This window comes from Galleria mellonella, unplaced genomic scaffold, assembly GCF_026898425.1.
Source record: "Galleria mellonella isolate WM207_F2 unplaced genomic scaffold, CSIRO_AGI_GalMel_v1 utg63, whole genome shotgun sequence".
Lineage (NCBI taxonomy): Eukaryota > Metazoa > Arthropoda > Insecta > Lepidoptera > Pyralidae > Galleria > Galleria mellonella.
In genome coordinates, this window is record NW_026442130.1 from 2,033,031 (window position 1) to 2,093,978 (window position 60,948).

A 60,948-nucleotide genomic window follows, 5' to 3' on the forward strand; every position below is an offset into this window, starting at 1 on the left:
CAATAGCGAGAATTTAGCTGCGATCCGGGAATCTCAAGATCGATTCCCAGTATAAACCTAATTATACGATTTCCAAAAGGAAAAATATCTCAATTCTTCTATATTTCTGGTGTATATATGGTTCCATATATTCGTTTTTCAAATGATACTGATATTGTTAATTCTTAGGGTAATGAACAGGATTACTACTTGAGTTGCCGTTTAATTTTGTGGCAATCAAATCTGCTGTTTTTCTTTAGAAAGTAAAAAAATTGCTTGGTGTGAAATAAAATCTATTTATTCTAAATTAAAAAGTTTTCAAATTAATGCCCTTACGAATCTTTCCACTACGTTTTTATATTTTAGTAGAATTGGACCCGCGATTTTTTATTTTATTTTTTTATTTTGCGGTGTAAATGTAGGTTAAGTGGATTTATTTAAAAAATATTTTAACTTAAAGTAATTGAAAAACACTTTTTTAAATAAAATTCAATTTAATTACGGCCGTAAGTACTACTCGTATCCTCAGTCTTTGGTTCAGACTAATAATAATCAGTCAAATATCAGAATCACAATATTGCCAACATTAGGCACAGAGCATAGAATGTTACACAGAATATACTACGTTCATACCTAGTGAAGTATCCGTAGATACCAGTAAAGTTATGTTGACCGCTGTTACTTGCTACTGAGACGAGCGCACCCGCGTTTTTGGCCCCGCAACAAGGAATTTATGCTCGCTCGCGAATCCACCGCCATTTTTGTAAGGTTGCATTTCCCCCGCCATAATTACACGGCTCATGCTTCCTTGCTTTTTAATTAAACCCAGGACTTGTTTATTAACTTTTTTGCCTCGCCTCTGTATATCTACGCGTTGTTTTTTTCCCCCGAAAAGAATTAAAGAAATTAAAATGTTTCGCTGTAAATAGGTAGTGAAAGGAAAAGAGGGAAATAAAAATCTTCTTTGATAAAACTTTTTCGTTAATTGGAATGCGTTATATAAAGACTTCAGTAAATTAACCCAATTACGAACTGTCTTGCACAATATGTTTCACTGCATTCCGTTTAATTTCTAATATTTTTTTTTTTTATAATGGCAACTGAATTAATTTTACTGAAAAGAAAAATAGAGACCTCAAAGAAGATTATTATAACATGAAACATTCCCTTAAACAGTAACTGTCTACAAAATACTTAATTTTATTAATTTATTATTTTATTTTTTAATTAAATTATTATTATTAATTAATTGTCAATTGTTTGTAAACATTGTATTACCTATTTTAAAATTTCTTTCACCTATCTACATCATCAGCGAGTGGGGTTTGTACTAATTTTCAACAAAACCGTACGAAGCCGAAGCGATTCGCTAATTCTATTAATATTAAATGTAAAATAAATAAATGAAAATATAGAAGTTTGTAAAAATAGATAGGAAGATGTTTATTACGCTATTACGCAATAACTACTGAACAGATTTGAATAAAATTAAATACACTTATAGGGTATATCTTAATTGAGCATATAGAATACTTTATGCACTTATTCACGCGGATGAAGCCGCAGGAAAAAGTTAGTAATCTGTATACTTATCCTTAGTCTAGAGACCTGTAAAAATATCAAACACCTATTAATACTTGGTGACGTTGCGTTGTTTATCGCAGCAGTTTGCGGATCGCGGTGTGCCTCTTGGGAAATTAACAACGAGGCCATGACGCCTCGACGGCGGCCATGATGCCTTGGCGGCCGCCACAATCATTGTTGCCATCATAACTACAGAATTAGTAGCTAAACTGCACCAAAAAGTGGCTACCATTTTTTTTATAACACAGGGGACTTATCTGATGGTAAGTGACTACCGCCGTCTACGAATATCCGCAACACTAGAAGCATTGCAGGTGTACTGCCGGCCTTTTAAAAAGGAATATGCTCTTCTCTTGAAGGTTACGATGTCGTATCGGTTCGGAAATACTACTGCTGCTGGAAGTTGATTCTATGAGCTACGTTTTAAAATTGGAATATTTTACATCCATTAATAATCCTTACTGATTATATAAATGAGGAAATGAGCTCATTTGTATTCTTGCGTTCTAAGGCTGTATTATTATTATTTCATGGCACCTTTACGAGTCAAACAATGCTCATAAAATTTGGTAGAGCATATAATAATATGTGTATAATATTTAGCAGCTCATAGAATTTGGTAGTATATATTTACATCTAGTATTTGGGATGAAAAAGGACATACTTTACTTTTTATCCTAGTCTCCAGCATACCGAATACAATTATATATAATATTTTTTATAATATTATAAAATAGTGAAAAAAAAACAAACGTAAGAATTAATGGTATCATCCCCTGTTATTCTTTTTTTTTTACAGCACAGGGGGCAAACGAGCATGCGGCTCACCTGATGATAAGTGACTACCGCCTTCTTCTTAAATAAAGAAAAAAAAATGAAGAAAATGTATTCTAAAATTATTATTCAATTCTATATGATTCAAAAGTATCTATAGTCTAAAATTCTAAACATATCTAATAGCTACTAATATTATTTCACTATCGATATATTGATGGTATTTATGTCTTTTTTTTATAAGTACAATTAAGTATATATATTTACGTATTTTATAGTTGACAGGTTTCAAAAAGTTGCCAGATTTAGTCAAAAAACGGCTAAAGTAGCTGCAGTGGCTATATGTCTCACCACGCGAAACGACTATACAGCTAATTTGGAAATTTCAAACGAACCGAATGATCCAGTGGTGTCTGTTTTCTTTTTAATTTAACGAGTGAAATGTAGATTTGTTTGAGCCATGGATTAAGTTTCATGATGAACTGAACTTCACTAGTCATGGATGGTGAACTTGGGGTATTTTACTTTAATTTCTACTCGAATACTTGATTTCATCAATCCTATTTGCTACTAATATTATAAATAGGAAAGATTGTTAATTACTATTCCAGAGGACTCTGGTGTTATTCTTCTGTACCCTGTAAATTCACTGCCATATCCCACCTTTCAAACCGAAAACAGCCATGCAAACAACTGCTTCACGGTAGAAACATGAATGGGATGGAGGTGCCCAAGCAAACGACTTTTGTACAAAGCCTCCCTCTGATATTATTGATTATATATATATACTATAATTATATAATCTGTGATGATTGCTATAACTATTCTCATTGTATAATTTAATTTAAAAGTATGTAAATTTAAATCGATCCTGATACCATAATAATGCCATTTGAATGACCAGTGTGCTATTATAAAGGGCATGTAACTATGGGCCCACGGACCTATAAATTTTGCTCTCTGTCCCCTGAATTCCAGAGCTATTAAGTTGTTTTTTCACTAACCACATACGAGTAGATCTCTCTCATATTTATTCCTGAAACGAGTCCCTGTATTTCACGACCATCCCAAGTCGTTCAAGAATAAAATTCTAAAAATCCTCTTATAATGCTTACCATAATTTTCCATATCTAATAATTTTATTTCGGTGTGCACTGTTTTAATAATTCTATGTTTTAAGTATTCTTATGTTATCACTTGTATGTCTTTTTTATTGTTTTGTTGGTATCAGTTTTGTTAATATGTAATCGATGACTTAATAAAATGTTGTGCACATCTTTTTTTTTATACAACTTAGAATGGCAAACAAGCTGACGGCCCACCTGATGGAAAGTGGTAACCGTCGCCTATAGACATGAGCAGTACCATGGACATAACATACTGTTTTGCCCATGATACCCCCCATGCGTTGCCATTCCTGAGAATTCAGGTGTTATTCCTCTGTACCCAGTAAATTCACGCCATATCCCACCCTTCAAACCGAAGCATAGCCATGCAAACACAACTACTTCACGGTTGAAACACGAATGGTACAGAGGTACCCAAGCAATCGACTTTTGTACAGTCTCCCTATGGTAAATCCATCTGTAATTGGTGTATTATAAATGCAAGATGCAAGCCCTGTATATCAATTAAAATTAATGTCTGTATTTACACTGTTGATGTACCTTTTAAAACAAATAAATAAAAAAATATTTAATTCTATATTAAACAATACTCGTGAAGGTTATAATGTATTTTATAATATCCATTCTGCTATTTATAATTGTAAACGACGATTACTATTACGATTTTTTCTTTAATTACAAGATAAATTTACCCTTGATCTTACCCCACATAATGCCATATGCCATACCATATCAGCCATTAAATCTCCTCAGCTAAATATAGAACTCCCCTATTATATTAAATTCTTACTTAGTCGCCTCTTACGATTCTTTGTCTCTTACGACATACATCCATATCGGCCTTTAACTGTCCACTGCTGAACATAAGCTTCCCCCCCCCCCCGGGGGGGAGGGGGCTTTGCCAGTAGTTGCCACGCTTGGCAGGCGGGTAGGCTCTAGATATGTCTTAATAGGGTAGTTGCTGCCCATCTATCGCCCTCCCTTAGTCGCCTCTTACGACACCCACGGGAAAGGAAGGGGTGCCCTATTCTATACGGGGACCACACGACAGTCTCTTACGAGCCTAGTGTTAACCATTCGGCCTTCGTTTTTTCAGTTTTCAGTTTGGGTCAGTGGCATTTATCACATATAGATAAATAGATAGATAGATAATTTATTTGCATTACTTACAGCACACAAATTATAACATATACATACATAAAAAGCGAGATAAGAGAAATTATTAAAAAAAAAAAAACAAAATACATAAAGTGAAGTACAATTTTTCCTTTTCTCCGCGTGCCATAACAATACAAAATGGTCACAACTCAGTTTATTGCTGCGCCCTCAAAAGAGCAAAGCACATATGTGGAGGCCTTCGTCATATGTGCACGGTCCGCTATGCCTATCCGAATGTCGACGAACCAGTGGGCGTGTTAACACGGCCAAGCCAAATTGCCAGCGCGGCGTACAGTTTCATTACCTATTCCATGCTCACTCGACATGTCCGGCTTACGTACCTGTGCAATTTATAGCCAAACTTATTTCACATATTGAAAACACGTCGAAGCGTTTATACAATGTGAATCGTTAAACCGCGGCTTTGCGTGAATTCAAGCGGGAAGTGATTAAAGGGATACTTTGTACAACAGTCGTCTGTCCCGCCTCTGTCCTATTGGCTTAAATGGCCGTGTTTCTCTTGTTTTCTTTTGTATATGGCAACATTCGTGATGACAAATAACAGGATCATCATAATCGCATCACCCGTTAACTGTCCACTGCTGAACATAGGTCTTGACAACGGTGGAAGCTTTGCTAAAAGTTGCCACGCTTGATAGCGGATTAGCAACCGCTGTTAAGCTTTGGTAACGTTTTAAGAGAGACGCTGCTGCCAATCCCTCGACAATTACAAGATACGGAACCATACCTCCATAGAATACAGATATAACAAAAATATCCAGGGTATCATCGTTATCATATGTACTCTGCGATATCTTAAAAGGAAATTAATCCTTATTCCTAAAGTGAATGTGCTCAAATTGCACTGCCCAATACTTAATAGATATATCACAATAATCAAAAGCAATAATCACCAAATGTAAGCAATTTTCTCATTAATATGCATTTGCAAGTTTGTTGGCTGTTACGACACGGGCAGCAAGTTATAAACGGAAAGCGGAATTGTTAATCTATCTCTAAATCAGCCAATCGCATTTCTTTCGTGTCAGTAGTGAAGTGACCTATAGATTTTTGTTTTTTTAATAAAGGATGATTATGGATTGGAAACTCTGCCTGCGTTAACGGTATACGCTGGCGGGGCACCAACGAGACTTATCAAAAATAAACGAGTATGAGAGCAGGTCAGTCAGCCCTTCGTGATGAATACACCTGTAATTCAGCACGATAATTTTCTGGGGAATTACGTCGAAGTCGACCTGACAGGGTATATTTCTAGCAATGGGACTGGTAGTTCACATTACTAAAAATCCCTCCTAGATTTTGGGTTTAAACTCAGTGACTTCTACAGCACAGTTAGTCGCGTTGCTAAGGGTTTCCTTCGTTTATATATAATATAATAGGCATGAATGACAGAAGAGGATAAAAAAATAACATTAATTTCACCACGTTATACTTACAGCAGTAAAACCTGAGTTCTTAGTCTATTACGAGATTTCCAGATTGTTTACAAATGATAAACTTCTACATATGTTACTTCTGCATATTATAGGGTATTATAATAACATCTTACATGTCAATTAAACTGTAATTAATAAATTACAATAATATTGAGATTTTTGTATTTTTGTCTGATTACGATAAAAACAAAAGGAAAAGTGACAGTCAATTTATGTATATGGATTTGCTGGAAAATCTCTTGTAGAGTTAATCTCTCTGTAAAAGCAGTTCATCATCTTCATCATCATCACTTTTGATCTCTATCGTTGTTTAGTTGTGTTATCGTATATAATCTATAAGTATGTAGGTTGGGGGGAAAGGGATTGTTAGCAATGGAGTTTGACAGCCCCATTATTAGCAATATGCACTATTAGGTCGACCTCCACGTGGTTCCCCCTGGAAACCATCGTGGACAATTCTTATTGAATTCGTCACGATGGGCTAACTGACCTGCTTCACCCTCACCTATCATCCTTCACTGGTGCCCCGCCGGTGTATACCGTTAGCGCGGGTGGGGTTACCATTTCATTATCACCCATTAAAAAAATATGTAGGTATATTTATATATGTATATTTATATTTGTATGTAGGTCTTTGTATTACATATTTGTATTTTTATGTAATATTTGTTTAATATATTCATGTATGTATATTTATATAATCTTTATTGTGTTGTAATTTTTTTCACCGCATAATAAAATTTCTGTTTAGCCAAAGGTTGACTGGGAGAGAATGCTATATAGTATTAAGTCCACCTTTTGTACCAGACTTTTTTTTTTGTAATGTGGTCAATAAAGAATAAATAAATAAAATCTCGCCTTTGTACATTTGCTTTCTACTATTGTATTTCTTTATATATTATTTATGTCACTATCACTACATATTATATAACAAAGTTGTTTCACGTCTGTCTGTCCCTATATATGCTTAGATCTTTTAAACTGTGCAACAGATTTTGATACGTTTTTTTTAATAGATAGAGTGATTTAAAAGGAAGGTTTATATGCATAATATATGCACTGCATGCATATAATACATGCATATAGTAGAGAAACATTAATATTTTAGAGTGTTCTATTGCCAGGGCGGGTATCTAGTATACTATATAAATAAATAAATATATTTACATATATTCCATCATAAAAAATTTCAACCGATTTTGATAAATGTAGTATCAATGGATTTGTTATTATCATCATTTCAGCCATTATCCGTCCACTGCTGGATATAAGCCTCCAACATAGACCGCCATAGAGAACGATCCTGAGCCACCTGCATCCACTGACTTCCTGCAACGTTTGTTATTATACTCGCACCCTGTGTGAAATAGACAACATTTATGTTATACGAATATTTTAAGTGCATTAAACATGAAATTACTGGTAATGTACTTTTATGTTTTACTAAAGATGAAAATTAATACATACATACATACATATCTGTCACGCCCGTCTCCCATTAGGGTAGGCAGAAACAATGGAACGCCAAATGCTTCGATTCAAACAAAACCTCTTTCGCTTCTTCCACATTCATCAATCTTTTTATGCACACTCGCCGGTTACGGGTACTTTTAATTTGGCCCTTCTTCAGCACGTCGCCTATTTGGTCGACATACGCTTGTCTAGGGCGGCCCCTACCGATATCTCCATTCATTCTTGCTCGATAAATCTCTTTCGTAATTCTTCATTCATCCATCCTCTCCAAATGGCCAAACCAAAAAATGAATTATGTATCCTAAATATTTATAAATATGCTCTTATACTTATTTTGTTATTTATTATTTTTTTTTTAATTTATATAAAAATATCATTTTATGACGTGATATTTTTGTTACTAATCATTCATTTTCAATTTTCTTTTTACATTAATTGCCTACAATATAAACTATAATAACCTTTATAGACATTGCTATAAAGGTTCATTTTGAACACCAAATATTAATTAAATTATACTATAACATATCTAAATTTTAAATTTAATACTTTTCTTTAGTGAACCTACGCTTCCGCTTATTAATTGCACCACAACACTAATGGAAAAGCACACTTGCATCGTAACTCGCGCCGAATACCACGCTTGCATCCCAACTTGCCTTCAGTACACTCGACTAAATAACAATATACATTAAACATTTATATTAATTTTTATTTATATATTCATTAATACATACATGTGTACATGGCGGACTTAATGCTAAAAGCATCGTCTCCCAGTCAACCATAGGGAAGTGTCAGAATACTCGAATGCGGTACTAGTAATTATTGATATACATACATACTAAAATTACATATATAAACGAATAAATATATATAAATAACAAATATACTTACACATATATAAAATATACTATATTGTACACAAAATTAAGAATAATATAGAGTACTTACTGCTCGGATAAAGTAAAAAAGTGAGCATGAACGTTTTGTTTATTAAAGACGGTTTAGTCGGTAGTCTCTTAATGCTATCAGGAAGTGCGTTTTATTTAGTTACGATTTGACCACTAACTAATTTAATATTACCAATTTATCATCATATCAGCTTTTAACTGTCCACTGCTGAACATAAACCTCCCCCTTTGGAAGGGGGAGGCAGTAGTTGCCACGGTTCGTAGACGGATTGGCAACCGCAGTTAGGCTTTGGTGATGTTTTAAGAGGGACGCTGCTGCCCGTCCTTCGCCCTCCCTTAGTCGCCTCTGACAACACTCACGGGAAAGGAACGGGTTGCCTATTCTATTTTACACAGCATTATCAAAGTGATACGTTAATATTGTGTAAAAACAAGCTTGGGACAAAAGTGCCTAAGCAAACGACTTTTGTACAAAGTCTGCCTCTGGTAAAATGAATGAATGCCTATAACATTAGGTACAAATGGCTGTACGTTCCTATGTTGTTATGGCTGAGATGATGATGATGATGAAGATGATTACTAATGATTAATAATGAAGATGTATTACTGTGACATTGTCACGTCGTTTCGTTATTCAAATATTCATTAAATGTAGCCGACTGTACCTTTCAAGCGATTTACAATAGCTGCAACTTGACTCCACCTATTGTCGCGAAGTAATAGCGACATCTCAAATTGTTACTATGCTCAGCACACAGTACTATAACTACCACTCGCCTACCTGTTAACCATTATCTAGCCAATGTAGTTAAATTTTATTTATTCATTTTTAACTATACCTTTACCAGAGGGAGACTTTGTACAAAAGTCGATTGCTTGGGTACCTCTGTCCCATTCGTGTTTCAACCGCGAAGGTTTCGGTTCGGTTTGAAGGGTGGGATATGGCGTGAATTTACTGGGTACAGAGGAATAACACCTGAGTCCTCAGGAATGGCAACGCGGGGGGGGTATCATGAGCGAAACAATATACTCTGTTATGTCCATGGTACTGCTCATGTCTATAGGCGACGGTTACCACTTTCCATCAGGTGGGCTGTCAGCTTGTTTGCCATTCTAAGTTGTATAAAAAAAAAAAATTAAAAAAAAACATTTAAGTCGATTACTACACATGTATGACTGTAAGTACTAATAAACTGTCAGTTTTTCTCATATTGAGTTTGCTGGAAGAAATCTATTTTGGAGATAAGCTCGCCTTTGTGCACTATTATGTTTGTTTTTTTTTTTCTATTTCAATAATCTTTTGTGTACAATAAAGAATCAAGAATAAAATATTATTTCCTATCCAGAATCCTGTTATAAAATCGAAATTTTGTAGATGAATTTTTATTACTCTTTCACGCAAAAACTACTCTTTTTTTTTATGCAACTTAGCATGGCAAACAAGCTGACGGCCCACCTGATGGAAAGTGGTAACCGTCGCCTACAGACATGAACAATATCATGGACATAACAGAGTTTACTGTTTCGCCCATGATACCCTCCATGCATTGCCATTCCTGAGGACTCAGGTGTTATTCCTCTGTACCCTGTAAATTCACGCCATATCCCACCCTTTAAACCGAAACACAGCCATGCAAACACAATTGCTTTACGGTTGAAACACGAATGGAACAGAGGTACCCAAGCAATCGACTTTTGTACAAAGTCTCCCTCCCTCTCATTGGATTTAAATGAAATTTGGTACAGGGATAGATTATATCTTAGAATACATCCTATATTGTACCATATACAGGGTGCAAGGAACAGGTTGGCCAAAACGAAAACAGCTGATTTAGATGTATGGTCTGAATCGGATGGCAGATTATTTTCCCACCGAAAATGTACCACAGCCAAATAATTAACGATTCTTGGTCGACAACACGCAATGTATTTAAAATTTTACAATAAACACGACGCGTAATACCTACAACACACACTCAATAGCGCTTCTTCATAGGTAGTTTTCGTACGCGTGATACCTATAACACACTCAATAGCGTTTCTTCGTAGGTAGTTTACTTATGTTTGGGGCGTTTTTTTTTTTTTTTTTTAATGAATGATAATGGAATGGTAACCCCACCCGCGGTATCGGTATACACTGGCGGGGCACCAGTGAAGGATGATAGATGAAAATGAAGCAGATCAGTTAGCCCATTGTGACGAATTCAACAGGAATTGTTCACGATGGTTACCAGGCAGAACGTGGAGGTCGACCTAATAAGACATATTGCTAACAATGGGGCTCTCAAACTCCATTGCTAACAACTCCTTTCCCCCCTACGCTTGGTGCGTTGACTTTACACAACTGATTCCGCACGTAGCGGAAGTTCTTAAATGTGTGTATTATATTATTGTTTTTTTAGTATTTCATAGTATTTTATACTATTTCACTATAAAATATTCTTATTTCTTTATACTATGACATAAAATAATAAATTACATGATTAAATGAAAAAAAAAGACAGGAAAAATCATAGTGATTTCCAGAGTGAAACGCGTGGAGTGACTTGGCAGGATATACTGTTATATTGCTGGCTGCTGAGAACAAACTTCCCCGTTACTAACAATCCCTACCCTTCCCCAACATAGGAAAATTATTCAAGTAACATCCACCTAATTCCATTCAGAATGATTTGGGGTTCCCGCCGTTTGCGGCCGCGGGAAATTTATAGTAAGGGCCGCACGGATTCATTGAACGCAGAGTCCAAGATTTAAAATAATTAATTGATATGGCAATTTATATATTTTTTATTGATTTATTTATTACATTACTCTTATATGCATTAATAATACATAAACAAATACAAATAGATACGTATTTACCTTTTAGGCTATGTTATAGAACAAAGAGATATTGACATCCTACTAACATTCAGTCATTCATTTATTTGCCAGAGGGAGACTTTGTACAAAAGTCGATTGCTTGGGTACCTCTGTCCCATTCGTGTTTCAACCGTGAAGCAGTTGTGTTTGCATGGCTGTGTTTCGGTTTGAAGGGTGGAATATGGCGTGAATTTACAAGGTACAGAGGAATAACATCTGAGTCCTCAGGAATGGCAACACATGGGGGGTATCATGGGCGAAACAGTATACTCTGTTATGTCCATGGTACTGTTCATGTCTATAGGCGACGGTTACCACTTTCCATCAGGTGGGCCGTCAGCTTGTTTGCCATTCTAAGTTGTATAAAAAAAATTCATTCATTCAAGTGCATGATATCCTCAAAAATACCCTCAACAATTCCTAAAACAATTCCTAAATATACTTCTGTTTAAGTCGACCACAAAACAAAACGCTACATTACGTGTACATTTAAACAACGAATCGATAAATAAATAAATAAACAAACTGTTTATTAAAAAAATCCTATATGATGTCTTTAAAAATCTATAATAATATTTCTATGGATATAAAGGAAATAAAATATTCCATTAAACAAATTTAAAATTAAATTACGTAAATTTTTACGTTTTTTTTTCTATTTATGGATAAAACAACTAACTTTTATACAGGATATAAGTCAATTTTAAACTTTTACGCTGTTTAAACATATTTTAAATACACTATCAGTTTATATATATATATATATATATATATATATATATATATATATATATATATATATATATATATATATATATATATATATATACCAGAGGGATATATATAAGTAAGTCAATTGTCCTATCCACGAACTGATTCTTATTGGATGCATGTTTTAGCCTTAGTGTTAGCGTTCGGTGGACAACCATAAATGTCATCTATGAATTTTACCTTTATATATTTAAGTTATTGAAAATTAAAATATATTACTTATCCTTACTAATAGATATTATAAATGTAAAATTAAATTTATTTGTTATCTCTGTATTTATTTGTTCTGATAATGAATATCCCTGCCTGCACTGTCGGTATACACTGTCGGGACACCAGCGAGAGATGATAGGTGAGGATGAAAGCAGGTCAGTTAGGCTACCGTGACGAATTCAGGAGTTAACTGCGATGGTTTCCAGGGAAAACCAGGTGTAGGGCAACCTGATAGGGTATATTGCTAGCAATGGAGATTTTAGGCCCCAATACTAACCGTTCTTTCCCCTCCCCCCCCCCCCTCTCTCTGAAACCACGCTGCACGCAACCCTCCAACCTCTAAGATATGAGAGCGAACTCCTTGTCAGTGGCGGGCTGTATAATTGTAAAAAGTTGCCGGTGGGCATCATGTTAAACAATTCCTCTGAACACAGTTCTTTGTACAAGCGCTAGAACATGCAGACGATAGAAGACTTAAAGGTTTAATACTGCTTGTAAGCCTCGGATCATCGACAATTCTCATTACATTATTAGCTTCTAAGATTAAATATTTGAAAAAAAAAATTTAAGTGAAGCGCATCTCTTCTTTCGGTAAAAAAAAATCCCCAGATCATTATAGAAAAATAAGTAATTTATCGTAGTAAACAACATCTATGCTACATACTAAAAAATATATCAAATGTATTAATATTGAATCTTTTAATTTATCTATACAAAAATTTAACATAAGAACCACTTTTATTATACCGTAATGAACAATTTAAACGACATCTAGCGACATCTGAAACATCTTTAGCGTATAGCGACATCTAGTGACGTTTGAATGTTCTACTGATTTGGACTACAAGCAACGCTATTGGTAACAATTTGTATTGCTATAAATATGCCCTCTACGGTGTTTCCAGTAGATAACATGTTTAACATCATCTGTGAATAATAATATTTGATAGATAAGAATAACATTATCATACCACTCCTCTGAAGTGTAGCTTAAAGTAGAAACGTGCGTGCACCAAACCAATAAAAAGCGACAACCGAAAAGTAAGTACTTATTATAAATGTTAAGTTGATATTTGAGCGTCATTTCTCTTAACCTATTTGAATTTCATTATATAGCGAAATAAGATACTTTTCTTAGATTATAGTAGTACTTTTGTATGGATTGTTATAAACAAAAACAATTAGGTAAACAGGCAAAATTTCTAAAAGTTCTTGTATTGACATTTATTAGTCTTATTAAGATCTCTCATATAGATTTATTCATATTTCTCTTAAATATATACCTACATAGTCTTTTCTTAGTTAACCGTGATATTTGTAAACTTTTTATTTGGCATATATCATCTACATCATTTTTCACATTTTGGATCATAAGTAAAAACAAAAATTAGTTTTAAAACTTTTTGAACTATTACCACCATTTTGTAATTTTTAATATACTTAACAAAGAAAATAAATATATTTTTCCAATTATTTCCACTGCAATGCAATATTATTTGGCTAAAAATATTTTTAATATTATTGAGCTATTAATCCATTTTTTTTTTTGCATTATATCTCAATTATAGTGTTGTGACTGACTGACAGATAAAGTTGCAAATACAAAGAAACGCTTATGTGAGTGTTACTTTGCATTTCATTTGTCCGGAACCCTAAACACAATTCGATGCAAAACCAGTTATTTTTATTTCAAAACTAAACTATTGAATCGTTTCTGATACAATCTTTACATGACCAATCAGGAAACAAAAACATATATGTACTCTTATTTACCAAAAGTATTTTATATATTCTTTATTGCACTTGTAAGTTACATATAAAATAATATATTTATAAATGTTGTGAGCAAGGGTGGACTTATCTCTGACAGAGCTTGTATACTTTTATATACTCTTTTATATACTTGTTTTAAAATATTCATATCCTAGACATATAACAATAAATGAGTAATTTATTATGTTGCAGGTGTTAAACTATGGCTCATTTGGAACTCAAATTTGACGCACCGCCGATTGTTTCCACTCGATTAGCCGAGGTAAGCGTACCTAATGTTTACATAGTATATTACATTTTCTCAAACATGCTTGGAAATGTGAGCATTATTTTGACAATCTTCTTCGAGATAAATCAAAATTGCCGTACTGGCCAAATACATGCGGGCAGCGGCCGGCAAAAGTTGTATGAAAATCGATATCTGTCGTGTTTTGCGGCCAGATAAATTACTATGTAAACTCATATCTGTCCTGTAATTTAAAAATGGAATGACCCTTTACTTCGAAACATGACCACCAAGGAGGTAACTAGTAAAAGGTTTTATTTAAATTTCGAACTGACTTGTAAATAAAAAACTGTTTATTAAAAAAAAAACAAATGAACATTATGGCGCGTGAAAAATTATTATGGTTCGTTATTCATCATTGAACTTAAAAAGTAAAATTGTGTTTTTGATTTCCGCGCATTGCTTGAGAAAAGTACTATACAAGCCTTGGCCACAACTAGGCATTGATGGACTCACGTATGTGTGCCTTGGCTACGCCTCGGCCCACATTTGCACGTTCGTCCATCAATGCTTCAATTGCTGGCCGCTGCATGTTATGCTGTATGAGTGCATGTAATGTTTTCACATTTATTAATTATCTAGACTGTAATTTAATTCTCGTTAATTATATGAGGTAGCTTCTAAATATCTTATTGTTGTCATGTATAGTTAATTATTAAGCTATTACAGCTGTAAGCTTCCCTCTAAATTAATAAATTAAAATAAATAAAATACTCTTTATTGTTTCGTCCAAAAGATTTCACCAGTAAATTTATTATAAATATATACAAACAATTACAAGAAATAAGATGCGGCCTTATCGCTAAGAGCGATTTCTTCCAGGCAACCATTTAACAGAAAAGAGTTATATTTTTAATAATACAATTTATGCGTATGTAGTGAAATACAAATATTTTCTTTTTAAACAGTTTCCTCCCAATGAGACTGAACATTTTAACCAAAAGAGCATGCAGAGAAAAACAAATTAATATTGAGTCTTCCATACTAATTAAATAAAGTGGACACCCTGTTGAGATTTGAAATTTTTTATCACTTATCCACTCATGTTCCCTTGAAAACAAGTCTGATTAAAGCATTTATAAAAAACAAAATTTTATCAAACATAATCCGCCATCTTGTAGATGCGGCCATTTTAAAATAATGTCAGTTGTTGAGGGATGAATTGATATGACGAGATTAGTAGTGACGTATATTTCAACCTTAAGAACACTGATAAAAAAAGTGTTAGCTAATTTGGCAAATAACTGACAAAAAGTTGATCCGTTTATATGAATCGATGCTCTATCTATACATATTATTATATAAATTAATATATATTATAACTTATATACAATAATAATAATTTATTACATTACAACAATAAATAATTCATACATTCTAAGTTACATAAAAAAACGGAAATTAAGATAAAAATGGTGGGGGCGACACATTAACCCAGTACGTGCAGTGCTGAATTGGATGTTATGAAACCTCTTAATAAACGAATATATACATATATACCAAATCTTTTACTGTGCAAGCTGCTAGACTTTGGAATTTCCTCCCAAATGATACCAGAATGGCGCAAACCGTTGCATTTTACATCACAATAATAAAGTGAAGCAGTTGTGTTTGCATGGCTGTGTTATATGGCGTGAATTTACTGGGTACAGAGGAACAACACCCGAGTCCTCAGGAATGGCAACGTATGGGGGGTATCATGGGCAAAACAGTATACTCTGTTATTGTCCATGGTACTGCTCATGTCTATAGGCGACGGTTACCACTTTCAATCAGGTGGACCGTCAGCTTGTTGGCCATTCTAAGTTGTATAAAAAAAAATACATCTATGTATTATAAATATTAAAAACAAGACCTTAAAAGAATATTTAAATATAAAAAATTTCCTTGTAATCACTGCCAACTGGTAGGGTACCTAGGAGACTTGCTGCATTACCAAGCTGAATGGCTTTAGAGATGCGTTGACCAAAATCAATTTTCTCTTAATTACAGGAATATATACTAGCCTATAATGATGAATTTAAAAACGTAACACACACTGCACCTGAGGTGTTACGATTTGATTTAATTCCACCAGAACTGGATATAATTCTCGCTAAAAGGAAACTGGCAAAGAGCATTGAGAAAAACGCAGAGTTATTTTGTCAACTTGAATATATGTTAAGGAACAGAACTATAGAGGAAGTGAAAAATATCGATTTGAAATTAATTGAAAATACCTTATTGGACAGCGCTGAACCGCGAGTTTGTACGAATAGTAAGTATATATTAATTACTATATTTTACACCTGACTTTAGCCGTGTGCTCCCAACATAGAATTGGCCATCCCGGATTGACTAAATATAGACAAGGTATTTTTTTTTATGGGTAAAAATGGAATGGTAACCCCGCCTACGCTAACTGGATACGCTGGCGGAGCACCAGTGAAGGGTGATAGATGAGAATGAAAACAGGCCAGTTAGCCCATCATGATGAATTCATCAGGAATTAACCATGATAATTTCCAGGGGGAACCGCGAGGAGGTCGACCTGGTTGGGCATATTGCTAGCAATGAGGTGCTCAGTCTCCATTACTAACAATGCCTTTCCTCCCAGGGCAAGAGATTGGCAGGAGCATCTCTCTTAAAACATCTCTAAAACCTGACTGTGAATACTAAACCATCTGCCAAGCGTTATGTTCAGCAGTGGACAGTTAAAGGCTGATATGATGATGACGATTATGGTGATGGTGATGACCCCTGATGATGACTCCGTGTGGCCGAAACATATTTTTGGGACCGGGATGAACAGTGGCTTAAATAATTAATGCTAACCGACTTTGTCAAAATTATAAACATTTACTTTATTTCTTTATTAACCGATTTTTGATGAAGGGAAATACTCTCATAAGATTTATAAGAGGGATACTTTGTACAAAAGTCGTTTGCTTGGGTACCTCTGTCCCATTCGTGTTTCTACCGTGAAGCAGTTGTGTTTGCATGCCTGTGTTTTCGTTTCATGGGTGGGATGGCAGAGAATTTACAGGATACAGAGGAATGACACCTTAGTCCTCAGGAATGACAACGCATGAGGAGTATCATGGGCGAAACAGTATACTCTGTTATGTATATAGGCGACGGTTACCACATACCGTCAGTTGACCATTCTAAGTCGTATAAAAAAAATTTTTTATACAACTTAGAATGGCAAATAAGCTGATGGCCCACCTGATGAAAAGTGGTAACCGTCACCTATAGACATGAACAGTACCATGGATATAACAGAGTATACCATGCGTTGCTATTCCTGAGGACTCAGGTGTTTCTCCTCTGTACCCTATAAATTCACGCCATATCCCACCCTTTAAACCGAAACACAGCCATCCAAACACAACTGCTTTACGGTTGAAACACGAATGGGACAGAGGTACCCAAGCAAACGACTTTAATTTAATTTAATAATAATAAACTTTTTTAATTATTATTATTTATTTATTTTTATTACAAACAATAATTCAAAACTCTTTGTAATCTTAGTTTAAAGATAATTTGGTATATTTTTAACAAGTAGCTATTGTTGTGAGCATCTTAAGAATTAAATGTCCTTTTTTTCAGATCATGTATTAAACATGGGTGACGACACCCCTTTAGCTTTCCTCGGCTTCTTCAGTTATGCTTATCCGCATTTTCACGTTTACTGCACAGAAATAACAGTTCCAGTATGTTTTCTTTTCAAACAGCTGTGCGCAGATGTTGGGTAATTATTGCTAGATACTAACTGTTTGCCATGTGGTCCCGGCATAGAATGCACCAGCCCTTCCTTTCTTCCCTTTCTCACCAGAGGGAGACTTTGTACAAAAGTCAATTGCTTGGGTACCTCTGTCCCATTCGTGTTTCAACCGCGAAGCAGTTGTGTTTGCATGGCTGTGTTTCGGTTTGAAGGGTGGGATATGGCGTGAATTTACTGGGTACAGAGGAATAACACCTGAGTCCTCAGGAATGGCAACGCATGGGGGGTATCATGGGCGAAACAGTATACTCTGTTATGTCTATGGTACTGCTCATGTCTATAGGCGACGGTTACCACTTTCCATCATGTGGGCCGTCAGCTTGTTTGCCATTCTAAGTTGTATAAATAAAAAAAAAAACATTGATTTGTGTTTGATTCCCAGTGGGGCCCATTTAGAAAACAAACTTCTCTGACTCGAGTCTAGGTTCATTCATCGACATTTAATAGGCCCTTCCTTTCCCGTGGGTGTCGTAAGAGGCGACTAAGGGAGGGCGAGAGATGGGCAGCAGCGTCCTTCTTAAAACATCACCAAAGCAGCGGTAACTGCGGTTGCCAATAGACCTGCCAAGCGTAGCAAGTACTGGGTTCTGGGTGGTGCCATAGAACGCTCGATGCCTAATTACTATGACAACGGCGTATTCTAGCTTTTAAGAATCAATCGATTGATTATATATGTATATATCTTGTTATTTATTGTTTAATGATTATTTTTAGATTGAAAGTCGACATTGTGAGGTCCGGTAGCCCATTAAAATCAGGTACGTAAGTCATTGTTTATATTAATATTTTTTTTACAAGTTATAACCTCAAAATTTTCTGATGTCTAACCCGAGATTCAAGCAGAACTTCGTATAAACGTGTCTGGCTTTTTAAACTCCCAAGGAAAAAGTAAAATTATGAAACCTCTATGTTCCTAAATTAAAGATTGATAATTCTATATCTATGTCATTCATTATTTCTCCTCCTCTTTTGCCTCGGTTTTTCCTAAAGATTTTGGGTTTTTCCCGTTGCTCGGGGTGGGCTTTCTAATTACGTGGCACCGGGGGAGAAAGGGATTGTTAGTAATAGAGACTTAGAATCCTATTGCTAGCAATATACCCAACCAAGTGAGAACCGCGAGGTGGTCTACCTGATAGAGTAAATTGATAGCAATGGGGACTAACCTCCCCATTACTAACAATCCTTTACCCCCTATTTCCACCCATTAAAAAAGACTCCATAATCTTGTCAATTATTGCAACGACTTTAAAACCTTCACTGACATACTTTTCGTTCTTTTCACACTTTGTCTTTGAATGTGACTCCAACATTATATGTATGTATGTCATTCTTTACTGCGAAAACAATAAATGCATTTGCATTAATTCTACATTTTAATGCAATAACTGTTATTGAGTGTCTTCCAAGAATCGGTCAGTGATTCGAATACGAACCTTCTACACACATCTGTTTGTTTCAGATTTCAATACATTCTGTACTGGAATAATCACAGAGAAGAGTGATATTGACTCTGCAGCCGATGCCTTCCTTGTATCTACATCGCAGGTGATTTATTGTTCTTACTAGATATACTGAATTTACTGGGTACAGAGTAATAACATATGAGTCCTCAGGAATGGCAACGCATGGGGGTATCATGGGCGAAATAGTATACTCTGTTATGTCCATGGTACTGCTCATGTCTATAGGCGACGGTCACCACTTTCCATCAGGTGAGCCGTCAGCTTCTCTGCCATTCTAAGTCGTATAAAAAAAATAAAAAATAAACTTATCAACCTAAGATTATATAGATATATTATCTTGGCCACAGCAGAATATCAGTGTTTTGCTCTTTTCAGGGCAAAGCAATAAACTGAGTTGTGACCATTTTGTGTTACTATGGCACACGCATGTAAGATAAAAATTGTTACTTGTTTTATATATTTTGCTTTTTTTTTGTATATATATTATTTTATCTCTTTTAACTGTATATGTTTGTTGTTATGTGTATGCTGTAAGTAATGTAAATGAGTTATCTATTTATCTATCAGATAGAGCGTAGACAGTAAAAAAACGTGACAAATTTTAGTCAGCTAAATTGACGTTTGACTTACTAAATTTGGATACATATTTTTTAAAAGTTACTTAGTTTATATAACTTCTTCTAATTTACAGAAGCCTTGGAGACTGCAGCGGATCCTGGTCCAGGAGAACGTTTATCAAACATTTAAAAAATGTATAGAGTATAAAAGCAAATTGAAAGAACAAGAGAATGTACAAGTGTCGGAGGACGTTAAAAAATTATCCTCCGAGTTGTATGTGTACAAAGATAAAGTATTCATATTTGATTTTGTCGGCGATAAAGCAGTCGTAGATAGTGGATCTCACAATATATACGTCGAGGCTTATAGAACGACCAAAGAAGTACTAACTTTAATTCAAAATGCAATTCTATTATCATTATGGTCGAATGATATCTCAGAAGCGCATGAGATTGCCCTCCAAGCGCCATCTGTTTTAGTTTGGGTGAACGACTTCGGAAACATGAATGGGCCACCAATGACAGCCCGATGGTTGTACAAGCAAGCCAACATATTGGATCTATCGATTAATCAATCAGAGATTAAGAAACGTTTAAATTCTTGGACGAGATTCGATGGTTCAAAACAACGTATAAATATAATGTGGAAAGCGTTGGAGAAATACAAAAATGAACAGGACTCTGATAATGAAATAGTGACGTTAGTGGAAAAGATATTAATGTCGTTCCGAGAGGACAAATTTTTTGAAATTGACAATGGCAGAATGTATATGACTCTGGGACTACCTGTAGGAATAATACCCATAGCTATAAATTATTTAGATGATGTACAGAAAATGATAAAATCATTGCTTATAGGCAACGGGCATATAGTTTCAATAAATGAAAATTTTCCGCAAGTGAAATTATTAATTGAAGTTCTAGAGGACAGTGGAGCGCCTGTTACGATCAATACAATTGGCGATCAAGTACAAGGAAGCAGTTACATCAAATATAAAACTATCATTTCAGAGTTCGGTACTATATTTGCTAATTGATTTGTTAAATCAATACATAGCTGTAATAAAGAACGCTCCCGTTCCTTATGGCACTCTGTGGGGGAAACCTGTGTTTAGGAATAAAAAAAATATATATTAACATTTATAAATGTATTTAGATTTTTCATGAGGTTAAAAGTTGTATTAAGTATAAATTTATTTCTAGTTTTATATATATATATATATATATATATATATATATATATATATATATATATATATATATATATATATATAGTCTGTAAGCTTAGTTGTGTTCAAGTATATCGAATAAATATAAGAATACTATATTTTTATACTCACAAAATATGAAATATATTTTTTTTATTAAGTGTTGCTGTTTTACTATAAATATCAGATATTAAATTAAAAATTATCCTTATTCAAGTAAACTTGTTTAGAAGCTCTTTTAAAACATCTTTTATGATTCTACTGCCGGGCATCGGAATGCTATCTGCTGTGGAGAACCCGCGAAAAACTCAACTGTTGACTCTTTCAATTTGTTTATATACAAGATGTATATAATATTTTATAAAAATATTTATTCATATTTTAGTAGTAAATGCACCGCCTACTTAATTTTCTGCTGGCCTCACGGTTGACTAGTAGAGAACGCCATTAGGTGTTAAGTCCGCCATATGTACACTTACTTACATTATATAATTGTGCATTGGAATTTAAATAAATAAATAATTTTACATTTATATGATTGTAACTCTATTTGTATGTATTCTTCAGTGTGAAATAAACAAGCACTTCTTCTAGAAAGAGAGAAGAGAAGTTCTTACTAGATTTTTTTATACAACTTAGAATGGCAAACAAGCTGACGGTCCACCTGATGGAAAGTGGAAACCGTCGCCTATAGACATGAGCAGTACCATGGACATAACAGAGTATACTGTTTCGCCCATGATACCCCCCATGCGTTGCCATTCCTGAAAACTCAGGTGTTATTCCTCTGTACCCTGTAAATTCACTGCCATATCCCACACTTTAAACCGAAACACAGCCATGCAAACGCAACTGCTTGGCGGTAAGAACACGAATGGGACAGAGGTGCCAAAGTAAACGATTTTTGTACAAAGTCTCCCTCTGGTTTTGCGATAATAAGTTGAAAGATGAAAAATGGGAACAAACTCAATTAGACTTCTATAAATTTGTAGAATTATTTGGTTGTACTTTAATAGCATCTAAAACAAAATTCAAAATTTTGTCGCTCAATTCTCTGACTACCTCTTAAAAACTTGGCGTGAATATAATTATCTAACCATGGCGAACGGCACACCTGACACCCAATTTAAAAGACTACACTTCAGAAGCCACTAAAAAGTATTTTACACCGCTGCCGGCGAACTGGCGACCGAAATAGTGTTCCTAAATGTCAAATTCATTTAACGACGTTCCAATTTTGAGGGGCAAACAAAAGATAGTCCCAAACACTGATCGAGAAGTATTGCTATGGAGTTTGTAAACAGTCAATTTATCAAATTGAGTGCTTGTGATAAACATATAGGGCTATATCATGTTTATTAGAGGAAAATGTGTCGAAATTAATCAGTGCTGAGCTAAGATGAAGACTTCGAATATGACGCGGAGCAGAAATCAAGTGTACAGTGTTGGTAATTACCTTATGACAGGCAAAGTGCTCGGTAAAGGGCATTTTGCGAGGGTCGAAGAGGCTACACACAGGATTATAGGGAAGAAGGTAACCTTAATGTTATATTGACTATAACTCTGGCCTTTTTAACAAAAGGTGAAATCGGAATAGACGTATATTTTACCAGCGAGGGAGACTTTATACTAAAGTTTGCATGACTATATCTGTCTCAACCGTGTTACTGGCGTGAAACAGCTGTGCCCACATGACAGTTTCACTGTAAACGGTGGCAGTAAAATTAATCATACTTTGCACATTGTTTTCTATCATCAATGATCCTTCCTCTCCCACTTCATTGAAAGACAGATTTCAGTTGACTCCCATTCCCGTAATCATCATCTCGCAATCTCTTCCTCGTAGCTCCATCACACCATTCCGGATTTATGATGTGTGTATATATATATACATATTTTCACCACCTCTGCCCTTATTTCATTTTTAAACTCGCTTTCCATTTTTAAACTCGCCACTTGTACAAAGTTTTATTGTGCAATATGTACTCATTTATATATATATGTGTGTATAATGTCTTCAGGAATGGCAGTGCATGTGTATCATAGCATATTCTGTAATGTTCAAGGTGCTGCTCATGTCTATAGGCGACGGTTAGCACTTCGCCGTCAGTTTGTTTGCCATTCTAAGTATCAGAAACAAAACGTAAAACCAAGAATGTACCCATGTTATAAAACATATTAATGACAAAAATATCGTGAATCAAAAATTGAAAAAAAAAACATATTTGAACGGAAGCAAGAAAAAGCATAGTCAATCCTACTTTTTCACTAGATCTGAAACTAAGAAACTGAGATCCTGTCTCTTATGGACAATAATAAATTATGATTAATTGAACTAAATATATAAAAATTGGATTTAAACATGTTGAAGTTTATAATATTGTGTACACAATACGAGTATGGGTGATTAAAGTTTTTTTGCCCTATCTCAGCCCACGTTCCTTTAGTGGAAATATGTTATTCAAATTCGCTAGTGGAACTGTCCCTTGAAAGGATTTCGATTTTGCCTTCTATTTTACTCCGCAAAAAAAGCCTTAACAAGAAAGGAGGTTCACATTTCGTCTATATTTTTGTGGCCGTATTAAACGATTATGCTGCCATAATTATACGCCGATTATACTAATACTTTTCCGCAATTGATAACTAATCCATTAAATTTTCAAATTTACATTTGGGTCATTTAAAAGTAACTGCCGCTCTCTTCACGCTTCGGAGTACAAGAAAAGCTTTTGTACAATGTACCACATCAGAGTCCTCCGTATGGAAGGAAGACCTAGAAACTAGAGGACCGGCACTAGAGGACGCCACCCTCATATAGTAGAGTATTTAGTAGACTGATATATTTGTAGGTGGCGATAAAAATTATAGACTTGACATGCATAAAAGAGGAGTACGCACGCCGCAACCTTCACCGGGAGCCGAGGGTGATGGCGAAACTGAGGCATCCCTGTATCGCAGCCTTATACGAAACAATGATGGTAACTATATTTCGTCAGCATTAAAATATCAATACAATAATTTAAAACTATCACCATTATTTTCACATCCATTGCTAAACATAAGCCTCCCCTTTGGGGGGTTTTGCCAGTAGTCGCCACGCTTGGCAGGAGGATTGGCAACCACAGTCAGGCTTTAGAGATGTTTTAAGAGGGACGCTGCTGCCCATCCCTCGCCCTCCCTTACTCTGCTCTTATGACACTCACGGGCATTCCTCTTAAAACATATCTACTACGGTTGCTAACCCGCCTGCCAAGCGTGGCAACTACTGGCAAAGCCCTCCAACTATAGGAGAGGTCTATGTGTAACAGTGGACGAATAATGGCTGAGATGATGAGGAATCTGAAAGTATATCCTTTTAAATAAAAAAGAATTATCCAAATCGGTTTATAAATAACGAAGTTATGAGGTACAAAAATACATCCTGAGAACTTCCTTTTTTGAAGTGTGTTACCACTTTCCATCAGGTGGGCCGTCAGCATCTTTATCATTGCTTTAAAATGCATAAAAAAAATCTCTGGCATGTTTCTTTTTAATGGATGAAAATGGAATGGTAACTCTGCCCGCGCTATCGGTATACACTGACGAAGCAACAGTGAGGGATGACAGATAAGAATAAATGCAGTTCAGTTAGCTCACCATGATGAATTCGTCAAGAATTAACTGTGATGGTGTTCAAGGGGAACCGCGTGAAGGTCGACCTAAGAGGGTATATAGATAGCAATGTGGTTATTTTTTTTTGATGGGTGAAAATGGTATGGTAACCCCGCCTGCGCTAACGGGATACGCTGGCGGAGCACCAGTGAAGTGTGATAGATGAGAATGAAAACAGTTCAGTTAGCCCACCATGATGAATTCATCAGAAATTAACCATGATAGTTTCCAGAGAGAATCGCGAGGAAGTCGACCTGGTTGGGTATATTGCTAGCAATGGGATTCTCAGTCTCCATCACTAACAATCCCTTTCCTCCCGCAATGTGGTTATTAAACCTCATTACATAACAATCCCTTTCCCCTCTCCGGTACGGTATAGCACGGTCCGCGGCTGTACGTGGCGATGGAGGCGGCGGGCGGCGGCGACCTGTGCGCGCTGGTGCTGGGCGCGCGCGGCCGCGGGCCCGGCGGGCTGCCCGAGGGCCGCGCGCGCCCCCTGGCGGCGCAGCTCGTGTCCGCCGTGCGGCACATGCACGCGCGCGGCGTCGTGCACCGGTAACCACGCATCCTATACCTCATCTACCGGATACGACATGAGAAGATATTTATTTTTATTATTGAAGACGGAATGGTTTTGATAGGTGAAAATGGAATAGTAACCCCGCCTGCGCTATCGGTATACCCTGGCGGGCCACCAGTGAGTAATAATATGTGAGAATAAAAATAAAATTGTTAGGATATCGTGATGAAATCGACGAGAATTTAATAAGATAGTTTCCAGTGGGAACTGCGTGGAGATCGACCTGATAGGATATATTATAGTGTGTAGGCATCGAATGGAAACACCATAAGTTTCACAACATACGTTTACTATCGAAACGGAGTTATATTTAAATTACTGGCATAAGCGCGCGAGTCAGTACGTCGTGTAAAGAAACCCTAAGAGCCGGTTCGTAACTGCGCTAGAGGTGGCGCCGCTAAGCTAACGGTAGCGCACGGGAGGTCGACGCGTGCGGGAAGGACGATCGGAAAGGGGAATTACTCGCGGCCGTTGCGCGGTGGCAGTTTTAGAGGCCCGCGTTACAATGTTATTAGTAATGGAGCTGTCGTGGATAAAAGCTAGTAAATAAATAAATTATCTGATATCTGAGAGCGATAAAATATTTGTATACAAAATTATAAATAATCTTATTGAATCACCTTTTCTGTTGAGTGATGTTAGTATAAGGTGTCCCCTGGTAAATTGTAGAAACAATACGTTATTTTGTATACTTTTTTCACACATGAATTACATGAGTAATACTTTATATATATATATATATATATATATATATATATATATATATATATATAATCAGCAGTTCCTCTCTTTAGACGTATTCAGAGAAGTTCTAAACCTATATAAAAAAAACACGTTAGAGAGGAACTTCGGGCAAACTCCGTTCGATTAGAGAGGAAAAAATATTTTTTAAATTATTAATTGTTATTTTTATATTACTTTTCTTTTTTTTTTTTTTGTATTGCGATGTATATTTTTTTATGTTAATCATCAGCTCTCGTTTATTTGATTGGTTTATTGCGAAAACTTCACTGATTTATGTCATGGCTGTGTTTACTATTTATACGTTTGAGGTATTGTATGTTTCCCTATTGAAGTGAAATGAAATACCTAAAAATTATCAATTTTCAGTGACCTCAAAATGGAGAATATAATGCTGGACAGTTCTAAACAATACATCAAAATTGTCGGTGAGTATAAAACACCTCGAGCGTAATACAAATTCATTAATATAACATTCGAGTATGTATGTACATACCTACTGGTTGCAGATTATTTACCAGAGGGAGACTTTGTACAAAAGCCGTTTGCTTGGGTACCTCATTCCCATTTGTGTTTCAACCGTGAAGCAGTTGTGTTTGCCCAACTGTGTTTCGGTTTGAAGGGTGAAATATGAATTTACAGGGTACAGAGGAATAACACCTGAGTCCTCAGGAATGGCAACGCATGGGGGGTATCATAGGCGAAACAGTATACTCTGTTATGTCCATAGTACTGCTCATGTCTATAGGCGACGGTTACCACTTTCCATCAGGTGGGCCGTCAGCTTGTTTGCCATTCTAAGTTGTATAAAAAAAAATTCATTCATTCAAGTGCATGATATCCTCAAAAATACCCTCAACAGTTCCTAAAACAATTCCTTAATAATCTTCTGTTTAAGTCGACCACAAAACAAAACGCTACCTTACGTGTACATTTAAACAACGAATCGATAAATAAATTATAAAAAATGCATATTACACGGTTTTTTTTATGGCTGATAATGAAATGGCAACCTCGCTTGCGCTATCGGTATGCACTGGTGGGACACCAGTGGGAGATGATAAGTGAAGATGAAGCAGGTCAGTTACCCCATCCCAACGAATTCAACTAGAATTAACCACGATGGTTTCTAGGGGGAACCACGTGGATGTCGACCTGACAGGGTATATTGCTAGTGATCGGACTATTTGACCTTACTATTAACAATCTCTTTCCTTCTTTCTTTAGAAGGAGTTACCTGTTAACACCATTTTTTTTTAATATAATATCTTTGTCACTCAAATATCTCTACTGCATATTTAGATTTTGGCCTGTCAAACGTGTGGAGTGCCGGCGGAGCTCTACGGACGCCCTGCGGCTCGCTGGAGTACGCGGCGCCGGAGTTGTTCTTGGACGGACGCCGGTACGGGCCAGAAGTTGATCTTTGGAGCATGTGCGTTCTTTAAACTGATATTACAAAAACATAAGTAGATCTTTAGCTACATGTGAAATGTAGTAATTAAAAAGGTACTATGTATACATACTCTGTGGAAACATAATCATGACATCTTCACATTTGAGAATGCAAGCCTTTATGGGCTGCGAAAATCGCTAAGTAAGCGTGTATAGATATATAGATACATATCTGTATACACGTATTTCTTTTGCCTTTCTCCGTTAGAACATGTTGCATCGTAAAACAGACCCATTTTACTCAAAATAGCGCCAATAACCTGTCGCATTTATCACCTTCAAATTAGATCCATGCAAGAACTACGCTTATAAGGACGCAATAAGTTTTCGTCCAAAACCTGCATAATATGCATTGCATAACAAACATAAATGTATGCAAATCTGCCGCCTTAAGCAACAGAAATCAGTGAGGATGATTAAAAAAAAATCCAAAATGGTTCCTTCTGGAATTCTGGATTACCATTCCGAGATGTCGCAAAAACTACTGCACCAATTTGGATGTGGTTTTAACAGTGGTGTTCCTGAAGGTCTAACTTAAAATATGATAAATCTTTTATCTCAATATTCCATCTAAAAATGGTTTATCTCATTGATTATACTATTTCTGAAATCTGCGCGTAAGAAATAGCAGCTTAAAAGCTGGTGCGAATATACAATTAAACTTCCCCATCGGCACAAGCAAAGAGTGCATTCTTTTCAGAGGGGTGATAGTGTACGGAATGGTGACGGGCGGGCTGCCGTTCACGGGGGCGGATGGGCCGGCAGGCGCGGAGGACAAGTCACGGCCGCTACTGCGCGCCGCCATCTCGCGAGGGTTCTGCAGGAAACAACGCGTTGCACTTGCCTGCGCCTCTACAGGTACTTGCAAACTTTATAACTTACGGAGATTCTCTGTCTACCACCAACGCGTATTATATTATTGTAACTTAATTGTAATCCAGAAGGAATTTGATTAAATTGAAAATTTAAGAAACCCACGACACTATGAAGAGGTTTTTATTAATAATTTCTGGGACAAGTCAAAATAGAATTCGTTAACAATTCATATTCATCTTCTTGCTATATCGTCTGAATCTGATCAATATGTATCTACATTCATTCATATATCTTATTCATTGTGACTATATTCTGACCCATTACTACAACAGATGCAGTTATTGTAACTGCATCTATTGTAACTTGACGAGGAGCTTGGTATCCTGCAGGTTAAAACCTAAAGGTTGTTTTAAAATAACAATATTGAGATTATCAGTCATTATTAATTTTGCCACGACTGAAACCGCAAGTTTTTTTGCAGAGCAAAATCTACCAATTTATTTAGATGTTACTTATTTGTTACAGAATGCAAAACGTTTATTCAACAATTGTTGGAGCCAAAAGTGGAGCAACGTATGAAAATCGAGGAAGCATCGAGACACCGTTGGATCAAACGACCCGGTATGAGGATGAAGATCCATCCCTTCGGCTCTATAGATCCCAAAGTCAATAGAGAAGTAAGTCGGCCTTTCTTCATTTAAGTTTCTTTAAGAGCCAACGCTCATAGACAAAATTGTTTTTAAGGCAAATAAGGCACAAAACCAGGTTCCGGGCTTAACAGACTTGAGTCTCGAAATACCAACGTCATAGTTTTTAAGTATATTCAAACTTGTATTCTTGACTTGGTGAAGACCCTATCTGTATAAGATTCCTGTATGGCCTAAGACCGCCCTAGTAGACTATTATTATATATTCTTCTCGTTTAAAAATACTTATAAAAACTTTATGTAAATTTTAATAGGAATTAATTTACGAGTACTTCATAAATCAAGTATCTTTATTTGCATTCTGCCACTATCATCAAAACTATTACTGGCTCCATATTATTAGATACAATAATTCAGTAAAATTTTATCGTCCAGCCCCTCTTACCGGGGAAGCAGAGAGAATCGGGTGCCACTTGATGAGATTTATCCTAGTTTAATAACTTTTACTTCTTCCATTTTATAATCACAGATATACAAACAAATATCAGAGCTCTGTGGACAAAGCATCATAGATGTGGTTGCAGAGATCAAAGCAGACCCTTTCGGTCCCATCGCCGGTATTTACAACATCAAAATGCATCTACACCAAGCACAGACTACACCGGGCACAGATCTGCTATGGTCTACCAATACCCTAGAGCCCAGGCCCATCACCCCACCAGCGTACCAAGCTAAAGAATTAGTTCAGCATCTCGCAGAGACAACAGCGTCTTCTAGTAGCAAACTTTCTCCTCTTATCAGCACATCGCCTTCTAAAAACATAATCTATAATGGACTACCAAAATTCAAGCCTCAAGCAAAACAAACAGATATATCCAATCAGTTGGTCCAAAAATCTAATACTGCAATCAACCGAATCTCAACCGTCACAACCTTATCGCAAGTTCCAATTTCGAAGTTTGTAAAACAGGATCAGATCAAGTTAACAAAGAGAAACGAGCCGACTAGTCCTAGAGTCTCCAACAGTAGACCATTAAGCAGTTCTTACGGAATGAAAAAACCTATTTATAGGGTGTACGACAGCGGAGATTGTGGTTTTGACCCTAGACTCCCAAGTATAACCGAACATTCCAATATAGACTTGAATGACGCTAAAAATGGAAGTAGATACACTAAATCGTCGTGCGTGAGGAAGGTCAATTTGGAGCAAGAGCGACTTGTGAGACTGAACAGTTGCCAAAGCCGGACGAGTGATGTGAAGCGAACAGAATTCTATAGGAGAGCCGGCGATGGCTTACCAAGGTAAGACCACCTAAGTTTAAAGATTAAAACATTTAACTAAACCAGTATCAGGGTATGCATATTTGAACAACGACTTCAAACCACTCTGAAGTCTAGAAAAAACTGAAGCTAAAAATCCTAACTTTAGTTAGTCGATTACTAACATAATGCGTAGCCAGCCCCCTAGACGAGTAGCATACGAATTTGTCGGTAGATATATTGTCGCTTACACATGCATGAGCAACGTTCGTGTCTTGTTCTTTTTACTAGTATTAGCAGAAATGTATTTATCGACAGTTTTATTAAAGAGGCTTTACTTCCATTGAATATATATATAATCTATTGGATCGATCTATTACCTTCGAACCAACTATTCCAAACTACTTGACCTTACAATTCTCTTCAAACTGTATTAATTAAGAAAACGAAGATATGTTTGTAAGATGGATGAATTCAGATAAAACGAAACTGTTGGTATCACGGGTCAACTTGAAGATAGTTTTTGCCCCGAAAAATTAAAATTAAAAAATTCATACAACGGCTAGTTCTTAATACTGATAATTATTGTATTCCATTTAGCTGGAGTGCAACCGGCGTGGTCAACACTTCCTCGGCGCGGATACTACTTCAAAATAACGCTACGACTATCAAGAGAGCATCTTTAGGGTAATCAACTTCCTATACGGTTTATTCTCTGTCATATCAAAGTGAATTTAGGCCCAAGGAATCCTCATTGTGTCTTATTTCTTTTTGGTATTATACCAAATAATGGGTTCACTTGCTCGACTTACGAAATAGAAACGTTTGTTGCTACTGATCTTCCGCTATTGTAAACCGTTAGCAAAACGTGCACCGTTCCTTCTTCATCCATTAAAGAAAAAACATTTGTGTAATGTTTATGCCGTGTGGTTACGGCATAGAATGGGCCACCCCTTCCTTTCCCGTGGAAGTCGTATGAGGTAACTAAGGTAACTTAATGGTCGAGAGATGGGTAGCTACGTACCTCTTCTCTTAAAATATCGCCAAAGCCTAACTGCGGTTGTCAATCCGCTTTCCAAGCGTGGCAACTGTAGGCAAAGATCCACTCTTATGAAGGAAGCTCAGTAGACCTAGGTCATTGGAAAGACTTTATTGAAATGTACCGGAATTGGAATCGAATTATACAATTATTTGATAGTTCCATAAAATTACTTTTTATGGGTCATCATAAACTAAACTTTAATCTAATAGAAATTTAGTTCAATATTGGTTAGAACAAAAATGGTATATGTGTGGTGATATCAAATTGAAATTTGAATTTTAAACATTGATTTAGAGAAATGGCCATGTTTTCCCGGCATAAAATAGGCCACCCCCTCCTTTTCCAATGAGTGTCGTAAAAGGCGACTAGGGGAGAACGAGGGACGAGCAACTGCGTCCCTCTTAAAACATCTCAAAAGTCTAATTGCTATTGCCAATCCGTCTGCCAAGCGTGGCAACTACTGGCAACCCTCCCTCCCCCAAGGGAAGGCATATGTTCAGCAGTGGACAGTTAAAGGCTGATATCATGATGATGATTAAAGAAATATGGCTCCAGAATCAACCCTATTGTTAATGTCCAGTCATTTATGAGTTTATTAAACACCTCATGGGTATCAAATGCTTAGGTAAAAAGCGCCGTGCACGAAATTTGATGAGCTAGAAACAATCAGGACATAACTTTGACCATAATATTCACCAAGGGGTTACCTGGGCCCATAACCTGTTCGATCTTATTATAGCAGAGCGCAATAAACAAACTATTTAATTGTAAACTGTGTTTAATTTTATATACATACAGATACACTGAAACCCAATTATAAGTCGTTTAAAACCGGAGTTGATTTGAACACATGTACTAAAAAGAAAATTAGCAGCGGAGCGAAGTGTTGCTAGTACAATAAAAAACTAGAGAAGGGATGTACTGATTATTTCCAACATTTTGATTTTTAGAAAAAAAAAAACAAATTGTTTTTCCAAAATAATTACATAAAAGGAAAATTTGCGTATTTCTGGTAAGTCAAGAACATGCCAAGGGCCGCATAAATATAAGCCGGGGGCCGCATACGGCCCGCGAGCCGTGCTCTTTGGATAGCTCTGATTTACACAATACCATTTATTCCAGGAACATCGTTAGCCCACATTCGTCAACAAATAGCCAGTGTAAGAGCGAACGAGCAATGCCGGTATGTAACAAATATTTTATTTGATTTCAATAATTTTACAACTTTAATATACAGAGAGGCTTTGTACAAAAGTCGTAAACACTGTATGTATATCTGTTCCATTCGTGTTACTGTCGCAATTTAATTATTTAATTAACAATGACAGTGAATTTACAAGGTATTCCTGTGTACACCTGAGTCCTCAAGAATGGCAACGCATGAGGGGTATCATGGGTGAAACAGTATACACTGTTATGTTCATGGTACTGTTATCACTTTCCATCAGATGGGCCGTCAGCTTGTTTGCCATTCTAAGTTGCCTAAAAAAAAATATGGCTGTGTTTCAGTTTGAAAAGTAGGATATGCCAGTGAAATAACAGGGTACAGAGGCGTATTACCTTAGTTGTCAGATAGGCCAACGCATTAGGTGTAGCTCGGGTATTCCAGTGTATTCTGTAATGTCCATAATGCAGTTGTTTGTAGGCCTCGGTGCCAGCAGTATAAAAAATGAGCCATGGCTAGAAGCACCAGCAGTAAATGTCCGGCAAAACAAGTTCACTGCGAGTTAACATGGACATTGGGCATCCATTATTAAGTGCGGCAAATATTCATTTTGCCCCCAGAGGCAAATATTTATTTTGCCCCAAAAGCAAATATTCATTTTGCCCGGAAAGGCAAATATTTTGGCCTTAGAGGCAAATAATCAATTACACCCGCGGAGGCTAATATTCATTTTGCCCGCAAAGGCAAATAATCCATTTTGCCCGGAGAGGCAAATGTCCATTTTTGCCTGAAACGACATAAATGCTAAATCAAACCCTGAACGTGACCTATAGTTGTACTATTTTACAGGTGGGCTGGTACTCTTCGAAGTCCAGTAAAGACACGCCCCACATGCAACGGCTAAGAAGAACCGCCCCAATGAAATGACGTCACGTTTTGGAACTTATTTTTTGTTTAAATTATATATTTTTTTTGTTACCTAATTTGTAATTGTAAGCGAATAAAAAACGTTACGTTAATGCACGATTATCTACTGAACGACGTTTGGACGGATTTTGGTATTTATATGTTTATTTTTAAATTTTAGGTACTGTAGACCTTCTTAAAATAGAATGTTGTATTGTTTTTAAATGACAGTATTTTATTGACGAATGGAAAGTCTTCTTGAATGTGATTACGCTGGGTTTTATAATACGATTACTAACAATTTTCATATGAAACCTATTGAAATAATCAATTTTAATCTATGTCACCGAAACTGCTGAATGTTATATTCATAATAGTTTAAGAACATCCATTGCTCTTAAATCGAATCGATTTAATGGAGATATTTTTTATTAAATATCCTTACCTTTACTGTACTTATACAACTGTATCGTTACATTTATTGTCTTGCTTATTCCCTATATTGCATATTACAAATATACTCAGTCATTCATTCAAATGTTATAACCGATTTAATTCACTGGTGACTTGTCTCTCACAAAATTGGTCTCACATGATTAATTGTACCTCAACTTGTTACTTTTTATTACCTTTTGTGAAAATAAACCATTCATTCATTCAAATGAACATGTTAGAATGTATACATGCATAGTAATAGCTTGTACATGAGCATCCAATTTAAAAATATACAATCTTGTACTAAATGGGTGCGATTTTATAATATCTTTTAAAATAAAAAAAAATAAAAAATTACCAGCTTATGTCTTATACTAGCTATTAACTGCCCACTGCTAAACACAGACCTCCCCGTAAGGGGGTTTTGCCAGTATTTTTTTTATACAACTTAGAATGGCAAACAAGCTGACGGTCCACCTGATGGAAAATGGTAACCGTCGCCTATAGACATGAGCAGTACCATAGACATAACAGAGTATACTGTTTCGCCCATGGTACCCCCCATGCGTTGCCATTCCAGAGGACTCGGATGTTATTCCTCTGTACCCAGTAAATTCACGCCATATCCCACCCTTCAAACCGAAACACAGCCATGCAAACACAATAATAATAATAACATAACCTTCCATTCAAACATACACACTGCACTTACTTGGTCACGTACCCGTAAGTGTAGTATAATTACCAGCGCTAAAAGCTGAGAAATAAGCAATTCAATATAATAATAATAATAAATTTATTTGCTTTAAATAGGGTAGGTATCGGTGGTCTTACATTACATAAAGTTTCGTGCCTATTTAGCCATTACAGAATAGCATGCAAATGTCACATTTTGACAGGAATTGATTAATTTAATTTATGCATCGACAACTATATTAGATATTTATCTATTCTTTCTTGAAAAATTCGTCAACAGAGTAAAAACTTTTGCTAAGTAACCATTTACGTAACACAATTTTAAATTTATTTAATGGAAGTTCCTTTATATCCGTAGATATATTGTTAAAGATTTTCAAACACATCATATAGGAATTTCTTAATAAACGGCTAGTTTTAGGAATTGTATTGGTCACTAGTTTTTTAGGGTATCTTGCGCTTCTTTGTATTTGCTCTTTTGCTTCTGTAAACATGTGCTTATTCAATTTAACAAATATACCCGCTTCAAGTATATACAGACTGGGAACAGGTAATATATTTAGAGACTTAAAATAAGGCCTACAAGAAACATCAGGTGCAATATTACATATAGCACGTATGCAACTTTTTTGCGCGACTAGAATTTTCTCAACATCAACGCCATTACCCCAAAGTAGCAATCCATATCTAATCATGGATTCAACATATGAAAAATATGCTGTAATAGCAGTATTTTTATTGGCTATCTTGGTTAATTTGTAGAGTGCAAAAGGGAATCTTTTAATCTTTGCACATACCTTTTCTATTTGTTCTTTCCATGTCAATTTAGAATTTATTGTTAATCCTAGAAATGTCACACAATTTGCATTATTTATAATTTGTTCATTTATATGTATATTAATTGAAGTATTTTTAAAGTTATTAAAATTCATCATTGTTGTCTTTCCTACATTTATTACGGATATACAACTGCTTTACGGTTGAAACACGAATGGGACAGAGGTAGCCAAGTAATCGACTTTTGTACAAAGTCTCCCTCTCCACACTTGACAGGCAGATTGATAACCGCAGTTAGGCTTTGGTGATGTTTTAAGAGGGACGCTGCTGCCCATCCCTAGTTCAATAGTAACCTCTTACGACTCCCACGGAAAAGAAGGGGTGATCCATTCCATGTTGGGACCACGAGGGAGTATATATATTAGTCAATAACATTGGTACAACATCTTAGTGCCAAATACCAATGCAAGCAATATATTCTACCAAGTCCATATATCTGTCTATAAACGAGGGATATCGTTTACCATCTGGTAGACAGTCAGCTTGTTTGCTATTCGAAATCGTCAATAGATAGCGAATAGAAAGAATAATATAAAATAAACATTTTATTGATATTCAAACATAATTGTACATAAATGCGACTTACTATACAATGGAAGGCGGGCTGTGGCGGTGATCAGTCGCGATCAGTAGTGGCCAATGGTGAGCAGTAGTGATCAGTGATGATCAATAAGACTAGGCTCAGAAGAAATCAGAAGAGGCCATTTTTAATCAGTAGTAGTTAGTCAGTTTAATGTGATGTGAGTAAAGGTCTTTTATGATCAGTACAGTTCTTTTGTGATCAAAAAGACTATTTGTGATAAAAAAGGCCATTTGTGATCAGTAGGGGCCATTTGTGATCATTTTGGTCTTTTCTGATCACTAGAGACCATTTGTGATTAATAAAGGTCTTTTGTGATCACTAGAGACCATTTGTGATTAGTAAAGGTCTTTTGTGATCAGTAGAGGCCATTTGTGATCAGTAAAGGTCTTTTGTGATCAGTAAAGATCTTTTGTGATCAGTAGAGGTCTGTTGTGATCAGTGAAAAGGCATATGTGACGGGTTGGCCATAGTCGCCATCCGCATGTAGGTGGTATGCGGCCGCGGTTGCGCGGGCGAGTCTCCCGCTAACGTCTCGTTCTTGAATACTGCTACGCACTTCCACTGGTTGAGGTATTGCACTGCAATTAAAAAATAGGTGAGTTTAAAAAAAAATTGTAATCCGCCATCTTGTAGCTGCAGCCATTTTAAAAAAATTCATTTATTTTATCATTATGTATTCTTCATTCATTTGATATCTATACAGCGGTTGACAAAATATACACAATACGCCATTTTGTAGCTGCGACCATTTTGAAAATATTACAATGCTGAGTATATTGTATCGTATTATCACCGGAATTAAAGTCGTATGCAAAAAATTTCAGCCAATCGTTTGTTCAACAAAATTATATGGTTCTAATTCAAATTGCAAGTTTTAACCCAAACAAATTATTAATTGCACTTGGACAATATTAAGAAATAACAGTGTCAGCTTTAGGGGTGAGGTGTCATGATCCCCCCATGCATTGCCATTCCTGAGGTGTTATTCTTCTGTACCCTGTCAATTCACTGTCATACCCCACCGCTCAAACCGAAACACGGTTATGCAAACATAACTGCTTCCCGGTAGAAACAAGATTGGAACAGAGGTGCCCAATCAAACGACTTTTGTACAAAGTCTCCCTTTAGTCTCACTATCCGGAGGAGGGCGCCGTCAAAACTTTGCTCAGAAACGCCAGATAGGTGGAAATGGAATGGTAGCAATGTCTGTGCTGTCATCATACGCTGGCGGAGCACCAGCTATGATAGGTGACAATGAAAGCAGGTCAATTGGTCTATTACGACGAATTTAAGAATCAACCGCGATGGTTTCCTGGGAGATCAGCGTGGAGGTTATTACTAGCAATGGGGTTTACTAGATCCCACTACTAGCAATTCCTTTCCCCCCGGGAGTCTATGTACGGGCCTGTAAACAAACACTATGCTTGTACTGACTCTTCCACAGCCTGACGCAGCAGTCGTCGCCGGAGGAGGCGAGCAGGGAGCCGGTGACGTTCCACGAGACGCGCCACACGCACGAGTAGTGCTCCTCGAACGCCGCCATCACCTCCGTCTTGAACCGCGCGCTGGACCCGTTGCTGTTCGATGACTCGCTGATGAACAAGAATGATGATGAATTAACAAATTTTTAACTATAATCCTCGTGACGATTACGTCGCCAATTCTGTACCGATTTTCAGGATTTCTTTTTTGTGACCGATAAATTTTATGCATAATTCATATTTGTAAATTATTACAATGATACCTCGATATACACCCTTAATTTTTTTTTTTTTATACAACTTAGAATGGCAAACAAGCTGACGGCCCACCTGATAGAAAGTGGTAACCGTCGCCTATAGACATGAGCAGTACCATGGACATAACGGAGTATACACAAGTATTTTAAGATACGAGCCGCCGAGCGAGCGATATTTTGCTTTGCAAATGAGAGCAAGATTTGAGATACGAGGAATCGCACACAACACCGCTGCACACGAGCCCAACATGCGGGGTGGATGTTGGTATCTAACGGTTTCTCCCACCTCAGACTTACACTTAACAAAAACAATGGTTTTATGGGAGTACGAAATAATGGCATTTTAATTAATTTCAATGGAGAAAATTGCTTTGAAATACGAGCAATTTGACATACGATCAAGGTTACGGAACGAATGTCGAGGCACCACTGTATTTTTTTTTGATGAGTGAAAATGGTATGGTAACACCGCCTGCGCTAACGGGATACGCTGGCGGAGCACCAGTGAAGGGTGATATGAGAATATAAGAGGGGGATATGAGAATGAAAACAGGCCAGTTAGCCCATCATGAAGCATTCATCCGGAATTAACCATGATAGTTTCCAGGGAGAACCGCGAGGAGGTCGACCTGGTTGGGTATATTGCTAGTAATGGGATTTTCAGTCTCCATTACTAACAATCCCTTTGCCCCCACCACTGTATATTTACGAACTAAATGGACAACAACCACGTGAGAGACCACAACGATATAACAACTTCGACTTTGATGAAATTTTGAATGGGGAAAACCTTTGCCCATCAATGGGGCACTTAAAAAGGGGACTTAAAAACGCCCACGGTTTTTGGCACTTTCCATGTAGTGGATAATTTTAAACTTTCGCATTGTTTACACATATTTTAAATACACAATCGGGACTTGAAGCGATGAAAAACCTTTGCAGGTAAATAGTACCTACATACATACCTGCTTTCATATAGTTTTTTTTTTGCTGTGTGAAAATGGTATGGTAACCCCGCCTGCGCTAACGGGATACGTTGGCGGAGCACCAGTGAAGGGTGATAGATGAGAATGAAAACAGACCAGTTAGCCCATCATGACGAATTCATCAGGAATTAACCATGATGGCTTCCAGGGAGAACCGCGAGGAGGTCGACCTGGTTGGGTATATTGCTAGCAATAGGATTCTCAGTCTCCATTACTAACAATCCCTTTCCCCCCGCTTTCATATAGTTATCCAATATCAAAGATACTCACGGCAGCGGTTCAATTTTAATGATTCTGACATCTTTGGTTGCGACTGCGAGCAGGTGGAATGAGCGGCCGAGGTTGGGCGCGAACGCTATATCGTTGACGGGCTCCTGCACTGACGACAGGCAGTCGGTTCGAGTCCACCGCCGCGACGCGTCGCTGTACCTGTAACAACGATATTATTATGGATGAAACTGGAACAGTAACTGCGCGCACTATCAATGTATCGAAATAATAGGTGAGGATGAAAGTGGGTCACTTAGTCCATCGTGAGGATGTTAATTTATATATTATGTAATTTTGTATTTATGGATCGTAATTTGTAAAAGATCGTTAGTTGTCAGATCGTTAGAAATGCGGGCTACCACTCCCGTTACTAGTAATATACTCTATCAGGTCGATCTCCACGTGGTCCCCCTGGAAACCATTGTGCTGAATTCCAGGTGTATGGACAATGGACTAATAGACCTGGCTTTTCATTCTCATCTGTCATGCCTCACTGGTACCCCGCCAGTGTATACCGTTAGCACGGGCGGGGTTGCCATTTCAATATCATCTATTAAAAAAAAAATACATAAACACCATCACTGATCTATGAATAGTCATATTTACGTTAGTTCTCTTTTGACTACCTATCCTGACAAAATACCATGGTTTTGCATCTGATTCTAGTATAATAAATTTATAGATGGTAACCCTAAATGTACGTATATATAATATCACCAACTCATAAATGAAGACTTTCCCGTTGCACGAGGTGGTCTTGTCCGTTTGCACGCTGGCGACCGCGTTGGTCGTGTTCGGCTCGTCGCTGCCCACTGCAAGCATTGGGGGGTTCACTCTGTAATTAATATATTATTTCTCAACATAATATTATATAAACAACGCCATCTATTCTCAGATTAAGTAGAGTAGTATGAGCTAATGCTAATGACTACTGTAAGACATACAGTGGAATCCGTTTATAATGACATCGTAGGGAAATAACAAACACGTCACACTAAGTGGACATCATACAAAGTATTTTGTTAAAAATAAACAATCTCCTGTTTTTGTTAGTATGTATGTATTTTTTAATAATACAAAATAGAAAATAATCGTAATAAGTACATTTCTGTAACCCCTTTAATAGATGGGACCGAGGTATCTAGGCAGATGATTTTTGTACAAAGTCTCCCTCTGGTATGCCTTTGTTCCATGTGATCCCGCCTTAAAATGGACCCCTTCCTTTTCCGTGGGTACCTTAAGAGGCGACTAAAGAAACTTGATGGTTGAGGGATGGGCAACAGCTCTCTTAAAACCTCACTAAAACCCAACTGCGGTTGCCAACCCGCCTGCTAAGCGTGGCTACTTCTGTCAAAACCCTCCTACTGGAGGGGGAGACCTATGTCTTGACAATCACCATTAACATGATGACATGTATTGACAATTAACAGCTGAGATCATTAACATCATATACCCATTGTGAAGCTTTGCTTTCAAGTGGGGAAGCACGTGACAATTCTAGGGTGGGTACGGCCCACACCGCACCTCCCTAGATACGCCGATGACGATTGTCACTTTAAATCATGTAGTTAGCGTTAGCTTGTTTGCCATTATAAATTAAATAAAAATATACTACATTCCATTCAACACTCACTTTGATAATGATGGATTCCACGATAAACAACTGATTGACACTTTAATAGGTATCTCATGCTGCAGCGTCCACTGCGCCAGGTTCATCACATCAGGTGCTTCATATATCCTAAAACAAGGAAAACTAGTTATTACACTATATTTATAAACCTTTAGCTCATGGCAGTTTGCAAAGAGCTTTTGCTTTAGGTTACCTGCATGGGTACCCATGTCTCAACTAATACTGTCGTCGAAAATATTAGAACCCAATTTGGTAAGAGGCAAGCCTACTGCCATAACTCTGATATATTTTTTTTTATCAATATTTACTATAATCAACAAAGTCAGAAATTTAAATTGATGTGCTTATACATTAAATGATGTAAAGCTCAAATTAATAATGACTTTTATTGTCAACTAAATAGTTTACAAATGTAGTACAATGTAATTACAGATTATAATAATAGCTTTTTAAATAAAAAGTTATAGAAGAGAGGATGGTTCTAGACAACACCGAGATAGAGAATACTCTTATTTTATTAATATTAAAAAATAGATAAATACTCTTTATTGTTTCTTCCCAAAGAGGGTTGACGTCAGGCAGGCGGCCGGTCGTAAAACTAAAAGGCAAAACATATTACGCCGACCCCTTATAATAATTGAGATAAGGACAGGAAAGTGATGATGATGATTCTTTATTGTGTCTCCCAAAAGATATGTGAAAGTTTGTGTAGATGGATGGATTGATAAATATTTGTTACACTTTCATGCAACAACTACTGAATGGATTTGAATGAAATTTAGTTTACAAGTAGGTTATGTTGTAACTTAGCATACAGGATATTTTATGTACTAATTCAAGCAGACAAAGCAAAGAGATATAGGTAGATATTGATGACAACACATGCATTGTTTTTGGGTCTCAACTAAATTCAAACTCACAACCTTTGCCATTAGGGGGAAGAGATTATTTGTGATGGGCTCTCTAAAAAGGGCTAACTGACCTAACTACATCCCCAAACCTATTAAACCCCAAACTAGCATATACATATTAAGCAGGGTTACCATACAACATTGTCATACATATATTTATTTATTCTTACCTTATTATACCATCAGCAGAACATGTGACTAAAAGTAATCCTAAGTGTTTGGGCCCAAATTTGACATCTGTGACTGAGGTCCTTGAGTCTACGAGATTAGATCTTTTTACCCATGTGCGTAAACCTTTTTCAGAACCTGTTGCATTTGTGTCCCCTGAAAGTAATTAAAATCACTTTTATTTCGGGTCTATGTTCAGCAATGAATAGATAATGGCTGAAATGATGGTGATGAGTTACAAATTTGCGATAAAGCATATAAGAATCTCTTTAAAGATTTTAAACTAAAACCCTAAAAATCATATACAAGTCATACTTGTATATGATTTGCAAGTTGAGCAAATGCTCAAAAGCTTATCAAAATCTCTTTTTTTTATATGAATTATAAAATTTTCTTTGCAATATGAAACACCTACTTGTATCAGAACAAAATCATAATTGTAAACAATTTTTCAAATTCTAACACAATTTTTTATGATCTAAATTAATTCTTATTTTACATTAGATAAATTGACTAAGCATTTTATTGTTCGTAGGTATTGTATTATAATTGCATTATTATTTACAGAGCAAAATGTACATATAAAATATTAAATTATTTTCTAACCAACTTCCTCCCAAATAGCTGCTGTGCGATCAAACGAGCATGTTGCTAGAACTTGGCCAAACTCGGGATGTGCCCATGTCACTTTCCACACAGAACCATGGTGTGCCTTCCAACTGCCAGTAAGCCGCCATCCACCTTTCCCATCAGAGTCCCAAACCTTAAATTAAATTTATTTACCACAAACATTGTTGATAAGATGTTGCATTTATCAAATTTATAATATGTCAATTATGTTTCATATTCCTTTCATATACAATAAAAACATGAAATATCAAGTATTATTTTTATTATGCAACTTAAAATGGCAAACATGCTGACGGCCCACCTGATGGAAAGTGGTAACCGTTGCCTATAGACATGAGCAGTACCATGGACCTAATAGAGTATACTGTTTAGCCCATGATACCCTCCATGGATTGCCATTCCTGATGACTCAGGTGTTATTCCTCTGTACCCTGTAAATTCACTGCCATATCCTTAGTTTACTTTAGGTAGCTAGATAAGGTTAGATACAAAATTGAAGGCAATTTTTTAAATAATAACTAACAGTGCCCTAGCTATATACCCTATCAAATCAACCTCACACAGTCCCATGGAAAAAAGCTGTAGTTAATTACTGAATTTCTAATTTGAGATGTAAAAACCTCAGTAACAGTAACCAATGCTTTTTATGGATGCTCAAACTAATAACTTCATTACCATCTCTCACTTTTCAAAAAACAGCAACCTATAGAGCTACATGGTAGCAGGAAATTTACATTATCTGTCATTAAATTTAAGGAAAAATGCATTAGATGAGCGTAAAGTAGCTAAAACTAGTCGATAAGGATCCTTCTTAAGATAATAAATCAGAAGTGTATAGTTTATATTTTTTTAAAAGTACTTCCTTTACTAGCTTTGTTTATACATAAACATCTAAAATTATGATGCAACAATAAAAATTGCCTGAGAAATTGTATAATTACAATCTAACTTGATTACTAGATAATATAGATAGAATACATTAACAGAAGATAACCTACAAACCTTAACGTATTGGTCACTAGAACAAGTAGCCATCCGTTCGCCATAAAAATCATATGCAACATCGTGAATAAGATCCTTGTGGTCAGCGACAATCGTTTGAGACTCAAATAAGTTTGTAACAGTGAGTTCTCCCATTTTTTTCAATTATTTTTCAAAATACTCACAAACCGGATCAAATCACCGAAAACAAAATATGAAAAATTACAAAACCACTAACTGTCAACCTTGCAGTCAATGTCAAAATAACGACAACATTCGTCAATGTCAATAATGAGTTGTAAGCATAGATTAAGAATAACATAGCATTCTTCTTTTATGATAAAGATCATTATTAAATCAAAATTTAATTTTAACTAACCCTACGCTATCCAAATACATTGACAGAATAAAATTGAAGGATAATAAATGATAATGAAGTCAGCTTATAGTTATGAATCCACGAAACCAGGCGGGAAAGGGATTGTTAGTAATGAGATCTAGAAGTTCCATTGCTAGCAACATACTCTATCAGGTCGACCTCCACGCGGTTCCCCCTAGAAATCATCGTGGTTAATTCTCACGGAATTCTTCACGATGGGCTAACTGATCTGCTTTCATCTTCACTTATCACCTCTCACTGGTGCCCTGCCAGCGCATACCGATAGCGCAGGTGGGGTTACCATTCCATTTTCACCCATTAAAAAAAAAACAATAAACCACGATGGTTTCCTTAGAGGACTGCTATATAGGGTACTACTACTACTAACTCTATAGGTAGTTAGGTTTGAAATATTGAAAAGTAACATAGACCTCCCCCATAGACAGCGATAAGGAACGGTCCTGAGCCATCTGCATATACTGACTACCCGTAATGCAGATGAGGTCGTCACTCCTAGTAGGAAGTCGTCCTACACTACGTTTGCCCGTACGGTCGCCATTCAAGAAGCTTTCTTCCCATTGTTTGTTGGTTTTTCAATCTATATGATAAGCCTACTGCCACTTCAGCTTGCTTATCCTACGAGCTATGTCAGTTGCTTTAGTTTTTTGCGGATATCCTCGTTTCGGATTCTATCACCCAAAGAGACTCCAAGCATAGCCCTCTCCATAGCCCACTAAATTGAATCTTTTGCATACGGTTACGCGTGTAGGGCCATGTTTTAGTTCCATTAATCATTTTTGGCAACTAGTTAAAGACCTTCGTCTTCAAACTCTGAGGTATTTTGGATGAAAAGATGTGATGTAGTTTTCTGAACGCTGCCCAGCTGAGTCAGATTTTCCAGTCCCACAATCTATTCATCGGTCCTCAAAGCTGTTTTATGTTGGCAGGTCTAATCGTTGTAGTTGGTAGCGAAATCTCTGCCGGGGATTCTTAGCACCCCCTGCTCCGCCGTTACCGTAACCACTACCGTGATCAGGAATAGCGGAGCTGCCGGGGACTGGGGGGCGTTTCCTTGTGGTGTTTACCATTCATGACTGTATATTTTGCCAGTAATTGCCACGCTTAGCAGGCGGATTGGCAAACGCAGTTAGGTCTTTGGGAATATTTTAAGAGGGATGCAACTGCACATTCCTTTAGTCATCTCTTAGGACAGCCACAGGAAAAGAAGGGGTGGTCCATTCTTTGCCGGCACCGACACGGGAATATATATAAAAAAGAAATATAGTCTCATATAATAATGGAGATAATAGGTATATAACATACATTCTCATTTCATATCTTTTGTACTGTGAGGTTTTCTAGGACCCAATTTTGATAAAACTTAATAAAACGCTATTAGGTTTCAGGATTTTTTTTTATAAGACAAATTTTTTGTAAATACCCATATTTTCCACATGTATATTAAAATACCTTAACCAATACAAACAGACATACAAATCATTGTACTGTGCTGTTATTGAACTCTCAATCATTGTAAGGGTAGGTGTTGTCATTGGCAATCACTTTGGTTGGTTGCCATATAATTTTCAATTCAAATTTTTAATAATGCAATTTCAATAAAAAATATAATTAAATCTTTGAGAACTTTCTTGTACTTAAGCTTCGGCTGAAAATAAAAGCTATTAATTACATGTAAATACATCAGTTATCACTTTATTGAAACCAAATCAGCTCAACTATTAACAAACATAAGTAACAATACAATTAAATGCAACATTTAACTAGAATAGTAGGTAAATACTGTTATTAGGATTTTTTTCTTTTACTATCTACTTACTGATTTAATTGGGGCAAAATGGCACAGCTCTAAGTAAATCTTACTGGTACATACATAATTTCTCTTAAACATTGGCACTATAATATTTAGGGAATGATTATTTATATTAACATTGATGAGCCCTATAAATTATTGTGAATATTCCATTCTAACTCAATAACAATCACAATTCATAACTTGCATATCATCAGAATATAACTTCCAAATTACCTACACTGAAATGTTACATTTCAGTGAAGGTAAAATACATATTTCAAGTGTGCATAACTTTATCATTCCATATTAACTATTTTAAAAAAACTATCAAGTTTTAAAACATTTTCACATGATTAGAGATTCTAATTCAGTCGTACAATATAAATTATAAAGAGTTCTGTCTAGCCTTCAAAAGATCCACTTCTAAAGCGAGCTTTCTATTTATATCGACTAGTGCATTTTGATTGTGTACCAAATTCTGTATTTGTTCATTCATATTAGACAGCTGTTTTTCCAAAAATAGTTTTTGTTTCGTTAACGCCATCATTATGTGAAGGAAATAGTTTCTGTTGTCATCTGCGACATCAGAGAGAGTCAATTTTACAAAGTCTTTTAGTTCTTCTACTGTTTTTGTATCAAAATTATTACCCTGCATGGTACAGCTCGGTTGTTTTACATTCAATAAATTTATGTTCGAACAACACCCATCATCTGGCACACCATTTGTGATGCCTATAGGCGATGGAAATCCAAGGTTTTCGGCTGCCTTACTATTAAGTGGTGTTGAAATTTTACTTATGTTTTTCTCACTGTCTAATTGGCGATATTTTAACTCGTGTCTTTCACTCTTCCTGTCGTGATCTGCCGACTTGTTGCCGTCGTCATCCAATTCGAAGTTTGATTTATCAAGTCCCATCATGACTAAAAATGAATCAGCTTTATTATCAGCTCCTTGCACAGACATATCTAAATTTATTTTCGGTGGTGTATCACTAACAAAAAACATATCTGACGTTCTAGTTTTCACTGGTGATTGGACATTTTGAGGTGATGTAACCTCATTGTCCTCACGAAGACTAATATCTGCAGATAATGTCTTTCTACGTGCAGGCTGAAAGGCGACCCTTCGAACCTCCTCTTCATGTCCTTTCAAAACATTGAAAGGTTTTGTTAAATCTCTCAAATCATAAACTAAAACTAATCCAGTTTTTGTGCCGAGTGCTACCAGATTATCCGAATTTATAGCCAAAGATGTTAAAGTGTAGGAAGTGCGAATTGTGGATACAACATTTTGTAATCTTATATCGTATACATGCAAAATTTTATCATATCCACTCGAGAGCAGAACATCCTTGTTAATAAGAGAAAAGGCAAAATCACTGACAGGAGATGCATGGACATTTTCGAAAAATGCTTTATCTTTGTTTGTTGTTATATCACGTAAAACTACATGGCCTTCATCAGTGGCAAGTCCGAGGAGAGAGCGCGATTCATGGTGAAATTTCATAGCAGATATACTTCTAGAACATGAAAGTTTTACAGTTAGCACAGGTATATTAGAAACGAGACCATATATAACTGTGTCACCATTCTGTGTTGTAGCTGCTAAGCTCGTGTTCTTGGCATTATAACTTAAATAGTTTACACTGTATTGTTGTGAGGGTGTTGGGAATGTTTTTATTATTGTTTTGTTCTTAGTATCCCATATCACAACATTTCCACTTTTAGTTCCTATAGCTATGTTTCGGTGGCCATCCCGATGGAAGCTAGCTGACCATGTATCTTTTAAAGGTATGTGTTGAAGACTCCTCACATCATGTTCAGCAGGACTCAATATTTCTACTAAGCCTTTAGAATTAACCTGAAAATAATGAATGAAACATTATTATATATTATAGTAATAACATATTAAATAAATAAATAAATCGAATTATAAATATGTACTTATATAACTATAAAATTTACAACTACAGCAATTGTGTTTGCATGACAGTGGTGGCAAGCTTGGGATATGGCAATGAAATTACAGGGTATACAAGCATAACACAGTCCTCAGGAATGGCAATGCATGAATGGTATTATGAACAACACAGAATACTCTGGTATGTCATGGTATCATTCATATCTATAGACAAAGATTACCACTTTCCATCAGGTAGACCGGCTTATTGGTCATTCCAAGTTGAATAAAATAAACTACAGCTTATACAAAAAAGGTTACACTGAAATCATTAATATTTTTTAAGGGAATGTTCAACCAGTAAAACTAAATACTTTCTCCATAGAAACTGGAACGATAAAGGTCCAAGGAAACAAGCATTGTTTGTGTTATAAATAAAAACTTTTCATCCTATTTATGGATATAGCTCACCTTACCACAACAAAAGTATAACAAATGTGACATTCTACCATATCTAATTCTTGCTTTTTTTTTAATTTCTATATTAATAATTTTAGTATAAACTATGAGGGGGGAGAGGGTTGTTAGTAATGGAGACTGAGAATCCCATTGCTAGCTAGGAGGTCGACCTGGTTGGGTATACAACCAGGTCGACCTCCTTGCTGTTCTCCCTGGAAACTATCATGGTTAATTCTTGATGAATTCATCATGATGGGCTCACTGGCCTGTTTTCATTCTCATCTATCACCCTTCACTATTGCTCCACCAGCGTATCCCGTTAGCGCAGGCGGGGTTACCATATCATTTTCACCCATCAATATATATACGAGGTTTGTCCGGAAAGTACGTATAAAAGTTTTTTAAAAATTTTATTTTACAATTATTCAGGTAAATCAATTTTATCCCCTTCAAAGTACTCCCCCTGTGACATAATGCACTTGTGCCAACGCCGTTTCCACTGTGAGAAGGCTCCTTGAAAGTCCTCTGGTTGTAGGTTTCTCAGCTGCCCCGTCGTAGCTTTTTTTATCTCATTTATGTCCCCCAAATGCCGCCCCCGAAGTACCAATTTGGTTTTTGGGAACAAGAAGAAGTCACACGGGGCCAAATCCGGCGAATAGGGGGGGTGTTCGGTCACCGTAATGGAATTTTTACTCAAAAACTCACGGACAACAAGAGAGGTGTGGGCAGGGGCATTGTCGTGGTGAAGAATCCAACGCCCCTCTCGCGCCAATTCTGGACGAACTCGTGCCACACGAGCTTTGAGGCGTCTGAGCACATCGACGTAGAATTTTCCATCAACTGTCTGGCCTGGAGGGACGAATTCTTGATGGACAATCCCCCGAACATCGAAAAAAACAATCAACATTGTCTCGGCCCTCTCTGAATCTTTTTAGCCACTTGTGGACGGTTGGTTCCTTCACAGCATCATCCCCATAAACTGTTCTGAGATCGGCAAAAATTTCACGGCCATTCTTGCCGAGTTTCGAGAGAAACTTGATTACGACGCGCTGCTCTTCAACGGAAGCGGGCTCCATGCCGACGGGGTTTCGTTAAGAGGTAACTTCACAGATGGCGTGACAAGCCAGTTCGCACCGCACGGCGGTCAGACCAGAACTGAAGCATTGTTAGGGACATAAGGAAGGGGTCCTGCGCTTACCTGGCCTCCCCACTCCTCTTTCTCGCATTCCAGAACACTTTTATACGAACTTTCCGGACAGACCTCGTAAACTGTGAGATATTTAAGGAAAATATTTTTCGTTATTTAAAAAGAAAATAAAAAATATTACAACAAAATTTGTTGATTTATAATCTGTAACTATAAATAAAAATAATCTACACTAATTAGCTTTTGAGGTTATTTATAGACCATTTATATTAACTAGTGTGTCTAGGTTTAGGTTTAAAGGGAGTTTAGGTTTTTTATAATACACTGTCATATAACAAAATACATATACATTTTTAATATTTATTGACTGATGACAAGTAAGACAACTTTTGTTTTATCACCCAGATAATAAAATGTATAAGAAATATGAGCAAACCAAAGTTTAAAACTTTATAAATTATATATTTTCTCCAAAGAAACAGAGACAATGACAATTTACAATAAAGACCTGAGAAAAACATGGATTATTTGTGTTTATAATACAAATCATTTTTATCTTTATGTAGGCGCAGTCATGGGAATATCTCATCTTACTACAACTACAGTATGACTTTCTTCTACTATATCATTTCTAATTCTTGTTTTTTGAGAATTTTCTATTTTAATAATTTTAATATAAATAGTAAGATAATTAAAATGTCATGTAAATCCTTTAAGAAAAAAAAAATATTACAAACAAAGCTTGTTTATATATAGTCTGTAAGTTTAAATATTCTCTACTAGACTGAAAAAGCTTTTACCTAACAGGATAGGCACTATTCCCTATAAAAAAAAAAAATAATAAAAAAAACAAACATTATGATGAATTGTAGCAGAAGTCTTAAGAACAATGTTACATATAACAATGAATCTCAATAAATGATGTCATAAACTATAACAATGGACAGTAGTCCCACCCAATTATTAATTATCTCGCCAATAAAAAATTACTTCCACTTAGTGTCTTTGAGTATGTACGCACAAACTTTTATGAATTAATAGCTAGTCATAAAATACATGAAGTAGCAATTCTGTTACCTGCAAAATGTATTTTCCATCGTCACTCCAGGATATATCTCTCAAAACACCGTCGTAGCACCCATAAGACTTTTTCAAATCCCAACTGTTACTATCATACAACAACAAACGTGAACTAACAGAGGCAAAATACATTCTAATATTTATATTAAATGATCCATATAGAATAGAAATAGTATATTAGAATTAATGATAAAAAAGTACTTTTCGTTTAGCTAATAAATATCTAAAATAACAGGTTGAAAAGAAGTAAGCAAAAGATAATCAGTAGATATAAGTAAAGAAAATTGTGAATAAAAGATTTTGACAGTGACAACTAACATCAGGGTTGTCAGATGTTATTCTTAATTTTTACTCAAATGTGAATTTTTTTTTCTCTAAATTGATTCGATTTAATTCACTTTACTCAATCACAAACTTATATTAATATTCACTACGTTTTACCAAGTAACCACAAAGTAAGTGACGAAAACAAAAACAGCACTACCTCTCTATAACATCTCTTGCTCTCTGTTTCGCAAATTTCGCGAAATAAATTTTGTTATCTAAAATTTCGAAAAAATACCCAACCTGGCAATATTGACTGATATTTTACTTCGATTTATTTTTCTTATTTATCTAAGGCTTGGCGTCATTTCTACTAAAAAAACATTTTCATTCTGACTATGTAATAATTAATTTACTTTGAAATTAAAAAATAATATGTATTTTTTTTTTAACTTTATTAAATATCTTTTACTATACTTATCCATATAAATTTTTTAGACAAAGGCATATTATAAATTATATTTATTTATATTAAACTAAGCAATGCGTATTAACATTTTTCTACTTCGTTAGTATAAGCACAGTATAGACTCTAAAAACCTAGTACTTTAGTTATGATTGTTTTGTTACTCAACAATGTGTTTGACATTAAATGACGGATGACGGTAAAGCTGACGTGGATTAAATGTAAGGCATTACATTGTTTTTTGTTGTAGCTAACCAAAAAAAAAAAACATTAAATACATTAATTTAAAGTATTTAAATAATTTGTAATAGGTAAGCACTCCCTAATTTTAATCGTTTTGATTATTTTTAAATCGCATAATATGTATTATGTATGTATGTATTTCCACAATAACGTGCTAATGTAATGGTTTTATTATGTTTTTATTACACTAGACGCTTATTACTGCCTACTTCAGAACAAGAAAAAAGGGAAAGAGACTAGTGTTTATAATAAAAACGATGTATATAATCCCTGAACTTCTGTAGACACTAGTCCGCTATTATCTATAGCGGGTGCCGGCTTTATATTCAGCTTTCTAAAATAAATAATCTGCCTTTCTCCATTCCACATAATATATACAAAATATATAAAAAAATTCAAACGAACAAATATTCAAGTTTATAATATTAGTAAGGACTAATAAGGACATATCAACTAGGGATAATTTTAATTCCTAAGTGCTTTACTTTTTAACTTTTATCTCACTACTCACTTTCCAAATACACAGGGCCGGATTATCTATTAGACAGTTTAGGCAATAAAGCTTATTTTTCAAGAATATTTCTTTTAATGGAAATAACATGTGAAAATTTGTATCTAACAAACTCACACAAAAAAATTATTGCTTCTTTTTAAAAATTACATTGTCATATTTTAATGTTTCATAATTTGTGTCAAGTTATTAAAAATCATAAAAATAATATTATAGTAGTTTTTATATTAAATGAAATATGCATTGCCTAAAAGCCCAAACATGGTTAATGTGGTCCAGCCTAAATGTTGCCTGATAGAAATTGCATTAGCGATAAAATCATTTGTACTTCCAACTGTTTTGTTTTTTTTTCTCTATTATAATAATGGCGAATATTTCTGAGTACATATTTTTAATTGTTAGCATTTATGAAATAGTGTTAATAAATAAAATATTTTTAAATTCTATAGGTGAATCAACAAAATGATCACAGATATCCAGTTGGCTGTATTCTCGAACATTCTTGGAGTGTCTATTTTCTTGCTGGTGATCCTCTATCATTACATCAATGCAAACAGCACAAAGTGAAAGGTATTTTTCCTTATTTAATATACATTTATTCTTTTATCAAACAAGTTTAATACATAAAAACTAAAAAAATAATATATTAATAATATTTTAAATAGATATTGTTACACAAAGGAAACCAACTTAAATTTTTACAAAATCAGTTTATTTGATTTAAAAACCAAAATATAAAACCAATTTTAATATAATTTCTATGGAACCAGTGTGAAAAATAAAAAAAACAATTCCAAATTTTTTTATGCAACTTCGAATGGCAAGCAAGCTGACGACCCACCTGATGGAAAGTGGTAACCATCACCTATAGACATGAACAGTAATATGGACATAACACAGTATACTGCTTCGCTCATGATACCCCCATGCATTGTCATTGCTGATTGGTTTATAAATGACAAAGTTCTTTTACTCCTTTTTGTAAAATATTAATTTTGGTTAAAAAAAAAAAACAGAATACACAAATAGGCCTTGATATTTCTAACTGCACAGAACCTGTAGAAAAAACTGGAATCTAAAAAATTATATAAAAGTAAACAGTTTTATTATTTTAAAATTTTTTGTTTCAGATTATGGAGATGCTTCCACATACCACATACAAAGTTATTAACATTATTTATTAAGATATATTAAGTTCATTTTGAAGAAATAAACATGATAAATTGATAAACATATATTTTATTTGTATTTCCACTAAAGCGGGCAAAATCAAAGAAATTAATTTCCTTGCAATTTAACAGTTTTCTCTTCTCATAGCAATTGACCTAATAACATCTTTAGTTCCTAATATGATGCAGATTTTCCAATAAGCGGAATAATCTAAAGTCTAGAATGGTAAAATTATAGCCAAAAACTTATTTATAATCATAAAATTACAATTTAATTGATAAAAGTTGGGATAGAAGAATGACTGATGAGCATGGTTTGAAAATGAGTGGCAAAATTTTAATAGTTTATTGGCGGCAAATCTATAAATTCAACACCCACTTTATGCAATGGAGTTTGACAGCCCCATTGTTAGCAATTTGCCCTATTAGGTCGACCTCCACGTGGGTCCCCCTGGAAACCATCGTGAACAATTCTTATTGAATTCGTCACGATGGGCTAACTGACCTGCTTCGTCCTCATCTATCATCCTTCACTGGTGCCCCGCCGGTGTATACCGTTAGCGCGGGTGGGGTTACCATTCCATTATCACCTATTAAAAAAAAACACCCACTTTATAAGAAAACTATTGAAATTAATTAGTTAATAATGACTAGTTTGTTTTGTTCTCAGATTAATTACTATTTTATTACATATAATATTTATAAATAATATAAATTATAAATTAAATTATTATAATCGTTTTAGTGCCCATTACATGTGATAGAGCTTGAGTCCTTTATTGTAAGAAATCGCATTGACACCTAATTGCGTAAAATATATATTGGAAGGCCAACTTTACGATATAATTCTCTAGATGGCGTTAGCCTCAAATAATCACATACTGTTTTTACTTATAATTAATAATATAATTCAATCGCTAAATATAAAAATATATTTAGATAAATTGGTTGGCTAGGCGCCAGAAAGATGATAGGTGAGCATGGAAGCACCCTAACAAACTCAACAAGAATTAATCATGATACTTCCCAGATGGAGCCGCATAAAAGTCAACGTGATAAGTATATCGCCAGCAACACTGTTGTTGTTGTCCCTGTTATTAACAGTCCCTTCTTCTTTCCACCCCCCCCCCCTCTCCTCCCTTTATCAGTAGGCACTGCCCCGACCCCAAAGATTGATAAATTCAAATTTTACAGATATTAAAATCTATGACTATTTTTTTCGGTTTATTTTCTGAAGATGGTAAACACTCTTAACAAACCTAATTATTTAAGAGTCTCCGATATGAATGTGTACATATTAAATGTTACGTTCACCACTAGGACAACAGTCGACGGTAGGAGGAAAAAGGATTGTTATTAATGGGAACTAACACCCCCATTGCTAGCAATAGTCGACCTGATAGGGTATCAGGTCGACCTCCTCGCGATTGAATTGTTAAATTTGGTAGAATGAGCTATCTGACCTGCTTTTATCAGGGGGGGGGATTGTTAATATCGCGGACTACCAGTCCCATTGCTAGCAATACACCCTGTCAGGTCGACCTCCTCGCGGTTCCCCTCGGAAATAGTCATGTTGAATTCCAGGTGTATTCATCACGATGGGCTAACTGGCCTTTACGATTAGTCGGAAAATAATTAATTTTGTATTTCAGACGTAGAAAAACCAATGAAACAGATCACTTTTATGTGGTACTGTTCAAATAGTATAGGCGACGGTTACCACTTTCCATCAGGTGGGCCGTCAGCTTGTTTGTCATTCTAAATTGCATATAAAAAAAATATAACATACCAAGACAAATCATATATCAGATTTTAAGTTAGACCTTCGGGGATACGACTATGAAAACCACGTCTAATTTGGTGCAGTAGATTTTACGAGATTTAAAAAAAAAATTGTTGTTTTAGCTTTTTAGTTAGTTTGTTTTAGTTACTTTGTACAAAAGTCAATTGCTTCGGTACCTCTGTCCCATTCGTGTTTCAACTGTGAAGCAATTGTGTTTGCATGGCTGTGGTTCGGTTTGAAGGGTGGGATATGGCGAAAATATACAGGGTATAGAGAAATAACACCTGAATCCTCAGGAATGACAACGCATGGGGGCTATCATGAGTGAATGAAAGTATACTCTGTTATGTCCATGGTACTACTCATGTTTATAGGCGACGGTTACCACTTTGCATCAGGTGGGCCGTCAGCTTGTTTGCCATTTTAAGTTGTAAAAAAAGCTACGGTTGCCAATCCGCTTGCCAAGCGTGACAACTACTGGGAACAAGGGAAAGGCTTATGTTCAGCAGTGGACAGTTAAAGGCTGATATGATGATTCAGAAATATTGCATTAAATTTAGAAGACGAAAATGCAAAAACGCATTATGTGATCGGTACAATTTTGATTTACCAACTAGGTCGGTACAAAGTGCAACTAAATGCAACACAATAAAAAATGCTACAAGTATTAGGAATATCAATGCTTAATAATTGCATTGCATGTTGTAATGCATCAAATTTCTTGTTTTTAAGTATGCTCTTTAAGTACCTACCTATTTATGAACAATATATTTATAATTAAATATTTTCAAAAGTGTTACAATTTGTTACTTTTGGTATTTTTTTCAATTGATTTCAAAAAGAGAAAAGTTCTCAATTAAATTTTTTTTTTTTAATATTTATTACCTCATAACTCCGTCAGTTGTAAATTGATATGAAAAAATTCTTTTTTTTTATCTGAAAGGATATACTCACAGATTAAATATAAAAAATAGAACATTTATCGAAATCGTTTTAGTAGTTTAAGTTTTTTAACCAAAATAACTGGTTTTATCACAATTGAAGTAGGTTTTTTGTGGAACAATATCTTTAAACGCATTTACTTTCAACCAACTTTAAAAAGATCCTTCTTTTTCTTAATTAGCTTGTGTTTTTGTTTTTTTATACAACTTAGAATGGCAAACAAGCTGACGGCCCACCTGATGGAAAGTGGTAACCGTCGCCTATAGACATGAGTAGTACCATGGACATAACAGAGTATACTGTTTCGCCCATGATACCCCCCATGCGTTGCCATTCCTGAGGACTCAAGTGTTATTCCTCTGTACCCAGTAAATTCACGCCATATCCCACCCTTCAAACCTATACACAGTCATGCAAACACAACTGCTTCACGGTAGAAACACGAATGGGACAGAGGTACCCAAGCAATCGACTTTTGTACAAAGTCTCCCTCTGTTTTTTTACGTTTGTTACATCATAACCTTATCAGTTAATAAGAGATTTTTTTTTATCTGAAAGGATATATACAATTTGATCCCATAAAAAATTACCAAAATCAGTTCCGTAGTTAAGTTTTTAAATCAAAATAACAGGTTTTACCCATAATTAAAGTAGTTTTTTGTGTGCAATCTTAAATCTTATGTTTGAATGATAAATTTTTTTTATTGTTATATACCAGTACATCCGTTCTGTTACTTCTTGTTTCACTGACCTTATTGAACAACCTTATTATTCCCACCATTCTCTAAAATCAAGGTTATTATTTACATTTTGGACTTTATGGAATTAATACATCTAATCTATATATATATATATATATATATATATATATATATATATATATATATATATATATATATATATATATATATATATATATTTATACCACTGAGGTGGCAAACAAACATACGGCCCACCTGATGATAAGCGGTTACCGTAGCCTACGAATGCCATTATAAAATACGAGTAGATATTTGATAAAATTGTAATTATTTAAGAATAATTGATATTAGGTGTATTAATAATCATCTGTAAACTGCAGGTAATAATAAATAAATAAAAAAAAATAAGACTTTGGAATTGGCTTGTGGACGAAAACCGCGCGATGAGGTTAAAGTGCAATCAAACAGCGCTGTTATGGTGGGGGAAAAATGGATAATAGTAATGGGGATTAACCACCCTATTACTAGCAATATACTCTATCAGGTCGACCTCCTCGCGGTTCCCCCTGGAAACCATCGTGATTGATTCATTAGTGAATATGTTTTTTTCTAAATGGATGATAATGGAATAAATAAAAAATTGTACAGCTAATGATAAAACTTAATGCAAATTTAATTTTTAATTCGTCTCAAATTATTAACTTTGCAAGGTTACTTGCGTGATGGTTAAGTTAACCTAAGTTATATACCTAATTATAATGCTGATGACCGTCACACGTCCTAGCGCAGCACCAAATAGCTCTAATGTAAATTGCTGTCCCTAAATGTGGTTCCGGGTTCGGGTCTCAGTCGAATTAATCGAGGAAACATAAACTAAAAATTGTTTTCAACCGATTTCATAAAGAAGGAGGTTTACAACTCAGTCATTTTTTTATGTCTGTTACGTCATAACTACGATAGTTCTAAACCGATTTGGAAAATTGTTCTTTTGATCTGAAAGGATATACTTACAGATTGGTCACATACAATTTTTATCAAAATCGAATTAGTAATTCAGTTTTTGGATCAAAATAAGTGATTTTATCACAATTGAAGTATGTTTTTTTGTGCTACACAATCTTTATCTTGCCATACTAATTTAGAACTAATTCAGAAGATGGCCCAAAATACCTTTTGTTGTTTTAAAAAAAAAAACACAGTTTGAGTCCTAATAGAACACTTCCTCGAAACTTGTTGATAAAAAACTTCTGTATTTCATCTCATGTTTACACTTTTACACAAGCTAAAATTTATCCACCGGTTCCTTTCACTGTGAAAAATAATCATCAACATCGAGTCACAATCAATTAAAGAAAATATCACTCAACAACACAATAATCAACAAAACACAATTCCATTGGGAAACTCTTCCTTTTTGAAGCCATTTAAAAATTGTTCGATTCAAGTAAAAGCTTTTAATAGTTTCTTTACTCTTTTAAATATAATACTTTTAAAATTTTTCGCCCATATGAAATCCAAATGGTTGAACTGTTCGTGAGGTATTTTGTATATGTCGATACAGTTTACCAACCTTTTATATAATTTATCGACATCTTCAGGATGTGACATCCAGTCGTCATTGCTGTAAAACAACGATACGGGAGCAGAAATCTTCTCCACTGGATAATTCGGTGGTGTAACGCTCCCATATTTCCTTTTATTCTCTTTTGGACCGTAATCGTATTGCCTGAACTCCCCCGATAGAATCTCCTGGCCAAAATGAGCAAGCTGTTTCACTGATGCTCCAGAAGGCACATGCCCATATATCACCGGCAGATTCGTAACGTTCAGTTCAGAAAAACCAAAGCCAACCGTTAATAATAAAGCGTTACTACACAAGACCTGTGATAAAGGGCCAACGCCGCACATTAATCTTCTTAAAATACGAAATATTTGACTATCCGGTAGAATCTCGTACACACCAAAACTTTTTAGCGTCGTGTCTATAATGGACGTCCCAGGAGCCATCAGCCTGACGGGTGGCGATCTCTGATGTGACATGTAAGAAACTGGCGATAGAGCAATCATAAGATCGATTTTCGCATTGTACTCCGGCCTCTGAGATCCCATAACGAAAAAGCTCGTTGTTCCCTGTGAATGACCGATATACTGCAAGGACTTTTTATCGGTCGTGTTCAGAGTATAGTCGATCATGGCTGGTAAATCATAATTGCCTATCTCGTGCCAGGAAAAATCCCAAAATAGAGCCTCTGAAGGCGCAAGACTGATGTGCCGACGCGAATGTTTGTTGCCTCTAGCGTTGCCCAGCCACACATCGTATCCGTCGTTAGCTAACAGGCAAGCTAAACTACTCTCTGGGCCTGCTATCACGTAATCATCAGCGCTTCCGAGCAATCCATGCATGAGGAAAACGACAGAGCCATTCCCCGGTATCCGGAACATGGTCAGGACATAGCCATCCTCAGTAATGACTTCGTGTTTTTCCACTGGATGTCCATATTTCACGATTAGCTTATCAACGCTGAGTGTAGCATCTTCGTTGGCTAATCCAGACGCGTATTCAGCTAGGATACGATCCATATCAACATTATTTCTGACATTTATGATGCTCGGTACCTCTATAGAGCCGATTGCTCGGACCACGGCGACCGGTATTCTGGTGATGCTGTAAACTGTATCGGCGAAGACGTCACCGGCGGTTTTCGTGAGGAATTTGAAAAGCGAATGGTTCGTAAGAGTATTTGTTATTTCCCGCGTCGACGCTGCCAAGTTCGGGAATAATCTGTCAGCCAACAATTGACTGTGGCAGGTACATAATGATAGAATTAAGACGAATACACTCTTGTACACCATTACACACGAGTGGTAGAACATGACCGCTCTGGTGAACTGATCGCTTCTTAGGTCCTTTAACCTTGTACATAGTCGTACATTCATTTTTTACTATCATCAGTGAGTTGCGAGATTGATTTTCCGCTTATTATTTGGTACCATTGATACTATGTGCTATGAAAACAATACTGTGCCGACTGTATAAATATTTACTTGAACGTCAAAAATAATTCCAAGTAGATAATTATACTCTTTATTATTCATAGTCGAATTGTATTCGTAGAATTGTAGCTTCTATTGGTTGTGGTAATAACGTAGATAATCAGGTAAACCGAGTGCTTGCTAGCCGTCTTTCTTAAAAAAAAGAAAACAAAAATAGAAGTTACATAGAGTAGATTACTCAGAAAAAAAAAACAATAGACAGTTTTATCGCTACAAACATTTACCTATTTAATTATAAATATGTTATTATTAACGTCGGCAATAAATATCAGATATATGTAGTAGTATATCAGATATGTATTATGTCCTGATTATATATTTAAAATATAATATATAATAACAGCTATTGTAATTACTTAAACAGATAGATCGTTTTCTAATGAAAAAAACTTAATTTTCGCAGCTTCATATATAATTAATTTCATATAACCAGCTGGTATCTCGCGTAGAATATACATACTCGTATTTCATAAGCAATACGAGACTAAACCTCACCGAATGCAAAAATAAAATTTTCACCCATTCATCATTTCAGCCATTATCCGTCCACTGTTGGATATACGAAGGTCAAGCTGAAAGTTCTTAGAAAATCAAAAACTGATTAAATTAGCAAGTTTTTACGTTTATTTTATCTTTTCAAAATGGTGTCCATTCACGTCAATACATCGCTGCATCCGATAGAACCACTGAGAAAATCACTTTGCCCACTCGTCCTTAGGGATCTCTTCGACGGCCTCCTGAAACGTAGCCACAGCTTCCTCGGCGTCTATAAAACGTTTTCCTCGAAATTTTTCTTTTATTTTTCGAATTTTTTTTTTTTATTATATAGCTTTCAATTAGCCAGTGTTAAAAATTTCCAGTTTAGCCCTCGTAGGCCTCCCCCATAGAGTGCTATAAGGAACGGTCGTGAGCCACCTGCATCCACGGATTCCTCTCAATGCATTTGAGGTCGTCACTCCATCTTTCACCCATTTATCATCATTCATCATCATTTCAGTCATTATCCGTCCACTGCTGGACTTCAGCCTTCCCCATAGACTGCCATAAAGAACGCTCCTGAGCCACGTGCATCCTCCGCTAACATACATCCATTTTCATTCATTATAAAAAAATATATACCCAGGTACTAGGTAAATATTTGAATTAATCAGACCAATTCAAATAAGTGAAATGACATAACTCATCATTTACATACATACATGTTGCAATTACTATGTAAGCAGAAATACATGAAATAATGCACTTCTCAGTGATCTACATTCAAATAAAATCATTTTAATGATTTTAATTCTAATTTTTACACGTTTCCGAATGAATGGATAACTTACTAATCTATCTATACTTATAATAACACTGTAGAGAGGTCAATTCTGTACATGAAATATATTTCCAAAATAATTATCAGGCGGTGATTAGTGATCGATACTGATGCCAAAAATGCAATCAGTAAAATTTTTGTCTGTCTGTATGTATGTTCATTATAGAAACAAAAACTACTGGACGGATTTTAACGAAACTTGGTACAATTATTCTTCATACTC

At 35.6% G+C, this 60,948-nt stretch overlaps 6 protein-coding genes across 8 annotated transcripts; 3 read left to right on the top strand and 3 right to left on the bottom strand.

The window, feature by feature from the left end:
- The first annotated feature begins 13,194 nt into the window (after positions 1-13,194).
- Positions 13,195-21,528, top strand: LOC113521952 (uncharacterized). Its single transcript, XM_052899962.1, has 7 exons — positions 13,195-13,353; positions 14,278-14,347; positions 16,364-16,628; positions 17,966-18,107; positions 18,855-18,898; positions 19,600-19,685; positions 20,295-21,528. The coding sequence occupies exons 2-7, from the start codon at positions 14,288-14,290 to the stop codon at positions 21,195-21,197; spliced, it is 1,500 nt and encodes a 499-aa protein (XP_052755922.1). The 5' UTR covers positions 13,195-13,353; positions 14,278-14,287; the 3' UTR covers positions 21,198-21,528.
- A 787-nt stretch (positions 21,529-22,315) lies between these two features.
- Positions 22,316-33,694, top strand: LOC113521974 (serine/threonine-protein kinase MARK2-like). Its single transcript, XM_026907671.3, has 11 exons — positions 22,316-22,902; positions 24,218-24,346; positions 25,399-25,574; positions 26,710-26,768; positions 27,643-27,772; positions 28,493-28,650; positions 29,134-29,285; positions 29,785-30,557; positions 31,116-31,202; positions 32,680-32,740; positions 33,572-33,694. The coding sequence occupies exons 1-11, from the start codon at positions 22,768-22,770 to the stop codon at positions 33,647-33,649; spliced, it is 1,938 nt and encodes a 645-aa protein (XP_026763472.2). The 5' UTR covers positions 22,316-22,767; the 3' UTR covers positions 33,650-33,694.
- A 2,434-nt stretch (positions 33,695-36,128) lies between these two features.
- LOC113521696 (nucleoporin SEH1) lies at positions 36,129-43,728 on the bottom strand. Its single transcript, XM_026907324.3, has 8 exons — positions 43,518-43,728; positions 42,492-42,648; positions 41,888-42,041; positions 40,807-40,914; positions 39,895-40,008; positions 39,174-39,332; positions 37,614-37,771; positions 36,129-36,757 (listed from the first exon to the last, which is right to left on the bottom strand). Exons 1-8 carry the CDS (start codon positions 43,650-43,652, stop codon positions 36,615-36,617), a joined length of 1,128 nt encoding a protein of 375 aa, XP_026763125.1. The 5' UTR covers positions 43,653-43,728; the 3' UTR covers positions 36,129-36,614.
- A 1,833-nt stretch (positions 43,729-45,561) lies between these two features.
- Positions 45,562-50,586, bottom strand: LOC113521610 (uncharacterized). The gene is made up of 2 exons (XM_026907195.3): positions 50,272-50,586; positions 45,562-47,549 (listed from the first exon to the last, which is right to left on the bottom strand). The coding sequence occupies exons 1-2, from the start codon at positions 50,404-50,406 to the stop codon at positions 46,074-46,076; spliced, it is 1,611 nt and encodes a 536-aa protein (XP_026762996.2). The 5' UTR covers positions 50,407-50,586; the 3' UTR covers positions 45,562-46,073.
- Positions 50,587-51,051: 465 nt separating this feature from the next.
- On the top strand, positions 51,052-52,989 carry LOC113521968 (dolichyl-diphosphooligosaccharide--protein glycosyltransferase subunit 4). Of its 3 annotated transcripts, none has more exons than XM_026907666.3 (3): positions 51,052-51,203; positions 52,208-52,328; positions 52,889-52,989. In XM_026907666.3, exon 2 carries the CDS (start codon positions 52,221-52,223, stop codon positions 52,323-52,325), a length of 105 nt encoding a protein of 34 aa, XP_026763467.1. In that variant the 5' UTR covers positions 51,052-51,203; positions 52,208-52,220; the 3' UTR covers positions 52,326-52,328; positions 52,889-52,989. The 3 variants fall into 3 exon arrangements, with proteins under 3 accessions (XP_026763467.1, XP_052755926.1, XP_026763466.1); XM_052899966.1 differs by having other exon boundaries at positions 51,070-51,225; XM_026907665.3 differs by having other exon boundaries at positions 51,160-51,315.
- Positions 52,990-56,905: 3,916 nt separating this feature from the next.
- Positions 56,906-59,687, bottom strand: LOC113521782 (lipase 3-like). Its single transcript, XM_026907436.3, has one exon. It carries the CDS (start codon positions 59,288-59,290, stop codon positions 57,794-57,796), a length of 1,497 nt encoding a protein of 498 aa, XP_026763237.2. The 5' UTR covers positions 59,291-59,687; the 3' UTR covers positions 56,906-57,793.
- Between the last annotated feature and the right edge of the window lie 1,261 nt (positions 59,688-60,948).

Coding starts and splice junctions, on each gene's coding strand:
- LOC113521952 (XM_052899962.1), top strand. CDS start 14,288: ATGGCTCATTTGGAACTCAAATTTGACGCACCGCCGATTGTTTCCACT. Junction 14,348..16,363: donor TTTCCACTCGATTAGCCGAG/GTAAGCGTACCT, acceptor TCTTAATTACAG/GAATATATACTAGCCTATAA. Junction 18,899..19,599: donor CGGTAGCCCATTAAAATCAG/GTACGTAAGTCA, acceptor TGTTTGTTTCAG/ATTTCAATACATTCTGTACT.
- LOC113521974 (XM_026907671.3), top strand. CDS start 22,768: ATGAAGACTTCGAATATGACGCGGAGCAGAAATCAAGTGTACAGTGTT. Junction 26,769..27,642: donor ACAATACATCAAAATTGTCG/GTGAGTATAAAA, acceptor CTGCATATTTAG/ATTTTGGCCTGTCAAACGTG. Junction 28,651..29,133: donor ACTTGCCTGCGCCTCTACAG/GTACTTGCAAAC, acceptor TATTTGTTACAG/AATGCAAAACGTTTATTCAA.
- LOC113521696 (XM_026907324.3), bottom strand. CDS start 43,652: ATGGGAGAACTCACTGTTACAAACTTATTTGAGTCTCAAACGATTGTC. Junction 40,915..41,887: donor TCTGCTGATGGTATAATAAG/GTAAGAATAAAT, acceptor TCCTTGTTTTAG/GATATATGAAGCACCTGATG. Junction 36,758..37,613: donor CTGCGTCAGGCTGTGGAAGA/GTCAGTACAAGC, acceptor TTTTAATTGCAG/TGCAATACCTCAACCAGTGG.
- LOC113521610 (XM_026907195.3), bottom strand. CDS start 50,406: ATGTATTTTGCCTCTGTTAGTTCACGTTTGTTGTTGTATGATAGTAAC. Junction 47,550..50,271: donor ATGGAAAATACATTTTGCAG/GTAACAGAATTG, acceptor CATTATTTTCAG/GTTAATTCTAAAGGCTTAGT.
- LOC113521968 (XM_026907666.3), top strand. CDS start 52,221: ATGATCACAGATATCCAGTTGGCTGTATTCTCGAACATTCTTGGAGTG.
- LOC113521782 (XM_026907436.3), bottom strand. CDS start 59,290: ATGAATGTACGACTATGTACAAGGTTAAAGGACCTAAGAAGCGATCAG.